The 72,089-nt window shown below is 35.5% G+C and overlaps 1 protein-coding gene across 2 annotated transcripts; it reads right to left on the reverse strand.

The window, feature by feature from the left end:
- Positions 1 to 10,069: 10,069 nt before the first annotated feature.
- EPYC (epiphycan) lies at positions 10,070 to 51,866 on the reverse strand. 2 transcript variants are annotated; one of them, XM_045830592.1, is made up of 7 exons: positions 51,830 to 51,866; positions 48,262 to 48,439; positions 28,312 to 28,480; positions 24,140 to 24,298; positions 22,888 to 23,090; positions 21,577 to 21,672; positions 10,070 to 10,631 (listed from the first exon to the last, which is right to left on the reverse strand). In XM_045830592.1, exons 1-7 carry the CDS (start codon positions 51,859 to 51,861, stop codon positions 10,461 to 10,463), a joined length of 1,008 nt encoding a protein of 335 aa, XP_045686548.1. In that variant the 5' UTR covers positions 51,862 to 51,866; the 3' UTR covers positions 10,070 to 10,460. The 2 variants fall into 2 exon arrangements, with proteins under 2 accessions (XP_045686548.1, XP_045686549.1); XM_045830593.1 differs by lacking the exon at positions 51,830 to 51,866 and adding an exon at positions 50,740 to 50,827.
- Between the last annotated feature and the right edge of the window lie 20,223 nt (positions 51,867 to 72,089).

Consider the following 72,089-nt stretch of genomic DNA (forward strand, 5'->3'; position numbering starts at 1 on the left):
AGAAACAAAAGATAAAGTAATTGAAATAAAGAACAATCTACAGGGAAACAACAGTAGAGTGGATGAACCCAAGAATCAGATCAAGGATTTGGAACATAAGGAAGCAAAAAGCAACCATGCAGAACAAGAAGAAATGAAAATCCCAAAAACATAGGATAGTGTAAGCAGCCTCTGGTACAATTTTAAGAGGTCCAACATTCACCTCATAGGGGTGTCAGAAGAAGAGAAAGAGCAAGAAATTGAAAATCTATCTGAAAAAATAGTGAAGAAAACTTCCCTAATTTTGAAGAACATAGACATGCAAGTTCAAGGAAGCACAGAGTCCGAACTATGATGGATGCAAAGATGCCCATTCCAAGACACACCATTATTGAAAGGCCAAAGGTTAAAGAGATAGAGAGACTCTTAAAAGCAAGAAAAAAGAAGTTAGTTACTGGAAGGTTGACACATGGGAGTGGGGAGGGTGAGAATGGGTGAAGAGTTAAGAGGATTAAGAAGTTCAAATAGGTAGTAACAGAATAGTCATTGGTGGTGTAAAGTACTGTATAGAAAATGGAGTAGTTAAAGAACTTACACACATGACTCGTGGACATGAACAATGGTGGTGGCATTGCCTGAGGGAGTAGGAGGTGCTGGGTGGAGGAGAGCAAAGGCCAAGGGTAACTATAATAGCATAGTCAATAAAAAATAATTTAAAATACTAATGTGGTATTATCTTTCCCTACTCTACCTCTTTGTAAGAGAAGGAGCAAATTATGATTTTTGACTTTTAGCTTTTGAACATATTGGCATTATAATGAAGATTGTTCATGTACTGGTTAATCCTCCAAAAAAATTAGCACCAGAACCTGTCAAACACAACCTTCAGAAATACAATTAAGGAATTTTTAAGATATTTTATTTGAAACATATTCTTTAAATACTGCAAAATAGGAAAAAATGGTCTGATTCAACATTAAAATACAACACATTTATGTTTTTATATATTATATTAGTTTTCTATTGTTTCATTTAAAAATGTCCACAATCTAGCCCTGGCTGGTGTAGCTCAGTGGATTGAGCGCGGGCTGGGAACCAAAGTGTCCCAGGTTCGATTCCCAGCCAGGGTACATTCCTGGGTTGCAGGCCATAACCCCCAGCAACCGCACATTGATGCCTCTCTCTCTCTCTCTCTCTCTCTCTCTTTCTCTCTCCCTCCCTTCCCTCCCTAAAAATAAATAAATAAATCTTTAAAAAAAAGTCCACAATCCTAGTTACTTAAAACAATATACATTAGTTATATCAGACTTACCAAGTGTCATGGGTACAGGAAGAGCTTAGTTGCATTCTTTGCTCAGGGTCTCACCAGCTGTGATCAAGTCATTTGGCGATTTGGGTTCTCCTCCTGGGGCTCAATTTGGGAGAACCTGCTTCCAGGGTTATTTATGGCAGAAGGTTGTGTATGGCAGAATTTGTTTCCTTGTGGCTGAATAACTGAGGGTCCTGCCTTTTAGCTGTCTATTGGCTGAAGGATGTCTTCAGGTTAAGGCTACCACATGTCCTAGGGAATAATAGCAGTTCCTAGAGGCTGCCCACTGATCCTTGACAACAGCTTCCTCAATATGGCTGTTCACTCAGTCAAAGGATCTCTCTAGAGCTTTCTAACACAATAAATACAAACACATACATGTTTATTATAGCCATAGGCTTGACACTGTGACATCCATCACCTTTGCCACATCTTATTGGTTAGAAGCAGGCCCATGTCCCTACCAGCACTCAAAGAGAGAGCATTAAACAAAGAGATGGGCACCAAGAGGCTGGATACAATTGGGAGTCAACTTAGAGTCTGTTTGCCATAAATCAGGTAAATTTAGCAAAATATGTCCTTCATATTAACTAGTTACAACTTTATTTGGCAGACTTCAATGGCATTGCTGCATTTGAAATTCTGCTAAGTGTCATATGATGACATGGTTTTGCTATGCTTTATGTTACACAGAGCATTAGGTTGTTAAGTTGAAAACACCCTGTAATCTTGGTGTTGGTTTTTGTGTATTTAAGTGACGAATAAATTCAAACACTTGATGGCAGTAGTAACTCATTCAAAATTCAGTCCCCAGGAGTCCCTATGGAAAACCAACTGAGAAGATAGACACTGTGTTTTTATTTTATTAATCATGCCATATTTAAACTGTTCTAGATTGCCAATATGAATTGTTATTTATTCCAGTTCAGTGGATTTGGGCATATTTATTAGATTTTCACATTTTTCAGTCTTTCAATTGGCTTTTGGAAAGCAAATCTCAACTGATTAAATTTGTAAATAAAATGTTTTAGAGAGAATTTAGATATGCCTGATGTAGTCAGAGAAATGAAGTACAACAAATAATTTTAGATTCATCTTTGTAAGCAATGCATCAGTGTAGGATAATATATATTTTAGACACTCCTAAAGACTTACCTTTTTCCACCCTGAAGATATTCACCTATAGCAGCAATTTCCAACCTTTTTTCCAACCTTTTTCATCTCATGGCACACAGAAATTAATTACTAAAATTCTACAGCACATCAAAAAGTATATATTTTTTGCCAATCCATCAACCCCCCCCCCAAACACATAAGCATATTTTTGATTCATTCACAGCAGATGGCTATTGTTATGTTGGCTGTTGTCATTTTTTTAATTGATAACATAAGGGAAAAGAAGTCAACACCCCTGACTAGTTAGTCAGGTATTGCATGCTTTAAAAATCTTGTAGCACACCAGTATGCTACTTGCCTGCACACTGGTTGCAAATCTCTGAGCTATAGTGATTGGAATCAAAAATGTAGGCGCCATCTATTGGTCACAGAAGATAAGTACAAGGTATTAACCTTTTCAGGCTTTTCAAAAGTGAGATAAAGAGATTTAAAATTATTCATTCTTTTCTCTTGATAATTTAGGAAGTTGTAGGGTTAGTTTCCAAATTAGTGAAGTGTGTTGTGCATCTGGAAGTATCACTGTGATTTTTCCTTTAATTTATAAATCCTCACATTATTTAAGCAAATTGTTAAAGTTAACTGTGTAATGAGATAACTACAAAGCAATGTTTCCACAGATTTAAAAAGAAGGATGTGAATTTTATACTCATAATATAATTATATGTAGATATCATTCATTATTATTCTTTTAAAATATAACTAGTCCTATAAAACTCCAGATTTTCAGAGGATTAATACAATATATTGTAGTCATGTTATCTGAAAAACATGTGTATTCAGCAATAATAATTTAGGAATTTTAACTTATAAATAGTTTTAAAGTACCCTATATTATGGGGCAATAGAATGAAGTGTCCTCCCCCATGGAAAATATCCCACAATACTTAGAGAAAATAAATGTGTGTAGCAAATAGAGAAATAAAGTTGTTATTTAAGGAAAAAAACTGCATTTAATGAGGGGTCTGTTTTACAATTACAGATTTCAATTAAGAACATGAGACACTTGAAGTGGCCCTTTAAATAAGATACATTTAGAAGACAATCCATCACTTCTGGCCAAGATGGAGGTGTGGGTAGACACACCATGCCTTCTCGCACAACCAAAAGAAGTATTACAACAAATTTAAGAACAAAAAAAGCAACCCATAACTGACAGAAAATCGAACTGTATGGAAGTCCTACAACCATGGAGTTAAAGAAGAAATATTCATCTAGACGGGTAGGAGGGGTAGAGATGGGCAGATGGACAGAGAGGACTCCCAGCAAAGTGGTGGTTGGTAGACCCTGCGAGGTGGCAACTGGTGGAGGAGGTGGTCCCACATTTGCGTTCAGATAAACTGGGAGGAACAATGGGGTAGTGAGGTAGACAGCACAACCCAGAGTTTCAGTACCAGGAAATAAAGCCTTAAACCTTTGATTCAAAACACCTGTGGGGTTTGAGGCAGCAGCAGAAGAAACTCCCAGATTCACAGGAGAGTTCATTGGAGAGACTCACAGGGTCCTAGAAGTACACAAACCCACCCACCTAGAAATCAGCACCAGAAAGGCCCAATTTGCTTGTGGAAAGTCGGGGAAGAGATTGAAAACCAGCAGAGAGCAGAGCAAATGACATTGTTCTCTCTCAGACCCCTCCCCCACATACAGCATCACAAGCAACCTATGCAGAAACAGGGGTTTCCTCACCCTGGTGAACACTTAAGGCTCCACCCCTTACTATGCAACAGGTATGCCAAGGCAAAAAAAAAAAAATGACCCAAATGAAAGAACATCAAAGCTTCAGAAAAAATACAACTAAGCAATGAAGAGGTAGCCAGACTATCAGATGCACAGTTCAAAACACTGGCTATCGGGATACTCACAGAATTGGTTGAATATGGTTGCAAAAATTATGGTTGAAAAAATGAAGCCTATGAAAAGTAAAATGAAGCCTATGGAAAGTGAAATAAAGGAAAATGTACAGGGAACCAACAGTGAAGGGAAGGAAACTAGGACTCAAATCAACGGCTTGAAGTAGAAGGAAGAAATAAACATTCAATCAAAACAGAATGAAGAAACAAGAATTCAGGAAAATGAGGAGAGGCGTAGGAACCTCCAGGACAACTTTAAGTGTTCCAACATCCGATTCATAGGTGTCCCAGAAGGAGAAGAGGAGGAGCAAGAAATTGAAAACTTATTTGAGCAAATAATGTACGAGAAATTCCCCAATCTCTAAGCAAAGGAAATAGACTTCCAGGAAGTCCAGGAAACTCAGAGACTCCCAAAGAGGTTGGAGGCAAGGAAACACACACCAAAGCACATCATAAGTACATTACCCAAGGTTAAAGATAAGGAGAGAATCTTAAAAGCAGCAAGAGAACAGGAGACAGCTACCTGCAAAGGAGTTTCCATAAGACTGTCAGCTGGTTTCTCAAAAAGAAACTTTATAGGCAAGAAGGGGCTGGAAAGAAGTATTCCAAGTCATGAAAGGCAAGGACTTACATCTGAGATTACTCTATCCAGAAAAGCTATCATTTAGAGTGGAAGGGCCGATAAAGTGCTTCCCAGATAAGGTCAAGTTAAAGGAGTTCAATAATCACCCAGCCCTTATTATATGAAATGTTAAAGGGACTTATCTAAGAAAAAAGAAGATAAAACATATGAACACTAAAATGATGACAAACTCACAGTTATTAACAACCACATGTAAAACAAAAAACAAACTAAGCAAATGACTAGAACAGGGACAGAATCACAGAAAGGGAGATCACATGGAGGGTTATCAGAGGAAGAATAGGAGAAGGGGGAGAGAGGGAAAAGGTACAGAGAATAACTAGCATAAATGGTAGGAAGAAAATAGACAGGGGGAGGTTAAGAATAGTATAGGAAATGTAGAAGCCAAAGAACTTACCTGTAGGACCCATGGACATGGACTAAGTTGGAGGAATGATGGCAAGGGGAACTGTACAGGGTGGAGGAGAATAAAGGGGAGGAAAAAATGGGACAATTGTAATAGCATAATCAATAAAAAATATATTTATATTTAAAAAACAGATAAGGTTCTTATGATGGGATAAGTGACCTCATAATAAAAAATAGATTGTGTGCATGTGTGTGTACATGCTCACACATAAGCATATGCTAAAGAAAGGCCACATGAAGACAATGAGAAGTCAGCATCTGCAAGCCAGGAAGAGAGCTCCCACCAGGAATCAAATCAGCTAAGACCTTGATCTTGAACTTCCCAGCCTTAGGAACTTCGAGAAATAAAATTCTATTGTTTATGCCACCAGTCTATAGTATTTTTTAATGGCAGCTCAAATCATACTATAAAATTGTAGTGGGGGGGCATGCAGAGAGTTGTAGCAAAAAGATAAAATGATAAAAATCCTGGGAGGATTCAAACATATAGGGCCAACTGACATCCTCACAGGCATTATGACTGCCTACTAACAAGGCTAGTTTGCATATATAATTCACCATGAACTCTAGAAAGACAAAGAGCTCACTGGCACCATGAAAATGTGGTGATAACAGTTTAGTATTCCTTCTAAATGTATCTGTTGTTCTTGTTTTTGTCTTTTTTTAATATGTTTTATTGATTATGCTCTTACAGTTGTCCCATTTCCCCCTCTTCATCCCCCTCTGCCCTACACACCCCCTCCCACCCACATTCCCTCCTTCAGTCCATGTCCATGGGTCCTACAGGTAAGTTCTTTGGCTTCTACATTTCCTATACTACTCTTAACCTCCCCCTGTCTATTTTCTTCCTACCATTTATGCTAGTTATTCTCTGTACCTTTTCCCTCTCTCCCCCTTCTCCTATTCTTCCTCTGATAACCCTCCATGTGATCTCCCTTTCTGTGATTCTGTCCCTGTTCTAGTCATTTGCTTAGTTTGTTTTTGTTTTACATGTGGTTGTTAATAACTGTGAGTTTGTCATCATTTTAGTGTTCATATGTTTTATCTTCTTTTTCTTAGATAAGTCCCTTTAACATTTCATATAATAAGGGCTGGGTGATTATTGAACTCCTTTAACTTGACCTTATCTGGGAAGCACTTTATCGGCCCTTCCACTCTAAATGATAGCTTTTCTGGATAGAGTAATCTCAGATGTAAGTCCTTGCCTTTCATGACTTGGAATACTTCTTTCCAGCCCCTTCTTGCCTATAAAGTTTCTTTTGAGAAACCAGCTGACAGTCTTATGGAAACTCCTTTGCAGGTAGCTGTCTCCTGTTCTCTTGCTGCTTTTAAGATTCTCTCCTTATCTTTAACCTTGGGTAATGTACTTATGATGTGCTTTGGTGTGTGTTTCCTTGCCTCCAACCTCTTTGGGAGTCTCTGAGTTTCCTGGACTTCCTGGAAGTCTATTTCCTTTGCTTAGAGATTGGGGAATTTCTCGTACATTATTTGCTCAAATAAGTTTTCAATTTCTTGCTCCTCCTCTTCTCCTTCTGGGACACCTATGAATCGGATGTTGGAACACTTAAAGTTGTCCTGGAGGTTCCTACGCCTCTCCTCATTTTCCTGAATTCTTGTTTCTTCATTCTGTTTTGATTGAATGTTTATTTCTTCCTTCTACTTCAAGCCGTTGATTTGAGTCCTAGTTTCCTTCCCTTCACTGTTGGTTCCCTGTACATTTTCCTTTATTTCACTTTCCATAGGCTTCATTTTACTTTTCATAGGCTTCATTTTTTCAACCATAATTTTTGCAACCATATTCAACCAATTCTGTGAGTATCCCGATAGCCAGTGTTTTGAACTGTGCATCTGATAGTCTGGCTACCTCTTCATTGCTTAGTTGTATTTTTTCTGAAGCTTTGATGTTCTTTCATTTGGGTCATTTTTTTTTTTTTGCCTTGGCATACCTGTTGCATAGTAAGGGGTGGAGCCTTAAGTGTTCACCAGGGCAAGGCAATCAACATTGCTATGTTGTGCTTCTGTATTTTAGGGAGGCCTCCGAGAGGGAACAATGCCACTTGCTCAGCTCAGTCAGCTTTCAGTGACTTCCTCCACTAGCTATAAGCAAATTGGGTCCTTGTGATGCTGATTCCTGGTGAGTGGGTTTGTGAATATTCTAGGACCCTGTGGGTCTCTCCAACAAACTCTCATGTGAGGCTGGGAGTTTCTCTTGCTGCCTTAACCCCCACAGGTTTTTCTAGTCTGAGGCTTTGAGGTTGTATTTCCCTGTGCTGGAGCCCTGGGTTTTGCAGTCTGTCTTACTCCCCAGTTGTTCCTCCCGGTTTATCTGCACACAAATGTTGGACTACCTGGTTTTCCAGCTGCCGCTTCACCTGCCCTGGTCCTCCAGCCACTGCCTTGTCACAGGCCCTCTCCACCCTGTCTGCCAGGAACGGAAAGGTGAAAAATGATAAAATGGATCAAATACATGGTGATGAAAGGGAATATAACTTTGGCTGGTAAACACATTGCAATATACAGTTGATAAATTATAGATTGATTGTAAACTTGAAACCTATATAATGTTATTAACCAATGCCACCCCAGTACATTTAATTACATTAAAGAATTTTCAGGTGCAATTAAAGCCCCAAATTGATTGACCTTAAAATATGGAGACTATCCATATTTAAGGGTACATTTTTTATGTACCCATAATTGGGTACTTTAGTAGTAGGGAGTTTTCTCTGGATAGTAGCTGAAGAGGAAATCAATGAGATTAGAAGCACAAGTAGGACTGAACATGCCATTGCTGGCTGTGAAGATGGAAAGGGCCATCTGATGAATGTGGGCCTCCTCTAGAAGACAAGAGGGGCCCTTAGTGTTATAACCGCCAGAAACTGGGGGCCTCATTCCTACAACCATAAAAAATGAAGTCTTCCAACAAACTGAATGAGCTAGTGGAGGTGGATTATTTTCCCTGTGTTCTGTGAAGAGCCCAGACAACAGTTTGATTTCAGTCATATGAAATCCTAGGCAAAGCACCCTGTTGAGACATGAAGGTTTTCTGACCTACACACACTGCAAGATAGTAAATGGGTGTTGTTTAAACTGCTATTTTGTGGGCATTTTTTTTAGGCAGCCAGAGAAAACTAACATAAAAACACAATGTTAGAAGTAAATTCTACCTTTAGTCAATTCACAATAATGTAGTTATGAGGTAGTACACCTAAATAGTTAGAACAAAACCTCTTTCAGTCAATTTCTAAATATTACCAGACTGGAGAGCTTAATGTCTTCATGGTTATTCTAAATTTTTAAACTTTTGTGGTATACAAATTATAATTAACTATGTGATTCATTTTTCTCCATAGGTGTCAAGCAAATTAACATGTCCTTTTTGTTATTCAATAATATTGATGTTCATACTTTTAAATTGAAGCAAGGAAATACCTATGCAGCTAAAGTAGAGACACATTAGAACAAATCTCTTTGTTACACTACAGAACTTCTAGATTTTGTTATATTGTCTACAGATAATATTGTATGATGAATAATATGAAGCAATGAAAAAAATTAGGTAGTTTCAGTGCAGAAATGTATTCACATAAAAGAAATAGTTGAAAATAAAAATATTGTGTATTTTACATATTAGAGATGTATTGCCAATTGTCTCACTTTTTACTTTATTAATTCAGAAATAGATTATGCAATGATAAAGATGTTTTTTATTAAACCATCTTAGGGAGGTTGTAGAGAACCACTTTCCCACAGTGTTGGTGAAAATGTAAGTAGGTATAACATCTTTAAGGACAATTTAGTAACATGTATTAAAATTTAAAATAACATACTCTTTGATCCAAAATTCCACTTCTATGAATTTACTCATAGATGCATTATTACATATTCACAAAGATATTTATATTTACACAAGGAAGTTCTTTGCAATTTTAGTGTAAATACTAAAAAATGAAATGTATGTACATGTAACAGGTTGATATGTGATTTTCAGAACCAGTAGAACTGTATGTGTTGATAAAGAGAAAAACCTCTAAGAAATATTTTTAAGTGAAACAAGAATGGTTCAGAATAGCAATTATCTTCCACACTTAAAAATCCATGTTTCTGAGGATAGATGTATTCATAGTGGTGATATGTATACACATGTAGTGCATACATATGTATATTTGTATAAAAAGATGTAAATTATTTATGTAAAAGATTTTGTTGCTCATAGAAAACTTCATAAAGACTTGCAGGAAACAATTGACTAGTTATTTCTAGGAAGTGAACTTGTAGTTTGCATCTGGGAAGAAAATCACTTTTCATTATACATTCTTTCTTTCAGTTTTTAATCATATGCCTGCATTCTGATCATACATTTCAGAAAAATCAATTTTTCCTAGAAGGCATTCTTAACATCTTCCTTAGTATGGTTATTATATCATCATCTGTATTTTCCATTTGTATATTTCATTTTTTTTTTCAGAGGCACAGACATACACCAAGTAACTAGTCAGTTTAGCAAAGGTCTAAAATGAGTTGACAGGTCTGTAAGATGATAAAATATTGTTATTTAAAAATGGAAGCTCCGTGTATTATTCTTATGATAGCTTGAATGTTATAATTATAATGAATATTTTCACACATGACCATTATAATTTTTAAAATATTTTTATTATTTTCTTCATTTTCTTTAATGAATTTGGAAATAGAAACATACTTGAGTGAAAAAAAAGAAATAGAAAAGTTTAATTGAAAACATCTAAATCTTGGCAATAAACCTAAAGTGTTCATCTTTAATTTTTGTTTCTTATATGCTTAATTTGAAATTACAGAGGATATTAATCCCTAAATCTTGCAAATTACATGTGATTTATAGGAATATCTATGAAACACTTTCTGTCATTTGTTTTTGCATTTTCTGTACATCTTTTGGATTATTCCTGACTCATGTGGTGTTTTCTGAGATTACTTAACTGCCATTATATCTTAAAACTTACAGTTGCATTTTATGTAATGATATAAGTGTGAAGGTATTATCATGCTGAGCTTTGTGAAGAGAGCAGTAAGAACTCTTTTGTTATAGCTGTCATCATAATGATGATCACTGTCTGTTTCAGACAAGACTCCCAATAGGCAAACGAGGTAGGCACATATATGCTTGCGGAGTTTTGCTGAGATTGATAGGGTTTCCATCCAGTCGGATATCTTCTAGTGCTTTGCGAATATAAGTCAAATTTTTAACATTGCAGAAGGTATCTTCATGCATCTCTAGAATGTTGTTATTCTACAAAAGATGAAAGTAAGTTATAAAACAAGACATAACATATGCTTACTACTGATTAATAGTGCATTTGCTTCACCCCATTTTTATTTTGGGTCACTTCCCTCATCAAAAAACACACATTGTGTGATTGTTATACATCAAGCACTTTTTAGGCATTGGGGATAGGTCAATTAACAAAATAGATATGTGCTTGCCCTTATAGAGCTTATACTTCAGTAATGGGAATATAAAATAAGGAAGTGAACAGACACATTTACAGAAAAAAAAATGTATTTCCAAATGGATTAGAATGATGAAGAAAGGATGGTGACTGTGGAAAGTTATCTTCAGGGACAGCAGTGGAGCTCAGAAGGAATAACAGAAGGCATGGGCATTGAAAGCACCAGGCCAGGCAGCAAGAACACCAAGTTCAAATTCCAAATAGTTAGTATAGGATGTTCAAGAATGAGAAATACTCGATATGGCTGAGGTGAAGTTTGGCGGAGAGTAAGCAAATATCAAGAACATAGTAGGCCCAGAACTAGATTGTTTAAAAATAGCTTTATTGAATATATTTCACAGACCATAAAATTTACAGATTTTAAGTGTGCAGTCTAGTGGTTTTCAATATATTTACAGACTTGTAATAAGCATCTCCAAACTTTAATTTCAGAACATTTTAAACATCCAATTAAGAAACCTCATAGCTATTAGCAATTACTTCCCCTTTCCATTACCTCTAGCTCTGCTAAATTCTAAATAAAATCATATATCACCTTTTGTGACTGGTTTCTTTCACTATGAATTGTATTTTTAAGGTTCATACACGTTGTAGCATGAATCAGTACTTTTTTTTTATTGTTCAGTGATTTTATCTTGTATGGATATACTATCTCTGTTTATCTATTCATCAGTTAATGGGAATTTGGACTGTTGCCACTTTTTGACTCTCCTAAATAATGCTTCAGTAAATATTTGTATACAAATTTGGTGTGGACATATGGTTTCACTTTTCTTTTTTTTTATGTGATTACTTTCTTTTTTAAAAAATTTTACTTATTTATTTTTAGAGAGAGGAGAAGGAAAGGAGAGAGAGAGAAACATCAGTGCATGGTTGCCTCTCAGGTGCCCCACACTGGGGACCTGGACCACAACCCAGGCATGTGCCCTGACCGGGAATTGAACCAGCGACTTTTGATTCATAGGCCCGCACTCAATCCACTGAGCTACACCAGCCAGGGCTTTGGTTTCACTTTTCTTGACTATATACCTAGGAGTTGAATTGCTGGGTTATATGTTACAGTAACTCTATTTTAACATTCTGAGGAACTGTTAAACTCTTTTCCAAAGTAGCTGCACCATTTCACACTTCTACCAACAATGTATGAGAGTTCCAATTTTCTCTGCATCCTAAGCAGCACTTGTGATTGTCTCTTTATTTTAGACAACCAAGTGGATGTGATGTGGTATCCAATTGTGGTTTAATTCATTCTCCATGTACAAGGTTGGCAAAAGATGACAGTTGTGAACACAGAAACAGAGTTAATTCTTTCATTATTATTTCTTAATTGTTGTATTATTTATTTGTATTACAACTATAAACCTACTTTTGCTCACCCTTGTATAGAAATACAATTAATATTTTATACCAATTTTGTAACCTGCCACATTTATTAGTTCAAGTAGTTTAGTGGGTTATTCATGACTTTCTCTATAAATTATTTGTATTGATAGATCAATTTGGTATTTTCATCTTAATATAAAGTCTTTCAACTCATGAATATGGAAATGTCTTTTCTTTATTTATATCTTTTTTCTCCAGCTATGCTGAGGTATATAACTGACAAATAAAATACATATTTAAGGTGTGTAGCATAATGTTTTATACATGTATATATTGTAAAATAACTACCACAATCAAGATAATTCACATTTCTATCAGCTCACATAATTACTTTTCATGTGGGTATGTGGTGAGAACACAAGATCTCTAAACAAATTTCAAGTATATAATGCAGTAATATTAACTATAGTCACTACGCTGTACATATCCAGAAATTATTCTCCTGAATAACTAATTTTATACCTTTGTCAACATCTCACCATATCTCCCACCCTCTAGTCCCTAGTAGCCACCCATCTACTCTCAGCTTCTATGAGTGTGACTTCTTTAGATTCCACATATGAGATTGTAAAAATATATGTCTTCAGTGTCTGGCTGATTTCACTCAGCATAATGTTCTCCAAGTTCATCCACATCATTGCTAAAGGCAGGATTTCCTTATTTTTAAGGCTTTTTAAATTATATTTGTATTGTATTACATTGTGTACACATACCACTGTTTATTCATTCATCCATTGGCAGACACTTGAGCTGTTTCTCTCTTGGCTACTGCAAACAATGCCGCTGCAAACATGGGAGTACAGGTGCCTCTTCAAGAAACTGCCTTCATTTTCCTTAGATATGTAGAATTGTTGGATCATATGAGAGCTCTGTTTTTGATTTTTTGAAGAACCTTTATGCTGTTTTCGTAATAACCACATCACTTTATATCGCTACCAACAGTGTACAAGGGTTCCCTTTTCTCCACATCCTCACCAGCACTTACCTTTTTGGTCTTTTTTATGTTAGCCATTCTAAAAAGTGTGAGGTGATACATCCTGAGGTTTGGGTTTGCACTTCCATGATGATTACTGGGGTGGAGCTCCTTTACATGTGCCTGTTGGCCATTTGTGCATCTTCTGTAGAGAAACGTCTATTCAGGCCCTTGCCAACATTTTAATTGGGTTATTTGTTTTTTTTCCTATTGATTATTTGACTTCTGTGTATATTTTAGATATTAACCCATTATTAAATGAATAGTTTGCAAATATTACTGTAAGTTGTTTCTTTTTAATTTAATTTCTTAAATTCATTTTCAGATTGTTCACATCTAGTGCATATATATACAATTAATATTTGTGTATTAAGTTTGTAACTTGTTGCATTGCTAAGGTCATTTATGAGATTTCTTCTTTGACTTATTGCTTAAGAAAAGTGTTGTTTAATATTAATATACTTGTGAATTTCCCAAGTTTTCTTTGTTGTTGACCTATATTCTCATTTCATTGTCATCAGAAAAATAATTTGTATAATTTTAATTATTTTCAATTTTCTGAGGCCGGTTTTGTTGCTTTGTATATGGTCTATACTAGGAGATATGATCTATCCTTGTACACCTGAGAAAAAGTCATATATTTCCATTGTTGGGTGGACTGTTTCACAGATGACTGTTAGATTTAGTTAGTTAATAGTGTTATTCAAGTCTTTTTTTTCCTAGTTGATCTTATGGATAGTTGCTCTATCCATGAAAAAAGTGGAATATTGGAGTATCCAACTATTATTGTTAAACTTCCTATTTCTCCCTTTAATTCTGACCATTTATTCTTCACACATTTTGAGGCTCTGTTGTTAGGTGCATATATATTTATAAGCATTATATCTTCCTGATGGATTGGCTCTCTTTTCTTTTTCTTTTTTTGAAGGTTTTATTTCATTTATTTATTTATTTATTTGTTAAATTTTATTTTAATCATTGTTCAAATATAGTTTTCTCCTTTTTACTCCCAGTCCAGCCCCCCCCCCACCCCTCCCCACTTCCCTCCCATTACCACCCTCCCCCTAGTTTTTGACCATGTGTCCTTTAAGTTTGTTCCTGTGAACCCTTCCCACTGTCCCCTTAAATTCCCTCTTCTCTCCCCTCTGGTCACCGTCAGCCTGTCCTCTATTTCAGGGTCTTTGGTTATATTTTGCTTGCTTCTTTGTTTTGTTGTTTAGGTTACTGTTAAAGGTGAGATCACATGGTATTTGTCTTTCACTTCCTGGCTTGTTTCTGGATTGGCTCTCTTATCATCACAAAATATCCGTTAGGCATAATGCACATTTAGTGCCTATGTACTATGCTGTTCCTCTGATAGATAATAGATGCATGTTGTTTCTAATAACTGTGCCTCACATTTAAGGACTTATCATGTTGCAGTAACTGTACGATCCACTTCATAAACAAAAACTGAGATGCAAGGGGGTTTAGATATTTGTGCAATTATTAAATTGTGTTGGAAGTAGAATTTTAGCTCAGGGAATCTACTTTTTCCAGAGCTATCTTGTTTTTTTTTTAATTATTTATTTTAGTTTTAGAGAGGAAGGCAGGGAGAAACAGAGGGAAAGAAAGATCAATGTGTGGTTGCCTTTTGTGCACTCCCTACTGGGGACTTGGCCCACAATCTAAGCATGTGCCTAACTAGGAATTGAACAGGCTAGCTACCCTGTGGTTCGCAGGCCAGTGCTCAATTCACTGAGTCACACCAGCCAGGGCCCACAGCTATCATTCTTGATTAGTATGCTATATATTGGCAAACATTTTTCAAATGAACCAAATTAAGATTTTTATATGAGCATTAAAACTAAATATAAATTGAAGACAATGTAAATGAAAAATAGCTTTATGCTAGATATTGATGAGGTGGTTGTGAAGAAGTATTTTAAATGGTGCACTTAATACCTAATTAAAGCTTAAAATAAAGATAAAGCTAACTACTTTTTAATTTCTTTTTATTTTTCAATCACAGTTGACATATAATATTATAGTAGTTTCAGGTGTATAACTTAGTGATTAGATATTTATATAACTTATGAAATGATCACCCCAATAAATCTGACACGCATCTGACACCATACATAGTTATTACGATACTATTGACCACATGCCCTGTGCTATATTTTATAACCTCATTATCATTCTAGAATTACCAATTTGTACTTTTAATCTCTTCACTTTTTTTTGGCTATCCCCCATCCCTCTCCCATCTGGAAAAAATCAAAATGTTTCTGCATCTATGAACCTGTTTCTGTTTTGCTTATTAATTTATGTTGTTTTGTAGATTCCACATGTAAGTGAATATGGCATTTGTCTTTCCCTGCCCAACTTATTTCACTCAACTCAATACCCTCTAGTTCCATCCATGTTGTTGCAAATGGCAATGTTTCTTACATTTTAATAATTGAGTCATATTTTGTTCTATATGCACACCACTTCTTTATCCATTTATCTATTGATGTACTTAGATTGCTTCCATATCTTGGGTATTGTAAATAATGCTGCGATGAACATATAGATGCATATGTCCTTTTGATTTAGTATTTGGATTTATTCAGCTAAATACCCAGGGGTAGAGCCACTGGGTCCTTCTTTGTCTTTTGTTATAGCCTTTGTTTAAAGTCTATTTTGTCTGATATAAGTATTGCTACCCCAGAGTTTGTTGTTTCCATTTTCATGAAACATTTTTTTCCATCCCTTTACTTTCCATTGGTGTGTCTTTTGATCTGAAGTGAGTCTCTTGTATACAGTATATGTAAGAGTTTTGTTTTGCTACCCATTCAGCCTCCCTATTTATTTTTTATTATTAACACTATTACAGATATCCCCCATTTCCCCTCCACTTTGCCCCCTCCATCCAGCCCCTACTTCCCCTCCTTCCCCAGCCTTCACCACATTGTTGTCTGTGTCCATGGGCTATGCAAGAATGTTCTATGGCTAATCTTTTTTAGTCATCTCCACCTGCATCCCCTCTGAAATCTGTCAGTCTGTTCCATGTATTCAGGCCTCTGGTCCTATTTTGTTCAACAGATTATTGTGTTCATTAGATCCCACATATAAATGAAATAGTATGGTATTCATCATCCTTTGACTGGCTTATTCTGCTTAATGTAATCTCCAGACTCATCCATGCTGTTGCAAAGGGTAAGAGTAATTCTCTTCTATAGCCACATAGTATTCCACTATGTAAATGTACCTTATCTATTTTTATATACTCATCTATCAATAGGCACTTAAGCTATTTCCAGATCTTGGTTATTATAAATAATGCTGCTATGAAAATAGGGGTGTGTATCATATATTCAGACAATAAGACGCACCTAGGTTTTAGAGGAGAAAAATACGAAAAAAATTTTGAAGCAAAAAATGTGGTAAAATATTTAATAACATAAATAACATAATATTTCACCAATGTAAATGTAAACAAAACTCAACAGCAGCATTAACAACCATTATTCCTCCCAAATTTAGGGAGTGGTGTGGGAAATGTGTCTTATAGTCCAAAAAATATGGTATACTCTTTCTGATGAGTGTTTCAGGATTCTTAATATATGTTCCCAGAAGTAGTATTACTGGGTCAAAAAGCAGTTTTACTTTTTTTTTTTTAAAAAAAACTCCATCCTGTTTCCCACAGTGGCTGCACCAGTCTGCATTCCCACCAGCAGTGCACAAACATTCATTTTCTCCACATCCTTACCAGCACTTATTTGTTGATTTATTGATGATAGCCATTCTGGCAGGTGTGAGGTGGTATGTCATTGTGGTTTTAATTTGCATTTCTCTGATGATTAGTGATGCCGAATAATTTTTTATATGTCTGTTGTCCATTTGTATGTCCTCTTTGAAGAAATGTCTTTTCAGGTCCTTTGCCCATTTTTAAAAATTGAATTATTTGTCTTTCAGGTGCTAAGTTGTATAAGTTTTTTATATACTTTGGAAATTAACCCTTATCAGATATATCATTGGTGAATATGTTCTCCCATAGATTGGGTTCTCTTTGCATTTTGTTGTTAGTTTCTTTTGCTGTGTGAGGGCATCTGACTGTGACATCTGTCACCTCATCAATTGTCAGGGTTGATTCAGTTGCTCTGGCTGGCTAGGCAGGTGTCCCTTTTCTCCATCACTGACCCATGTGCATCCCTCCTGAAGCTGCATGCTTTGTCAAAGAAGATGACCTTCCCAGCTAGAGGAGAGGACCACTCTTTAGTCAAGTGTGTACGAGTAGCTATACCCTCCTGCTCGAACCTCTAAATAAGCTCTCCCTATGTCTTTTGATTGCAGCATTTAATCCACTTGCATTTAAAGTAATTATTGACAAATATGTATTTATTGCCATTTTATTATTCGTTTTATTTTTTTCTTTTTATCCTTCTTATTAAAGAAGATCCTTAAACATTTCTTGTAATACTAGTTTGGTGGTGATGAACTCCTCTAGTTTTGTTGTTGTTGTTGTTGTTGTTGTTGTTTGTTTTTTCTTGTCTGGGAAGGTCTTTATCTGTCCTTCAATTCTGAATGATATCTTTGCTGAGTAGCATAACCTTGTCTGTGCATCCCTGCTTTTTATCACTTTGAATATTTTGTACCAAACCCTTGTGACCTGCAAAGTTTCTATTGAGAAATCAGCTTATCGTTTTATGGAGCCCCCTTTTAGGTAACTGACTGCTTTTCTTCTGCTGCCTTTAAAATTCTCTCTTTGTCTTTAATCTTTGGTAAATGTTTCTTGGTGTGGGCCCCTTTGGGTTTATTTTGTTTTGGAGTTTCTTTCTGGGCTGGTATGTCTGTTTCCTCTTCCAGGAAAGTTGAAGTTTTCTGTTACCATTTCTTTAAATAGGTTTTCAATTCCCTGCTCTCTCTCTTCTCCTCCCAGCAACACTATGATGCAAATGTTGATATGCTTCTGTTGTTACACAGTCCCCTTAAGCTATACTCATTTTTCTGAATTCTTTTTCTTTTTTTGTTGTTATGATTGGGTGTTTTCTGCTACCTCATCTTCCAAATCACTGACTTAATCCTCTCTGTGGTCTAATCTACTGTTGATTCCTTCTAATGTATTCTTCATTTCAGTTATTGTAATTTTCATTTCTGACTGGTCCTTTTTTATGGCTTCTATCTCCATTTTTATGTTTCCTATCTCTTTATTAAAGAGATTTCTCACTGAGATCATTAATCATCCTTATAACCAGTGTTTTGAAATCTGCATCTGGTAGATTGCTTGTGTCCAGTTTGTTTAGTTCTTTTTCTGGAGTTGTTCTGATATTTCATTTGGAACATGTTTCTTTGTCTTCTCATTTTGGCTGCCTCTCTGTGTTTATTTCTATGTATTAGGTACAGCTGCTATGCTTCCTGGTCTTACTAGAATGGCCTTATGTAGTAGGTGTTCTGTAGGGTTCAGTGGCACAGTATGCCTGGTCACCTAATTTGAAAGCTCCAGCTATGCCCCCCATGGGAGCTGTGTGCACCCTCCTTTTGTAGGTGAGCCTTGATTGCTGTTGTCAGGTCAATAGGAGGAATTACCCCCTGGTCAACTGGCAGCAAGGACTGGCTGAGATCACAGTGAAGGATTTGCTATACAAGGGACAACCCTATGGGACACAACACACTCAGGAGGACTCTGGTGTCCACTGAGTCCACCCCTTAGGTATGTTGTTGTGGAGGTAGTTGGGTGGTGCTTCAGCATGGTCTGAAGATATCCACCAAGTGTGCTGGCTCTAGGGCCTCTTGTGGATCAAAGTCAGCTGCCTCCTGTTCCCTGCCTGGAGCCATCCACCATGAGCTACAAAACAATCTGCAGATGGCTGTTACTTGTGCTTCACTTAGTGGTGTCCAGGAGAGGCCAAGCTGTGAATCAAATTTGGCTGCTGCTAGTGGCAGGTCTGGGGCCACTGGGAAAGAAGTATAGGGCATGCTGAGGCCAGATACTGCTTGCTTGAAAGACTTCAGGGAAATCCATAGCGTGAGCCAAGACAGACTATTTTTGTATGGAAAAGCCACTGGAATCAGCTTGAGGGTCTGTAAGTAAGGAGGAGTAGGATCTTGAGGAATAAACAATGTGGGGCAAACAGTGTTAGCCAGGTCTGATGGAGACTCAGATTGATATTCACCTGCTGGCTCTGTACGGGAAGGACTTAGCAAAGGAACAGTGGCCTCTGCCTGCACTTCTGTCTGGAAGAAACCTGCCCCTCTAGTCCTCACCCTGATGTCAGACTATTCAGTTCCTCTCTGTATGTCCCTGACACCTTTTGAGCTGGTACCCCAGTGCTGGAACTCAAAGTGAATGAGTTGGTCAGTGAACAAGTCCATGTGCAGGTCCTTTAAGAGGAACACCTGGTACTCCAGAGCCCTCTGTCTCATTTATCCACAACCCTGTTTAGTTTTCACAGCTAGAAGTTCTTTGAAGTTCTCAGGGCTGGGATCCCTTGCTCCTCAGAGGGGTGACCTCCACAGCTGAACTATCCCTCCTGATTTTTAACAACCACATGTGGGTGTGGGACTAGCTGGTTCTGCATCTCTGCCCATCCTGCCAGTTTTGATGTGAGTTCTTCCTTTATAGGACTTAGTTATATCCTTAGTTACAGGACTTCTGTTCAGGTAGATTTCATGCTGTTCTGAATGACAGTTATTCTATAGTTTAGCTATAATTTTGATGTGGTTGTGGGAAGATGCAAGTACTGCATTTACCTACTCTGTCATTTTTATTGAAAGCCCAAAAGGCAATTACTCTCATATTGTACATACAAGTACATCATGTTTAACTATAATATCAGAAGCCTGGTTACTTTATAGAGTCAGTATCATCACAGACAACAGTAAAAAAATAATTCACAATTAGAACATTACAGTATTTCTTTGACGATATCCTTGAAAGTTCTCCTTCTGGTCATACACAAGGCAAGAAATCCTCATAAGTTGAAAATCACTCTCAGGAAAGAGATGACAAGAGAGAGCCATCCAAAAACAGGATGTGGACTAGAAAGTAAGGAAGGGAGTAGACACTGACAGAAAAACTCTCAAAAGAGTCAGGTATCCAAGACTTAGAGACAGATATAGATAAAAGGATGGAAAGTATATGTTAATAGAATAAAAAAATACACAGAGGTAAATATTTACAGAATCCATACAGAAAAAGATAGAAATCAGAGACCTTCTCTCACATAGCAAAATCACATTGCCAAAAGATTGTAATTTTGCATCATATTATTCTTTTGAGCACACAATGGATGTATTACCTACAGATTCTATAAAGCAGATGAGATTATTACAGAAAGTTGATTGCAGCTGAAGATGAAAAGTTATATCCAAAATAAGAATAACTTACCTTTTTGTTTTTAACAAACATTGTGTTTAAAATGTTTGTTTTAATTCAGCATATTTTAGCATATTTAAATGAAATATATTTAGAAATGTTAGATCATAACATTTTTGGAAATGTGTTTTCACTCATTAAAGATAAAATTTAGCTTAATGGGATTTAAAATAAAGTAAACCTTCAAATATGTCAGTTTAGGAAAAACTGCATTTTTGTAATCCAGAAAAATGAAAGTCTGTCACTGCTGAGCAGATAGAATGCCCTAGGATTGAATTTAATTCAATATATAAAACCTAAAGATAAAATCAAAAGGCTAAAATTGACATTTGTTTACTTAAAAGCTAGAAATTGTTAGATTTTTTTCCCTTTTTCACTTCCATTTCTAATCCTTACACACTTTTTCAGCAGCTAAAACTTCCAATTTTTTTTCAAAAGAAGTTTTGTGTGCCAAAAAATGTATTGTGATTTGGCAAATAGTAAAAATAAAAATTAAGGCTATTAGAAACAGGGTCATGAACTTACAAATACCTCGTTGTCAGATTGAGAGAATGACTGAGAGAAAGGAGAAAAAAAGAAATATTGTCACAGTGTGTCAATGTGACTTTAAAAAGAGCTTCATGGAAGACAAATATCATATGATCTCACCTTTAACAGGAACCTAAACAACAAAACAAACAAACAAGCAAAATATAACCAAAGACACTGAAATAGAGGACAGGCTGACAGTGACCGGAGGGGAGAGGAGAAGGAATTTCAGGGGAGAATGGGAAGGGTTTACAGGAACAAATATAAAGGACACATGGACAAAATCTGTGGGTGGGGGGGGCATGGAAATGGGAGGGAGGTGGGGACACATGGGTGGGTGGGCTGGGATGGGAGTAAAGGACAGAAAACTGTACATGAACAACAATTAAAATAAAATTTAAATAAATAAATACATAAGAGCTTCATGGTTCTCAGTTTTCCCCTGTTTGCCTTTGTTTTCCATGGAGCTGTTGGGCATACTTTGCTGGTAGAAGCTTACCTGGAGATGAAGGGCCCGTAGGTTTTCTGGGAGTGGCAGAGGGATGTGGTCCAAGTTGTTATCAGTGAGGTAAAGATGATGGAGATCATACATATCCTGGAAATATTCCAAATGTGGGGACTTAATATGAATGAGTGATGCCATAGTTGTATTTTCTATTCCCTGTCCATGCAATTATTTGTAAAATACCACATGCCTATTCAGGTCTCATTTGGTAAAGCTGAAGCAGATTAGTTTTCTAAGTTACTAGACAACTCAAATGAATTTTGGAAGAATTCAGGACAAGCAGCTATCTCTTGATTAACATGAAACATATTTCTCAATCTCTAGGAAGAAACTTGCTTTGTCCACTTTAACCATCTCAGTTTACATAAGCCACTGGCTTCTCATTCTCTGTTCTGCAATAGAATTTTGAGGATTTGGGAGAGGCATAGTAAGAATTAATTTCATGTTATAATGATGGAGAAAGGAGAATTTCTGCCCAGAAAAAGTTTAGACAATAAGAGATTCATTCTAGCCAAATACCAGAGAACAAATTGTAATTGACCACCACCCATGCCAACAAAAGTAGAAAGACTGGACTTCTACCATTGCCAGGTTCTGATGAGGTGCCCTGATCTTCTTGTCCAAGAACGGGTGTCACAAGGTGGCCAGTAGAGAGACAGGACTTTCACCATTGCCCATTGTTAGTGGGTCCACACGACAACATCTGGCCACCAAAGAAGTAATGTGACATCCCTTCAAAGAGTATTTTTAATTTATTTGTTCAATGTATATTTAGAAGATTGACTTGACTGAAGTAAAAAATGAGTAAGAAAGCCAGTTGATTACTGTTCTCAGATTCTACACTGTTATTCCAAGCAAGTCACTCTAGCTCTGAGCTTGCTTCCTTCACCTAAAAAACCAAATTCATAAGATGAACTGAATCTGTCGTTCTTACAAAGTAATTTAGAAGCCTTTTATCCCCAAGGCACCAAGCACACCCTGTATAAGTAGTTATCCTTTTAACCACATTAAGTGCTCTCCTTGAGTGGAGTTTTTGGTAAATCCAAACTACCTGCCAAACACCATTTCCAGATAGCCACCCACTTCTTATTCCATTTCTGCTTTTTGTTCTTGGTGCTTGGCCAGCCTCAAAGTGCACCAGAGCACAGGATTTCCTGACAGCATGATAAATAGTGTTGTAAAGTTTACTTTAGAAGTTAAAAATCTCATCAAAGTGAATTCCTTTGTAGAAATAAAAACAGCTAGTCATTGACTGCAAATGGAATGGGAAGATGAAAGTCTTTTATATCCAAACCTAAAACTCACTTTAAATGCTTCTTGCTTTATTCCTTTTCTTCCAAGTCTGTTGTTGCTAACATCAATGAATGTCAACGTGGTTGGCAACTCTGGGAGTTGCCTTATTTTGTTGTCACGCAGGACAAGCTCTTGGAGTTGAGGCAGCTTTCTGAATGCATCTTCATCAATCTCAGATATTAAATTTGATGTCAGGTCAATCCTCCTTAACTCATCTAGAAGAAAAAAATGAAGTAGTGAAATATTCTTGAAATGTTTTATTCACATAAAAATATGAATATAAACTTCCTACATGTAAGCAAACATAAACATGAATTTAATTAGGAATGGCCAGTTAATTATTTCTAACTACTTTAGAAAATTTTAATTGTTCCCTCTAAATACTATTCATATTTATGTACTTATAAAGAAGTATAACTTTAGCAAAGAAACTGACACATTATATTTAAAGTGACTAATTTTTTCACTGCATTCTAAATAAACTTTATCTGGATTTAACTATTTAAAACTTTTTCCTCAGTGATGACAGACTGTTGTATTTTCTAGTGGTCAAAGATACATTGGTATTAAAATACAAAGTCATTAACAAGAAATTTTTAGTAATTAAAACATTTTATGAAGACCAGTACAAGAATTCTTCTCTGTTGACAACAATTATAACATCAGAATTTAGGCTTGCATTCTTCAATCATAAAGTAATTGTGTGTGTTTTTTTTAAAGATTTTATTTACTTTTAGACAGAGGGGAAGGGGAGGAGAAAGAGGGAGAGAACTATCAATGTGTAGTTGCACTTACATGCCCCCTATTGGGGACCTGACCCTCAAGGCAAGTCATGTGCCCTGACTGAAAATTGAACTCTCAACCCTTTGATTCCCAGGCCAGCACTCAATCCACTGAGCCACACCAGCCTGGGCAAGTAATTGTGTTTTAATGGGAGTTTCTTCAAACAAAAAATTTTAGTAAACACATGACCATGCCATTTTACTCTTAATGTGATAACATGATAATAAATTCTAAACTATAAAATACAGTTATGTATTATTTTTATTCAGTTGAAAAGTTTATTTGAAAATATCTACAACTACATAGTTTCATGATGACCTTTAATTATTCATAATTTTTCTTATGATTAAAACAAAAAAATTGATTTATGAGACATATTTTATGTTTAGCTATCACTTTCAGTACCAACATTTTATAGTACAAAAAATTTAGGGACGGACGCCTGTAAAGAAGAGAAGAACATTAGTGCTGTCACTCATACTTAGGCTTGCAAAATCATTTCTGTTGATCTTTTTAATTCTGTTAAAGCGGGAATAGAAGTAAGCAGTGTTCTTGGGTAGTGGAGGAATAGCATCAAGTTCATGGTCATCACAATAAACAGTGGTGCTTATACAAGTACAAAGAAGGCAGGTTGGAAAATCTGAAAAATAGAGACAAATAATTATAATTAAGTAACAAAAGTAATTTCCAACAATGTGATTAGCAATATTTGCTAAACAAGGGTAGAGTCTCATAGAGGCAATCCTGTATATTTCATATTTTCTTACATATTTTTCTATAAATGGAATACTAGTCAAATATACCAATTAAAGGTCACCCAATAATTAGTATTGTATTAGTAATAGTATTTTTTGTAATGTTTTAAAATTTTATTTTAAATTACTGAATGGATACTACACAGTTGTTGCTTTCATGCTTAGAAATTTCTATCTTCAAATGTGACCATTAATACTGTTTTTTATAAATTATAGCCTCACCTATAATGTTTTTATTAGCTCTTTGATTCCGTATTTAAATACCCCACTGAAACAAAATCTGCTTCAAGAAAAATACAGGATAATAATCACTAATAATAATTCACTCAGTATATATATTTTTACTCCTTTCTGTGTAAATGGCACTATGCTAGCTGGTGAAACAGTGGTGAGCACAAAGAGATAGAGTTCTATTTTATGACCTGCTAGGTAAGATGAATGTTAATCACATAAATAAATGAAACGATGACTATGTTAAATATAATGAAATATCATCTGAGTATAACATAGAAAATTTTGATCCAGTTTGAGAGTCACAGTCCTTTGAGGAGATGAACGCTGAATTGAAGAGAAGGAGTTGACTGCACTGGTGAGGGAGGCATATGCAGGCAGAGGAATCAGTGCATGCCCAGTTCCTTCACTTGGCAGCGACTAACAGACAGTCCATGTCACCACAGGGCAGAGAGCATTGGAATGTGTAGGATGTAACATGTGTATAGAGGTGTTGTTCCTTATCCTACGTAGGGGCAGGGGTATTATGTTATCAGATTCAAAAGTTGGATATCACTCGCCTGAAGGTGTGGTGGAAGTCTAGGGGAGGGCCCGCGGGCAGAGTGGAGACGACTTGTCGCCTAGGTAAAAAACGATGGTTGCTAGAGAATCATGATAGAAAAGGCAACAGATCCAAAAGATATCTGTTAGGCTGCATTATATCTCAGCACATTCATCTATTTTTCTCCATCGATCATGCACACATATACACCTATCCCTCCTCACTCCAGGTTTAATGGTCGTGTAGAGGACAGTGGCTTCTAAGGGATACAGAGAAGCAATGACCAGAAGGAAAGGAGGGAAGGAGGATAGAGCAATACTAGGCATGCCAAGTGGAGAAAGAGTATGAAAGAAAATAGAAAACAATCAAGGCTGCTGAGCTGTTAGGTAAATTAAGGACTTAACAATGTTTCTTGGGTTATTGTGGTGATTACAGGAGATTTCAGTAAAAGCTATAGAATAATGAGGCTGCAAGCCAGGTTACAGTCAATGCAGGAGAAAGCTGGAGGTGAGGGAATAGTGACAGCAAATATAGATGAAGTTATTGAGATATTTTACTGTAAAAAAGTAAATAAGAGAGATGGTGGTAACTGTAAAAAGATTATTTGTGTTGTGTATATAATGAGGGATATTGACTAAAGTAGGAGGTTTTCAAGAATCCAAAGTATAAAAAAAATCCTGAGAGGGAAGTAGGAAGTGAAGTTCAAAGCCTTCCTGAAAGAACATGCATCCCACATGTGGGAGTCCCTCCATTGCAGCAGGAAGTGAGATGTAGTTGTAGGTAAATTATATGCCTGCAAACCGTAAGACCAAAGAGCTGAAGATTGGGAGATGGCATTTTCTTTGGGCAATAGGAGGATTAGCTTCCTGAAGAGCTTGAGGAGTAAAGGGGAAGGGAGAGGAAGTGTTGTGAGAGGTGAGATGAATGGAGAAACAAATAAGTCATCGGAATTATAAAAGAAGAAAGCGACAGAGGATCTCCCTTGGAATTGCTAGTGATCAGTTCATTCCTGCTTAGTGAAAACTTTCCTGGTTTTAGCACCAAAAGTCCCCTATCCTGGAAACCCCTCACTCACAGGCAAATAGGGACTCGTTGTTGCCTTAATTCAAATATCAAGAACTAGTAATGCAACTAAAACATATAATTAATCATGCTCTATAGCTCTAGTACAAATATACTCCCACTCAGCCTTTTTTGAATTTTTATTCAAGCAATGCAAAGTTCCTCATATTCTTCATATCCTTGAAAATATCAGCAGAGGCTAAAGAAAAACACCCTGGCTGTTTAGTCTCAGCACAGTCAATAGGATGAAGAAAATTGTACCATAAGTTATGTCGCTATCTCAACTCTTGACTTGTCTCCATCTGGCTGCTTCTGAGTCTGGATTTCCCAAAAAACAAATTTCTAGGGAGCACTGGGCTGCAGAAGAGTGAGGACAACACACACTCAAAGATCTTACATATTGTATCAGTGCCATACTCAGCAGTGAGCTGTCATCTTCATTTAGGGAAATCTCCATAATTTTCAACTTGTAAACTTTTTAAGACCTTTCTGCATTTCATGTGTGTGAGTGACTTGAGTGGTGTTATCAATGTTTTGTAAATATTTGCTGTGTTTTTTCTTTTTAGCTTAATTCTAACAATTTTGTACTTTAATAAAACATTCTCAACATTGCAACTGCCCCCACAAAAAACTAGTAATGTACTTACTAAGGTCTTATTGCTATCACTAAATAGGAAAATCATTTACTATAACAACTTCAGGAATAAAAACAATTTTAGAAATAAAAAATTTTAAAGGGAACTGTAAAATAATTAATAGTTACTGATTTCTCCAATCATTATAAATTAATATTTGCCATTTATCATATTTTGAAGGTATTTTATTCTACATTTTTATGTAGAATATGCTAATTTAAATTATGCTAATTTAACAATACTTTCTTAGTGTAATTATATATATTCACACCAGTTATAATTTAATTATGGTCTTTCTACTCATAACTCAAGACTACTTTATATGGCTTCAGAACATTATTTTTAGAAATTTGTATTAATAGTTAAAATATATTTTGATTTTTAATATAATAAATGATTCCAAACTATTTAACTCTGATGAATTTATAAGGTTGTGATTTAATTTTAATATTAGAATTTCTGGTGATGCTTTATCTCTGGAACTTAAAATGGAATTAAAATTTAACTTTATTACTCACATTCAGATTATTTTAATGACAACATTTTTTGAAAAGTCATAGAGCATTTTGGTGTGAGTCTACTTGAATAACCCTAAGAATGACACTGATAAATTCTAACAAGAAATATAGACAAATTACAAAATCACATTTAATCCCAGAACTGCTTCTCATTGATGAAAATTCTCTCTGGTTTGGATCACCTTTGGTCATACAAGATGGAATTCAGTGTGAAGGACTGCTTGCCTTTCTTTCCTTCTCTCTGCTTCTCCCTTAGACTGAGTGAGAAGAAGCCTGCTTTCCAACAAAACAGGCTGCATTCAAGAATCAGGTCAGTCTCACTTCAAGGCCAGCGTGTGAAACTAAAGGCAATGTGATCTCTGTCAGGTCCCTACCTTTTAGAGCTACTACCTCAGTAGTAATGAAAAGATTAATGCTAACACCTTCACAGGGGATCTGTGATACTCACATGAGATAAGATATAGTGCTGAGCATTATGCCCCACAGATACTATGTGCTCAATCAATGTAAAATATTATGACTATTGCTGCCATCATTATCATTCATCATCGATAACATTATTGCCTTGAAATGCTGTTGCCTGATCTCTCAGAAGTAGATTCTGACTTTGCTAATAGGATACTTTTTGTAGAAATGCATTCGTCAGCCACATAGGTTTCAAGTAATGATGTCAGACAAATACTGTCATTCTAAATCTTTGGTTATTTGAGAATTTACATCATGCCCAAGCTAAATTGTTATAAAACTACTTTATATTTGAATACAAAATAGAAGTGTATCTCTTGCTTCAAACTTAGTCTATTGCAAAACTTTCTCTTTGGGTCATGTGAGATCCTTGTGGACTTGGAGTTTGGCAGTCTTGATGGTTGACCAGGTGGACTTAATTACAATTCAGCATTGATGGACCTGACCTTCACTGGTTTGTGGACCCAGAACCCTGGGGAATTCAGGCTCCTGTGGGGAAGAGCCATCAATCAGCCTGGGGGTGGACTCCTCCGCCTCCTCTTCAACCTCCTCTGGCTGTGGGGGTGGGGTGAGGAGCTCTCTGTTCCCTGAAGGCATCATTGTTGCTATTTCAATCTGAAAAAGAAAAAAAAAAGCAGATTTTGATCAGGCAACCTCAATCACCCTCTCGGCAGTGGAATGAATTTCAAATGTATCCATCTTTGCCACAAGAAGGCACTCGTGTTCTGCCTAGCCTGCCAGCCTGGGAGAGCCCAAGTAGTTCTTGAGTGCTATTGTTATTTCTAATCAGTTTGATTCTCAGATCTTAGTAATACTTTCTAATGCCTTTTTGTGGAGGAGGGCGTTCTTTACTTTTAAATATTTTTATATGTTTTTTCATTCCATAAATTTAAAAAGTTATTTATAGTTTCTAAATACATGGCATTGCAAAAATGCATAATCGTGAAAGATTCAAATTAATGTGAAGTTCACAGTCCCCTTCACCCTGCCGCCCTAATTCTACTCACCTCCAAGACAATAACCAGTAAAAAATTGCCATGTATATTTTAGTCCTTTTAATCCTTGGTCCACTGGATTCAAATATTCTGTTCCCCTGTAACAATTTACACTTCCTCTAATTGTATTTTACTGAAAAGTATACTTTCTACTAAAATGCAATACATACAGACATGAAAAATATGATTTGATGATGATATGCCAATTCTCATACATTTTCAATATCAAGTATTATCAACAATATTTGGGAATGTTAAAATTGACCTTTTTGAGAGTTTTAACAATAGGAGGTATTTAAAAAAAATTTAAATACTCAAATAGTTTTTCATGGATTGTATTTTTTAATTGTTGACATTATTACAGATGTCCCCCAGTCCTCCCCCCTTTGTGCCCCTCTACCCAGCCCTTGCCCCACATCCCCAGGCTTTTGTTCTGTGCCCATGGGCTAAGTTTATGCATATATGCACAAATGTTCTTTGGCTAATCTTTTCTAGACCCCCGACCCCCTCCTCTCTGACATCTGCCAATTTGTTCCATGTATCCATGCCTCTGGTCTTATTTTGTTTGTCAGTTTACTTTGCTCATTAGATTTCACTTATAAGTGAGATCATACGGTATTTGTCTTTCTCTAACTGGCTTAGTTCATTTAGCATAATATTCTCCAGGTCCATCCATGCTGTCACTAAAGACAAGAGTTCCTTCTTTTTTATAGCTGTATAGTATTCCATTGTATAACTGTACCACAGCTTTTTTATCCTCTCACATACTGATGGGTACTTTGGCTGTTTCCAGATCTTGATTCAACACCAGGAAGACAAACAATCCAATTAAAAACACTGGTAAAGTACCTCAATAGACACTTTTCCAGAGACAACATATGAATGACAATAGACATAAGAAAAATGTTTGACGTCATTAATCATCTGAGAGATGCAAATGAAACTACAATGAGCTATCACCTCACACCTGCCAGGATGGATACAATCAATAAATAAATCAACAAAAGACAAGTGCTGGTGAGGATGTGGAGAAAAGGGAACCCTGGTGTACTCTTTGTGGGAATGCAGACTGGTGCAGCCACTGTGGAAAAGAATATAGAGTTTCCTCAATAAATTAAAAATGGAACTTGCATTTGACCCAGTGATTCCACTTCTGGGAATATGTTCTAAGAATCCTGAAACACCCATCAGAAAGAATATATGCACCCTTATGTTCATAGCACTGTCATTTACAATAGTCTGAGATTGTGTTTTAGGTTATACTTGCTTTTCTCTTTTTACATGGATATGTTAAGCAATAAATTATTGCCTCTAAGACCACTGTTTGCATTCAGAATAACCCCTTACTCCTCAACTCCCTCCCACTGCCTCAACATTTATTCCTCTCTGTGACCTTGGGCAAAAAACCTGTTCAAGATGATTGGTTGGCAACAGGCCAGACTCACCCATTAGGGCCTTGTTTCCTCAGGGCATCACCAGAAATCCTAGATTTTCCCTTTACCTGATAGCTATGGCCAGTTGATCCTTTGTACCTTTCTTTATTTGTTTTCATTAAACAAACAAAAATAAAAACAAAAAAACACTAATTACTTTCTAACTTATTTAATGTCAAAATGATATGCAATCTATTACTTTCATGTATAAAGTACATGGATAATTAGGACAGATATATGGATGTTTTACCTAAATTTGTAGATAACAATAACATTTTAAAGATACACTTATTTAATGCCATCTTTGAAAAATTTGAACACATTGCATCACAAATAAAAACTACCCTTTAAAAACCCCTAAACTTTCTTTTGTCAGTGCACATTTCTGTGTCCCTCTCTGTGCTTCTGCAGTCTCTCCCTCTCAGCCCCTCCTCCACTGTAGTATAGCACTTCCACCACTTTTCTGCCTCTCCAAGCCTAGTAGACAGGATACTCTCAGTTATGTCATATGTCTTTATATGCAAATTCTATAGCATAATATATAATCAACAAGTACTTATTGAATATGGTACAAAAATATGCTTGTCCAAAATATGTCTAATGCACAAGTGTATGCTTAAATTTTAGAGATTTTGCTGAGAATCAATGAATGTGTTAATGCTTACTTGAACACATTTAATGCATTAAAGCAAACCAAAAGCAAATCCTACTCTGTTTGGTGCATTGGGAAGCCATACATAGAGATATCATGGCCATAAATCTCCACTTGAGGAGACTGGGCACACTTCCTTAAACAGACATAAGGGCTCCATCTGCAGGGTCAGAACGAGGCAACTTCAGAAGGAATGGATTTTTAGAAAGACCAAAAGGAGGCTCTGGAAAGAGCGGAAATTGAGACAGATGTTTCATGGAATGGAGGCAGCCTAAAGGGAGAAACACATTCCAGACACGTTGCCTTGAATCTTTGGCTTTATAGGAAAAATGTTTGCACATATTTTTTACACATAATTGTTTTTCCACTGATCTGATGTGAAGCTGTAAGATCTCACTTGCCATTCACTATAAAGAGGCAAAACAGCTTTTGTGTTTATCAGACACTGTTTGTTCATGCTTACTTGCTGTTGAAATGGGAATGTTGAACAACTTTTAAGACCAAGGAAAAGGAATGCCTTTTGGTTTAGCAAAATAGTACAACTGTAACCTCAAAGTACTATGCCTGGGGAGCTTTTTGCTTTGCAGACACATTTATTGTCACTACTGAATAGAAGTGATTTAGGCTTCTGTCTTTTTTTCCTCTCTTACCAATGTTCATAACATGATATGGAGTTGGGAGGAAATGCATGCAAAGAAGTGAGGCCAGGAAAACATGCCTTCCTAGGTCTCCATGTGGCAGACTTTTACATGTATGCTACAGAAATTTAAATTTAGGAATAAACATAAATAGCCAGAAAACATCCCTACTTTTACTTCTTAGGCTGTAATCAGTAACACTCAGATGCAAATACATAACTGAGCCTCTGATATAAATATCCATTTTTTCTTAGTTTATCTCCACTTTTTTTATACCGCCTGTTTTACTCTGACTTACTTCTTACTGAATTGACTTTTTAATTTGTTCAGACCAAATTAATGAACAGAAGGGTGAACTAAGTAAATGTTGTTTTAAGGGGCCAAAATTTGTGATTATTTTTTAAGCAACAAGATAACTGATACAGATTTTTATGTTATACATGTGACTATTTGATTAATATGTACATCCCTATGAAGGTAGATATATATCTTATAGTTGCTTTTTTTTCATCATTATATTCCCAACTTCTACCCAGGTATGTCTAGCAATTAGTAGGCTGATAAGTATTGTTCAATCAGTACAGGTAAACAAAGACAATTTTTGATACTCTAAGGGTTGATTTGGAAGGCAGCTGTGCTAACCACTATACCACCAACACTGTGGTGACTTTGAGGGCTGATTTGAATACCAGAGTAATAAAATATTTTACCATAAGTGCATGAGAGAGCAGGTGTGAAAAGAGATTAGTTATGGCTCAGACATGTTCATGTGCGCCAGTGGATCTTCATCATAGGTGCAAACATACTGTGAAGGGAAACTAAAGGAGGTGTTTTTTGACATCTTTAGATGAAACTGGTTTTGAGTCTACTATTGATCCAAGGATTTTGGTTAGGTATGGTCTGTATTTTAGGGAGAGATGGAATTATATGCCTATAGTCAGAGCCACTCCATTGCACGATTCTCAGATGCATTATTCATTTGGCATTCTCTGTGAATGGTGTTCCCTGGATTTATAGAATGGAATGGTCCTGCTGAGTGCATGTAAACTCTTAAGAGATCAACTAATGCTGACACTAAGGTTTCCCTTAGCTTTCTTCCTGTCCTCTTTACCTCAGCTACAATTCCTACAATTTTGACTTAACACATCAATTTAAGCAGAGATGGGAAGTTTTGATTACTCTTTTCTTTGCTTGTATGTACAATTTGGGAATAAAGACAATCCAGTAAATCCCTAAGAAAAAAGAAAGTGAAAGCATACATACACAAACATTGTAGCTGACTTATTGATATTCATTGAAAAATAAAGATATAATTATTTTACTAGAATAGGGAAAAAATGCAGATTTTAGCAAATAAAACAAGGTCAAGGACCTCCACAGGGAGGTTCTTACCCAAAGAAATCAAATTTAGGTTGTTCTCATAATGCAAAACTGACTTTAAAAATGCACAGTGAGAAGAGACCATTTTTCCCAAGCCCTTGGGCTCAGCTTGTCTCCTGACTCTCAGTGATGCCAGTGCAGCTAAACGAAGAAAAAGCAAACTGAAGAAGATGGCAACCTATGAAAATTCAGTTTGGGGAAAGCGTGTGTTTTTGTGGCTAATGTTGTTTGTTGGGGAGAACTATTACATTTGTTGAACACAAACAATTCAACCACTAAAGAGATCATCTCTGAGGTAGAGAAAAGAGATCTTCCTTGATCTCATCATGAGTTAGCTGAACATAATTGTCATGGATTGAATATTCACTATGTAAGAGAAACTGCTATGCTTTTTCCATTAATTCTAATGTCACTCTCAGAACAATTATGTAGAGGTGCAATAATTGTGTATGTTTGGCAGATACGTAAGTGGAAGATGAGAGGTAGAAGAACTAAGTAAATTGCCTGAGGTCACGCAGCTTCTAAGTAGTTAAGACAATTTGAAGTCAATCAGTCTTGCCACAGGACTGCTTCACTTCCTTAACTTTGATTCTGTACTAAACCAAATAAAATTCTTCTGAATAATCTAGCTTTTTAGGCACCTTCATTTTGAGAAAGAGGACTTCTATATAGGAAAAGTGAGCATTATCATTACTGGGAAATTATTATTCTCATTATACACTCATAAATGGGCTTTCTTGTTTATATTTTAAGCCTCATGTGATTTTTGATAGGGATCATTCATCAACCTCCAGCCTGATCTGGTCATAATTGATTATGTATGAACTTGAAGACTGAACTTGAAGGCTGAAGACCATATCAAGGACATGTAGCCCTGTGGGAGCACTTGACAGTAATCTATCTTCCCCTGAAGGTGACAAGTATGAAAATATCATGTAATATTAATGTAGGTGGGCTGTAAATTTTAAGCAGCATTTATTATAATTTTCTCTAACTTTTATGAGAAATAAGTACTATGTCAGAATAAAACTTTAGCCTAGTTAAACATGATGGCTGAGACAAGTCCATATATTCATCGAACTGTTTCATTTGTCTCCTGGATATTCAGCTAAAATGTATTTTCCATTTTCTTTGAATCTAGATTAGGTCATGTGGCTAGTTCTGGCCAATGGAAAGGGAGAAGAATTAACGTGCCGCATATGGTCCCAATCAGTAAAAAGCAACTGCACTTTCTACATGTTCTATTCTTTCCCTCAACCTGTCAAAGAAGATGCCATTATAAACTCAACTTTCTAAAGTAAAAATGGTGAACTCCTAGCATAAAAGACGTGTGAATCCTTGAATGACTACTTGGAGGATAGTCAACCTGCTGCCCTGCACCAGACAGTATTGTCAGCCAGATATAAACTTCTACTGTGTTCAGCCATTGGGATTTTGGTGTTGTTGGTTATAGTCGCTAATGTAATTTGACCTAATATAGACCTTTTCAATGTTTGTGTTCTTTTCCATTTTCTAATTATAGGGAGGGGACAATGTTTAACATTTGGTGGGTTAATTTACCTTGTACATGTCATTAACTTTAAGAAAAAATAAATGTACATTTTTTGTCTTCCCTATTATGATTTCTCTTTTACAAATAATTGTTCTTTGATCTTGGATCCTTGGTTTAGTACTTCCTGAAATATTATACTACGAAATTTGAAGAAATTCACTGTATTTGGACTTCTTAATTTTTAAAATCTCAGTATTTAATTAACTTGATTAAATCAAAATGAATGAATTTATATAATTAATAAACATCTTCAGGTCAAATTCCAAAATTAGTGGTTTTTTCTTTAAATCAAAATTATATAAAGTAACAGCATTTGATATTCACTGGCTAAAATATTGCATATGTATTTATGAAAAGGTATACATGATTTTTTTAGTTTTTTAAAATATATATTCTGATAACTTAAAATTGTAATGCTTCTTTGTATTTAATGTAATGTTTAAGGGAAAAATTCAATGGAAAAGTAATGAGCTGATGAAAGCTTTAATTTAATCCTACTCTCTAGTCTGTTTCTTCTGCAACCTCAGCACCTTTTTGTTGTCATTCACATGTTTCTTTTCTTTGCTGTTGCTGTTGCCAGAAAATGATAACATTCTATTTTTAACCATCAGAAAGATTTATCCGTTTGTTCATGGCTCCTATCAGCATCCCCTTAGGCTCCAGAAACATGATAGGTTTCTAATATCTAGTTCTCACAAATGTATCATCCAGTCCTAATTGAATGTTCCTAAATAATATTGGTAGGAAACTTTGGAAAAAACTTCAGCAACATTATCTAACAGCTAAGCCAGTTCATGTTCCCTTTACCCTTACTGGCCTTGTCCCCCAAGTAATGCTGCCAGAAGGACAATTTAGTGTAGGCTGAAATCAGTAATCTCCTGAGACTGGGATAGGGGAGGGAGTCAATCACAGTAATTGAAATAAAGCAGTTGGACTGAGAAACAAGAAACTTGAACTTTCCAAGCTCTAGCTTTTTATTTTATGATGGAGTAATTTAGTATTACTTTTTTTAAGTTTTAATCTTTTCTATCCTGACATAAAGCCTTTATTGAGGCACAAATTATAATAAACCATGCCTTTTAATATGTAGAACTTCTCTGCATTAAACTGCCATTCACTGATGATGATGATGTATATATTATCTTAGGGTATTCTGAATAAAAAACGTGTGCATTTATAAAGGATGTCCCAAGGAGGACCAGCTTATAGCCAATTGTTTTTAAAAGAGCTAATTATTACACTAACATTTTTTCTACTGCTCAGAATCAGTGATTAAAGCCTGGCAAAATGTTACAAATTTAAAAGCCTAACTTTATCTTTTAGAGGTGGAATTACTTTAAACAAATTCAAAAGAAGGTACTAAACCAGAATGCTACCCTGAGCCCTCTTCCTGCCACTGAGACATTCTCTGCAGTTGCAGCACTTTCACTGGGGAACCTAATTATAACCTAAAGAGTGTTGATGACCCTTGAACCCAGGCAAAGGACTCCAGGTAAGTCAGTTAGCTGTATAAATAGCATAAGGTAAAGGAGGGGCTAATTTTTAAAGGTCAAAATCTTTAAATTTGTTTCCCATCATTTGTTTTGAGTCGTTAGCATGACAGAAATCACCCTGCAAATAGGAGAAGGCTGCTGAATAGTAGTTGATTGTCTATGATCTTCCTTTTTTTCTCTCAACACCAAAACATATTGATCCCCTTAAATTTCCATTCTATATATATTGTAGAGTCCATACAGTTATAGTAGAGAATATTTTTCTTAAATATCCTGGATTTTATTTCATCTTTCATATTTATGTCTTTAATCAGAGTTTTGATAACTCTAAAGAGAACACACTTATAAAAGTATTTGATCCAGCTGCAATATCTTTTAGATATATTTTCTTTGTTTTCCTCATATGTATTACATGTGAGTAATTATATTTGCTTACATACCGTTTATGTCTTTAAAGACCACACTGAATGTGAGCAGAGAGATTGGTGTAACATCATTGCGATTGCCCTTTAGGGCCCCACCATCTGCATCTCATATTATACAATCTGATGGGTAACAACATTACTAAGCAAAAATCCTTGAATGATTTCAATGCCTGTGTGTGTACACCTTAACAAACACAGCATAAACCTCACTGTTCCTAGCAAACTCTAGGCAGGTTTACTGTAAATTACCTCAAGAGTGTTAGAATAAGAAATCTGGAGAATGAAGAAAGATCCAGTGAAAATTAGGCATATTACCGGAGGGCTAGTCAGGACAGCAACAGGTCAAATCCAATCCTGGGTTGGAAATTAGTGTGACAGGAGATTATCCAAGTCAGTTATATGAAAACTTTTAAAATCTTCTTGAACAATGTTATTTTGGCAAATTTGTAATTTGCTGATTTATTTTTATCTGTCTCTATGGATGATGCCACAAGACAAAATATAGAGGACTGTGTTAGAGAAACAATAGTCTGGGCCAGAAAGAAAAGAGAAGGCACTCATTCAGCACAGAGTTCTAGAGAAGTAAAGGGACCAAAGGGAAAAGCACATCAAACCGGTTAAACAAAAATAGTAAATGACTCACACTGAAAGAAAAGCTAAGAGAAGTCAAATACTAAATCTGCATCCCTGTCCCCCCCAGGGATTTTGATTTCAATATTCGGTGTGGCCCAGGCATTAGGATTTTAAAAACTCTACAAGTGATTCAAATATACTGTCAAAGTTGATTGAGAACCAACACACTAGAGGGATAACTTATTCGGCAGACTAGGATGTTGGAGACAGAAATGCCAATTAAGTCCTGGAACTCTGAAAGGTTAAGTCTTGGCAGGAATATGGTAGAAGGATCATTTGTCATTAGGTTCCCAAGGGCCACAGGCTTCAGAAACATCAACAGCAGTGTCAGTTCAGGAATCTGCTGAGGTTGATTGTTCAGCTGAAAAAAACAAAACAAAACAGAACAAAAAACATGGAGAAAAGGGGAAACTCCCTGGGAGGTAAATTTTGTAAATTCCATAGCAGGAAGCAGGGGTAGAAGCCAGTGGGGTACACAGCTTCTAGGCTGGAGAACCCTCCACCCTGGGTGAAAATTCTTGCTCCTAAGAGAGTCTGTCACCTGACACACACAAACTAAATGCACCATTAGGTGCCAGAAACCCAGGGTTGCAGAAAAATAGAATTTAAAGGTTTTGGGTATGCAGAAAAAAAAAAAGACAGAAAGAAGCTTCAAATAGACCTGGTGTCTGGGCCTGCCACCATAGCATGTTTAAAAACTATGCAAGAAAACAGGAGTATCCCAAAAGCTGCCCTAAAATAAAAGCCACGTGGTGTCTTAATCCAGTGTTGCTGGTATCCTCAGTGCATCACTGTGAACTAGAGGGTATCTTACATCCCCGATTGCTGGGCCCTTATCTAGAGTTTCTGATTCATTAGGTCTGGAGTGGGGTCTGAGAATTTGCATTTTCCTGACAAATTCCCAGGTGATGCAGATGCTGCCAGCTCAGGACCATATTTGGAGAAGAATTCCTCTAATGATGGTAAAGCAGCGCCATCATTTAACTCCTGGTGGGAAATTCCTCCAAATTGTGTTTCAGCTCAAAGATCGCAGACTAAAAACAATGAACATAAGCTGACCAACATCTGGACGAAACTATACCAAGATTTCTTCCATCTTCTGACTTCTCAGTTACCACCAAGTCTCTTCTTGGGTCTCCGGCAGCACTCGGTACTGGTTTTGGGACTATACTTTTACCTAGAATAACTACTTTAGGGACTCAGAATTAACTTGTTCTTTAAATTTGATGGGGGTTAGGGTCAATGTTGTGATGATAATATGTGTGCAATTAATGCTTCATTCTCTTTAAATATCAAGGTCACAGGAGACTTGGGAATGAGGTAATAACAATTTATGTGCCTCTGAAGGGAGTACATCTGTATCTGGAAAAGTCCACTCAGGCTGCAGTTATTGAAAGAATCCAGCTTGAACCAGGCACTAAGAATCCTTCTAGGTGAGACAAAGCAAAGGAAATGGGGAGGGGTGTTTTGGACCACATATTCTTTGGGCTTTTAAATCACAAGGTGAGCAATCCTGAATTTGTACTGCAATCTCTTTAGATTTAAACAAGTTTAGACTTTAACTTGCAAAAATGTTCATCTGTAGTCTTCTATTTTTCCTCAAACATTTCATGGAAGTAAGGGAGGTGTATATAAATGTGTCATCCTTGTATTTCTAGAATTATATTGTTGAAGTATAGTTACTTAGCTTTTAATTTTTATCACAGGATGTCTCATAAGCTCTGTCATTAGATAATGTGGTTTGATGTAATTTCAGTTAGCACATGGAGCTGAGAGTGAAATGTCAATCCCAGGTAGAGAGAGGCCTTTGAGACACATTCACTGATGCTCTCAGATCCATTTCAGAGCCTCCCAGGGTCAAATCTACAGATTGCCAGAGGATATCATAGAGTAGCGGTTGGCATGGGGGTGGGTCTCAGCAAGGTGCAGGCATAACTGTCCAATAAACAGGCTGATTTTCTCTCTTGAAGGTGAGAGCTATACTGAACGTATACTGAGGTTAAGCCTAATGGCCTGAGAAACCACCCTCCTGGAGGGTGGGTTCATCCTCTGTTGGCTCCTTTACTTACCTTTGCTGGGGAGCAAGAATGACTAGGGTGATTGGTATGTGGAAGAAGAAACCAGGCCTGGGTGGTTCATCTTTCCTTTGGGGGGAATTGTCTGCCTGTTGAGGGCACACATTCTCTTTTGCCCCTCCATACACGCACTTGAGTTAGAGATTTGCTAACTCAAGCCCTGTTTTGAGGCCTGTGGTTGATTGACCTTGGGTACTTGGATGACCTAGTCTATTTTGGGGGTTTTGTATTAGCAAGGTCATTATTGCTTCACACCTAAGTCATACATTTTGATCTAGATTTTCTAAGTAATAAGGAGGGTATTTTGAACTCATTTGTCTGAGTTCCATTTCTGTCTCTCAAATGACTCTGAAGTTACGTAGGGTATAGGAGAAGCATGTGTTGGGTCCCTTAAAACCTAGCATGTTGCCTATAAAACCTTTAATATTATTTACGTATGTGTGTATCATAATACAAAGTAGGTGCACTTTCATATATGTACCTGACTCTTGGTTTTATATTATGTTCCCAATTCTTATTTCTATCTTGCTTCACTTTCTTAATTTATATTTTCATAGCATAATGTAGCATAACAAATAATAAATAATATAAGGTGTAATATGGAGAATATAATACAATGTACTCTATATCACATATTTTATATAGTGAGATATTATTATAAATTGATATTTTATCTCTATATATTTATATTTATTTTATACATTTATATGTCTATTTTTGTACACAGTGTAGCATTTATTCATATGTAAGGAGCTTTAAGGCTCATGTAAGGAGCCTTAAATATTGTTCAGAAAAGGTGGTGGATAAACAAACATAAGTTAAATAATTTGTATCTCAGATTTGCTGTCAGGACTGTGACTGATGACAGATTTAGGGACATAATTTCTCAGCATATGTATGTATGTATGTATTTTGGGACATAGAAACCTTATGTCCCAATAGATAACTACAGATCTTGTTTATATTTATCTTGTTTTAACTTCCTCCATTGCATTGAAATAGTGTGTTTATAAGATGACTAAACTGGGCACTACTGACTAACAAGGAGGGACTTGATCTAATTCACCAGCCCTGTTCCTGGCTCTCAGCAAAAGATTAGTAAGTGCGTCTAGAGTGAACCCATGCCCAACTGAGTCAGCCTTCACTACAGCTCAAACCCCATCCCTTCCTCGAAGACTTCCTGGTCACCAGTGGATACACTTCCGTGGCTAGTGACTGAATAAGTGATTGAGAGTAAAGATAACATTTATTAAACATTTGCTATGTACCAGGCTATAAGTTAAACAGTTAACAAGTTTCTTATTTAATTTTCACTAGGTATCTTGTAAGTAGGAAGCTGAAGCTCAGAGGGATTGTGCTACTGTCCGAGGCCACAGTTTCTGTGAGGGACTTAGGACTCATACAAAGGGAGTCTGACTCCAAAGCTCATTTCACTCAACAGTGTGAAAAACCACCTTCCACGTACAGAATGGTGGAATGACTGCATACATGAGCAACACTCAAAGCCGGTGGTTTCTTTCACCATCTTCGCAGTGTATGTGTTAAAGGTTCAAGTGCACAGGCCAAGCCAGACTGGGAAGAAACTGTTCTTGCCTATTTATTTACTTAGTTTAGGAGCCCCCCTGTGCCAGTAAATTCCTAATCAGCAAGTGCAGTCCTTCAGCAGATAATATTTAAATTATAAATCTGTCTCTCTTTTTTTAAAGCATTGGAAATGCAGAATGTTTTTTACTCTGAATGCTCACTGTAGCATAGAGTAAGTTTTTTGTTCAACAAAACAGAATTTTAAACTCATCCTTCTCCCAAATTGTCCCACTAGTCGATAATCGTGAAGCTATTCTGTGTTGTTACCATTATGTCAATGATTGGTTCCCAAACATATTACAAGTCTTTGAGCCGGGGTTACTAAAAAATGTCCTTATGGGTTCACACACTGGCATGTAAATATGTTAAGCCCAATGGAATTCTGTTTTAAACCTAAGTCTAGTGCTCAAGTTGATTTAAGTGATCATATTAATTATCCAAAAAATGTGAGCATGAACACTGGCAATGAAAGCTGTATCTCATTTTCTATTTTATCTTGAAAATGGATGAGGACGAAATGTGTTTGGCAAAGATTGTTCAATCCCCACATTTCTGACAAAGCAGCTTTCAGTTCAGAAGGATCACCTTACCTCCCTCTCCCTTAAATACTTTGACAGCTAAGAGAGTTGCTTAGATATTATGTTCATTGTAATCACTTGAAAATTCTTGTTTTTTCTGATTCTTAATAATCAAATTACTTAATTTCAAAGAAAAGAAACCTTAATATTGGACACAGCAAACAAAAATTAAAGATTAAAGAGAAGAAGAAGAAAAATAATGGAGGCTTTCAGTGCCAAAATCTCTCTGTTTGGCATTAACAGAATCTGGTTTAAATTTTACTCTGAAACTTAGTAGTTGAATAACCTTGGGCAAAATTCTGATCCTCAGTTTCTCATAGAATAGTAAGAGTAATAATAATGATCATGTCTTATTTTAAGGGATAGTTAAGAGAATTAACTTAGGTTTGTGGTCTCATAAATAATTATAATAGAAATACAAACACAAAAATCACTGGCAAATACTATCAGAATTCTTTTATTTTTTTCCTGCTGATCTTACAAAATTGTATAGTTTTGGTCCTTCACTTTTTTTAAGGTTTTCAAATAGCTTAAACTAAGAATTGAATGGTTCACCGCTGACTTTAAGCATATGGAAAGTCAATCAGACAGCCATACTGAAAGCTCGCCAGCACCATTCTTCCCTCCTGCCCTCCACAGCATCTTCAGTGAATACAAATGAAGACAAACACTGCTTTTTCCCTACTATATCCTGAAAATAATATCTAATACAGGTTGACTGAAACTTTAACAAGTAATTTGAACAAGTTACTTCCTCTAATTTGAGATGTTTTGTATGCAAACCATATGTTTAAACCTTTGAAACATATTGTATAAATTGTCCAAAGTGAAGCATCATTCTAAGTATAAAAAGAAAAATAAATAGTAGAATAGTACTAATTTAGCCTTTTTTTTCAGAAAATACATGCATAATGTTTTAAACAAGCCATCCAATAGCATTAAAAAGTTCTATACCAATTTATTATATTTAGATAACCTAATTTTAATATCTTTCTTCTATATCATCATCTAAACTAGATATTAACTACTATAAGTCATCCAAAATTAGTTGGATTCTACTTAAGAAATTTCAGATGTTACAGGGCATCAACACATATCACGAAATAATTTTGCCCGGCACCGTGTCATCCTGATGACAAGAGAAAGGAAATCCTTGCTCAATGGTTAATTGACACAGCTGCCATCACTGAGTTCTCTCCTATTTCTACAACTCCACTAAATTTAATTTTAATTCATTTGATGAAGCCTGTAGCTTCTTCTCCTATTAGTGCTGTTTTTAAAGCTGAATTTATTTATCTCAATGGAAGTTTTCTTTATAAGGATGGTTTTAATCAATCCATCTATTAGTTCTCCCTATGAAAGAAAAAAATGGCCTTAATTTTAAAATCAATAGTGAGTTATAGAAAAGAAAGCAAACCTCATTCAAGAAATTTCCTATTAGTCAATTATTACTAATGCTTTTTATTAGCTGTGTTTATTTATGAATGCATATCCTATCTCATTCCATACCTACTTCAAACATTTATCTGAGGAGATGAAGGTCACAAGAGAAGAAAGTTGAGGGAAGTAACATGAAAAGGGAAGAATGAGGTGAAAATTAAGCTCCAGGGTTCTGAGCAAAATGACAACCACACTGAGTTACCAGATGTAGAACACAAAAAATAAAAAGAAAAATTGCGTAAAAGTTGTAGCCTACTGTGACACTGAGGGCTGAGAGAAAACCGTTTTCCACATCCTCATGAAGGGCATTGTGTACTGTCATTGAAAATGCCCTCCTCACCCCCCTACAGCAAACACAGTCAAATATGCTTTATGGACTCTGTAGTGTAACATTCCTGATGTTTCTCAAAGATTCAAAGACGTTGCATGTGCAATTAAGGAAAAGTAATTAGATAAGACTAAAGTGATATAGCAAGTCAGCAGAAGTCTAATTGTCTTAATGGAGTCAAGGACATTTTATGGGGGAATAGAAGTTTAATTCCTTCAGCAGAGTCATTGAGAACTTTTCTGAGTAAAGAAATTATTAATGGGCAGGGATAATGTTTTTCTCAAGCAACCAATGAGAAATGAGCAATCAATAACCACCAAACTGTACCATGACAATGGAAGCACCAAATACCTACCTTGGTCAAAAACACAATCTATGAGCCACTCGAAGAACATTAAATTTTAAGCTATGTAGTTTTCTGATGAACTCTTTAAGGATAATAGCAAAATGTTCCTCTGGATCCTTCCTCAGCAACCAGGTATGTGATATACACAGGATGGGGCAAAATTTGGTTTCCAGGGATGAGTATGGAAAATAATATAATAATTAATAAATAATAATACAAGAATAAACTGTGTCTCATGTACTCACAACCATAAGCCTACTTTCACCTCAGCTTTTATATATGCTATTATATATATAAGTATAATAAAATAATATATATTTATGCTATTGCCTATAACTTAGATATATGTTGGAGAATGCCTATTTACAATTATTCTTTGAAGTAATGAATATTAAGTTATCCTTTTTTATGGTAATTAGGTAACAGTCAGTTGTCTATAAAGGTTACTTCTATCTTACATTATTTACCTATAAAAGAATGGTTTTCTTTCTCTTTTAGGAGTGCTGGAGTTAAAACCAGTACCAAGTCAAAAGGACAGTTTGGAAATGGTAGAAAATGGAGGGAGGTAATAAAATAGTTTACTAACCTGCTTAAGTTTATTTCCTGATGTGAGAAGATAACATCACAATGATTACATACCTGTGCAATCTTAATCAAGTTACTAACCTGCTCTTTGTCTCAATATCTTCATCTATTCATTGGGAATAACAACAGCACTTCATAGTTTTGTTGCGAGAAATACAGGAGATAATACATGCAAAATGCCTAGAGCAGCATCTGACACATAACAAGTGCTCAATCAGGGTTAACTGTTATTCATCAGGAAGCAAAAAATCTATATTGAGTCTTATAGCTTATAATCACATCCTATTCATATCATTAAAATAAAATAAAAGCTCAGTAAAAATTGCAACATTTTTATGTCACATGAACAAAGGTACCCATTGGGTAGTATAAAGCATTATGATAGAATTGCTGGGCCTCAAATATGTTCCTGACATAGAACTCAGCAGGTCCTGGGTATTCTAGGTTATCAGCAATCACATGTCATCAGTCTGGAATACTATTACTGCACACGGTTTTCAAAAAAAGAAGTGTTTTCATGACCCTTTTCCAACCACTGAAGAGGTAATAAAGTGTACCACCACTAGTGAAAATCAGTAAAGCTCTATGGAGATTCTAAACCTGAGGTTCAAGGGATGGTTTAGCTCATTGAGCAGATAAACCACTGGACTCACAAATGCAAGCCTCACAGCAGTAAATTCAAGTTTGGTTTTCAGAAAAAAAATGTTTATTTATTACATATTTAATTAGTTTTCTATTGCTAAATAATAAATTCCATAAACTGGGCACTTTAAAACTATGCTCATTTTTTAACTCACAGTTTCTGTGGGTCAGAAACCCAGTGCTGGCCTGACTGGGCTCTCTTTTCAAGGTCTCACAAGGTCAAAATTAAGGTGGTGGCTGGGTCTGTAACATGTGGAGCTTGGGGTTTCTTGTATCTGTAGGCCTGAGGTCCTTTAAGCTTGCTGGCTATCAGCTTCCACCAACATCTGGAGACTTCTGCATTCCTTGCTATGTGGGTGCATCTATATTCACAGCCAGCAATAGTTTCTCTTGAACTGAATTTCTCTCATGCTTTGAATTTTGTCCTTAACTTCAAGATACTGATTTAAAGGACTCATGAGTGTAGGCCAGGCTGACCAAGATAATCTCCTAAATTATAAAGCAGAACCTAATTGCAAGAGTAATATCCAAATAAATTCATGATGTCAAGAATTATAGAAGGCATGGGTACACCAGGGAATGGGCCACTTAGGGGACATCTTAGAATTCTGCCTATCATATAAGTCAAAAGCCTTAATGGTTAACAATTCAAAGCCTAGACCAAAAGGTCTATTTTATTGGCCCAAGACGTCAAGTGTTAGAATGCATCAGAAAGAAACTGGCATTTGAAAGCATTGTTTGGTTATCTCATACATTTACAATTTTAGAATATAAATTGTCTTTTCTATAGGCAGAACCATAGTCTTGGCATTGAGGACAAAAAATGAAGAATCTGATCCCACCATTTTCCATGTGCTTTATTTACCATCAATCTTTTTATCAACTGTATCCAATATGGGTGTATTACCAATGTTCATTCAAAAAGTGTCACATAGGATCAAAAACTTGTGGAACAACTACCCTTAATTTTAAAGGTTAGATAAATAATTTTACCAGGAGTAAACAGAATATGAACTTCCAAGACTGCATTCAAGAAATCAGTGTCATGAGTAACTATATTATAGAATCCATTTACATGACTGGGTCTATTGGCTTTATTTCTTATCTTCCCGTGAGGAATTTTATATATATAAATTATAATTATATATGTAAATTATATATGCATTTATATATATACAGATATATATCAGTTTTTTATCTGTAAAGCAATTTCTATTGATAATTTATAAATATCTAAGCTAAAGTTCTTTGGAATTTTGTTCCTCATGTCATCTTATTTATCATATTGTTTTTAGAATTTTTTTATAGGTGATGGCTGAATGGGTTGATTGATTTCTGCTATTGGACAAACCTTGTATTTTTAAAAATTATATATAGTTTATGTCTTCAAATGTGTTATGTTATCATAGCCATATATATATATATATATGTATATCCATATATCATCTATAAATTGGTTTTCTTTTATTAACATCTTAAATTCATGTGGCATTTTTTCTTTTTTTATTTTTTTTTTTCTATTACCATTTAGCCCCCTTTTTTTCTATTACCTCTTATGCCCCCTCCCTCCCTGCAATCACCACACTGTTGTCCATGAGTCTTCCTTCCTTTTTGCTCAATCTCTCCACCCCTACCCTCTCCGCCTTAGCTGTCATCCTGTTCTCCACCTATGAGTCTGTCTCTATTTTGCTTGTTAGTTCAATTTGTTCATTAGATTCCACATATTTTATAATGTGACTTTACCACAAAAAATTTTAAATCAGGGATGATTATATATTTCATCAACCACAAGGACAATCAGTGGCTCTCTGGAGCCCTCAGTTGTTAGAATTCTGAGTTTAGTTAGGCCTGTGTGAAAATCAGGGATGTTTGCATGGCGAAAGGGCTGGTGTATGTAAGGGTATAATGCCACATATTTGGCATCTTGAAGGAAGGTTGTTACTACAGAATAAAAGAACCCCGAGGAAAGGTTGTATACTAAATTACCATTATATAGATATATTTATTAGCTTAAATTTTTTGTGACAGGAAGAGTTTCAAAATCTCTTAAGAGTGTCTAGGGCTTCCTGAACAGCAAAAGGCATCCTGATGCAAGGAACGCTTTAAAGGAGTCTGCAGATAAAGCTCACTGACGTCACAATTCTGCCTAAGGCAACCTTGGTTTCAAGCAGTATTTCATCTATTGTACATTTGGTCTTCTGAAGGGAATATGCAGCCCCTGAATCCACTCTCCAGCCCAGCTCAAAATAGAAGATTCACCTATGGTACTCACCAAACCTCTTTGGTTTTAAATAGTTTTTGGATAAGTGATAGATAAGTTTACATTAAAATATTTAATTTGCTAGACAGTTACAGATATGTACTGATTTTTAAATAAATTTATGAAAGATGGAAAAAAGGAGCAGAGTAGGCAAGTTAAGCCTAGAAAGTTTTCTTCTTATACTCTATATTAATGCATTAAGTTGAAGATATAAAGATCATAGTCAGCAAGATTAGTTATTGACTATAAATTCTCAACAGAAATTTTCTTAACATAACAAAGTCATACAGGGAAGTGAATCAAAGAGTAAATATTAATAAAGCCTTAGAAAATAGAGTCACATCCAATATGCAGAAGAAAAGTGATCTACTGACAAACCTAAAACTTTACTGAAAAGTGGGACAGAGACAGAGAGACGGTGTGAGTGGTACAAGAAAATGAAGACAAATGAGATAGGGAGAGAAAAATAGGGTAAGGAGAGAAGACTTGTGAAAACCATTGTATTGTGAAATTCTGATTCTTATATTCCACAAGTCAACAAAAGCAATAAGCATGCCCATTTATATCTTAATAGTGATATATCTCAGTTCCATACAATTTAAATATATACTTTTGTCTGAATGTTTCATTTTCCTAGTTATCAAAAGCAGTTATTCTAAGAGTTACACTTGAACCACTGCACAAAATATGTTATGATCCTGTAAAGATGATGCAATTTCCCTTTTATTATCCTTAATTAGTTTTTGTCAATGTTGTACATTAATTATACTCTAGCATTTCAAGGTCTGTTTGTTTTCTGATTCAGAAAAATTAAGCTGTATTCTTTAGTTATGTAAAAAGCCTAGCATTTAATTAGGACCTGTCTGGTCAGATTTATCAGCTGTGGGCTGGAACCTTGCCAACGCCTGTGTCACTGCAGAGACAGAAGCAGTCCTTTAGGAGGGCACATTTGCTCCTGGAGTGTGGTCATGGCCCAAACCACTGTTTTTTTCCCCCTAAATTCTTCTTATTTCTTAATTTATTATAACCTCACAATATTTTCCTTTACCACAAACTTCCCAAAGTTCTTTATCATTGCATATGTATTATTTTTACTTTTCCTTCCTGGCTACCACTTTTTCCTCTAACTTGATAAAAACACTTTTTTTCTCCCAATTTTGTGAGAAGATATAAAGGAAATAGAGCAAGCTGCAAGAAAGCACGAGAGTGTTTCAATGTTCATCTCTAACAGATTGAATGTTCTGGAGAAAAGGTTCATATGAAATTGTTAAGACAGAATATCTCAATTTATAAATAAATAAAAATAGTTTGAAGAGGAAGTCCCCAATAATTCCTCATACAATGCTTTCAAAAGTACCTCAGCTTGACCAATAGGTATGTTTTCATAGTTGTATAGATTATCCAGGTCTTCCAAGGCGGCATCATAAGATTCTGAGTCATAGCTGATGGTCTCTAAAGTTGGAGCAGGCACAGCAGCATCGAAGATGACAAGTCCCAGAACAAGTCTTGCTAATGCTTTCATTTTGCAAACTCTCCTAGTCATAAAATATTAAAATGCATAAATATTTAATTGATGATAACTTATAAATAGTTGACACTGAACAGGAATGATAGATAAATCAATGTTAACACTGACAAACGTTAGCTGGTAGTTTTTACTACCAGCATAATACATAATACATAATACAAGAAGTTGTATAGCTTCTGGTGACTATTGATATCAGATGTTCAAATTAATGCACAAACCTATTCATGTTTTCATAGTAGATATGGTAATTACAGTGAAGTTGATTTTACTTTATAGAGAAACATGGGGAAAATGGGATGCAGAAAGATTGTGATATACTTATTCACAAAAGCTTCTACATTGCTAGATACTAAGATTGTTTCATCAACTCTGGAATGTAGGGATGATGATGATGATGGGGATGATGACTGCTGTAACTGTTACACTGTTTTACTGCTGAGAAAACCAAGACAGAGTTGCTCATACACAAGGACTCATAACCGTTTCTTGTACACTTAAGCCTAGGGTCTTTACAGACAAAATAACAAAGACTTTTTTATTTTCACTTCTTTGTTGCCTCTAGGTATTGTTAAAATCTAGATCATTTAGTTTGTACATGCATTAGCATTTCATGCATTATTTTTCAAAACTTGTTCTAAACTAAATGGAGAAAACAGAAAGTTATTTGTCTTCAGTCCTCAATGTTGTATTTCAATTCTTAATAGCTATTTAAGTTGTAAACTCAGAATCAATAGAATACATGTGTGACAGGCATTATTTGGCAAGACCCTTTAGAGGAAGGTTTGTACACATATAGCACTGAAGAAATCTTTGATTTTGTAATACTTTAATAAGCACAATCTTTATTTTCCATGATAACCATGCATTTTGGGATTTAATTAAGGTCTTATCATTTTAATTATTGTAGTTCAATATGTACTCCTTTGAATACATTTTAATTTCTAATAAAAAAACTCTCATGTTTAATTTCAAAGATTTAAGTTGGGCCTATCAGAAATGTTACCCAGTGGTTATTTATTGAGGGAGCAAATTATTTGTAAACTTTTAAAATCAAAGATGTCTAATTATAAAGGTTTTGCATTTTGGATACACTTCTTGGGTTTAGTTTAAAAACAGTACCTATGGTGTGTGTGTCTTTGCACACATATAAAAGAGAACTCATGGTAAACATTGCTTATAAACTTGAATGCGCTGGCAGACAAGCTGACCTTCAGTTACTTGAAAGGAAGTCTTTATGAAGCAGGTTTAGGCAGAAGGATATGAAATTCCTCTGAGAATAAGAAGCAGTACAAGGGGCTCCTTTTTATCCCTTTCTATGCTTTCTTCAAATAAATTTGTTATTCACACTGGATAAACTAAGCCTCTGTTTTACTTGCCTTTGAAGAGATCTTTGCAGGATTGCAGATTTGGAATTGTTTAATGCAATTACTAACGTCTTACTTAATAACATAGTATGATTTGCAAATCTTCCAGAAGCCATTCTCCCACTTTCAAGTGGGAAGCATTTAAAGTAGCCACTCCTAACCTAAATAAATGTATATTTTTCTTGTATATTTCTAGTAACTTGCATTGTTCAAAAAATGCACTTGCTGGTTCTTTTTCTCTTTGTACTCCATATTTGATTATAAATGTCTACATATCAGGGTTTACCTGCATTTGGCATATCCCCTGAAGCTGCCAGCAGTAATGTAGTTTATGTGAATCTTAGAAATATGAAGAACATATATCATGTTTAGTTAAAATACTATGTTCCTTCTTCTGAGTAATTTTATTAGTATTTAATGTAGTATCATTGTTGAAATTTTGGAATTGTTGTCCACTTGACTCCATTTCATGATATCTTGAAAATACATACTTATATAAAACTTCAAAATATATAGCTCAAAAAGACATTCTAAATGCATAATTCTAGTATTCTCAGTATATTTTTCAAATGCCTGAAATCTCATTTTCTTCTTTTGCATAATATTTCAGTCAATAATAGTCAATAGTGCCTGTCTGTGCTTGCAAAGAATGTGGTCTGTCAGGGCACTTCATTTAAGAAATGTTTTGGAAACTATTATAATTTTACTGGCACCTGTCATGATTATTAAGATTAACTACTTTGTTGTATGTTATTAATTCCTAAGCTAATTTAGAGTTTTGAATTTTCCAAGAATAACATAAATGTAAACATAGTAAAACTAAGCCCAAGCCTTTGAATCAAAGTTCACCATGAGATATTAAAGCAAGCTGAATTATTTTTAAAGGTTGTCATAGTAGAAAAAAGGTCTCTAACCCAAGAAGAAAGCAAGTGTAAAAACTTACCTTTGGCTCCGACTTGCTGAAATGGCACAGAGTGACTGCGGACACAGAGCCAGTGGGGTTTGCCCCTGACCAATGACTGTGAGTTCTGGTCGTGGGGGGTGGAATGTGTAACACTCAATTTTCTGTTTGGAAAAGCTAACCTTGAGAAATGTTTCTCAGCCTTTAAAAACCTCAAACTACTTTATAGTCACTCAAATTGTGCAGTAGAATCCAAATTGCATTGTCTATAAAGTTCTTGAAATTATGTTAAAGGAGTTAAAATTGTCAATGTGTCACCTTAAAACTTTTAAATGAAAAAGTTGGTTTTAACATATCTCATCTATAATAAATTCACTGATTAATAAGTTAAAATGTATGCAGTGATACTATACATGGATATTTCATAAGTATTCTAATCAGAAATACTTAAATTTCCTAAATTTTGCATGTTTTAAGTTGCTTTCTTCACTTAATGTTAACTGAAATTCAGATAATGTTGCAAAGCCTTCCCTGTTTAATGTTGGGTAAGTAGGAAAATATATATATAATTATTTTTATTGCTTTGGACCTTTTGAGAGCAATGAAACAATGAGCTTTTTGCATTAATATTTTCCAAAAAATTATGTCCAGAAATAAATACAATTTGAATGTTTTTTGGGGAAAATGTCTCCATTTCCTCTCTTTAATCTATCAGAGCCAAAGTAATCAAATTACATAAAAAAAACTTTCTTTTATAAAATAAGATTTATTTTAGATTCTTGGAACATGACATTTGTGAAACAGTTTTATTACAGGTATGAAGATAAAATATATTTGGATTAAATTTCCATTCTTCACTTCCATTCACACTGCAAACATCCCAGAGAAGCCTGAAACTTGGGTTTTCTATTCCAGTATGCGGTGCATAAACCTAGGTGTCTGTGCATCAGGTATCCCTTCTGTAACCAGAAGTGAATACTGTATTAAATTTTGAAAGCAGGTTTGGTCCTGGGCAAACTAATCAAGTGAAAACCCTCACTCTCCTTTCTGCTTCCCGCTCATCTTTTCTTCCCGAAAGCTCCTTTGCCCTTCTGTTCAGGGCACTCTCAGTCCTTATCCCCACCATCCATACCTGCTTCCAAATGATTTGTTCTCAGTGTGCATTCTTTTCTCGGGACCAATTTTATCTGTAACAGAAACTGTGATGCTAGGTACAGAACAAAGTCTACCAAGACTTCTCAAATAGGAGGGGAGCTGTCTTGGGGACTTCTTCCTGGCATCTCACCACGTCATACAGGGGCTCTGCTTTCAGAAACACTTCTGAAAAGGGACATGTATCTGAGTTCCTTTGCTGGCTCTGTTTAGCAGCAATGTCCCTCACTATGTGTTAGATGATTTTATAATTGTTAATTTTTGACACATTTTCAATCAGAGTGATTAATTACTATTCACGAATGGGTAAACTGACACTCATGTAAAATTATCCAGTGTCAGAGGTGACACAAAGAGAAAACCAAATCAGGTCAAGTTTCAAGATGTTACTGAGCCCATCTAAGGGCTACTAGTGAAGGTAAAAAGGCAGCACTATATGTCAGTTTCTTAGATACTAAAGCTGTTTACCTGTTACTAGGTTTTAGACTCTATCAGATGCTTTAGCATAAAAATGGATGAATAGAATATCCATGAAAACAACTGGCATCTCTTCTGCTTCCTGCATTATTTAATCAGTACTCTGCACATCATTAGAGAGGTAGATCTACCTAGTCCCTTGCTTTCTGGAGGGTTCTGGCTGAACCTATAAGATCTGTATCCAGAAATAACATTTTCACCCTCTGGCTGAACCTGTAAGATTGTATTTCCAGAAATAACATTCTCACACTCTCCTTTGAACTATGGGTGTTTAAATATGATGTTTTTCAGAGGCTTTAGGTCACTCTCTATTAATGCAGTTGTTTTGTGACAACTTAATAACTGAATTATTTACCTTATTGTAGATTGAGAGCATAAATGATTATACCTGAGTTTTCTTCCAAATAAGTAAGCCTTTCCTATTTCTTTATAACAATGGACAAAATTTAAAAATCATTTCTCTTGATTTTATTTGGACCCTCTCCAATATTTCAAAATCTATTTTGATATGTGGGAGCTCAAATTTGTAACAACCTCAAGAGGACCTAATCTCTGTTGAATAGTAAGGAAGGATTAGTTACCAGTTCCAGCCTTTCTTATCCCTGGTAAATATCTTCTAGTTTCATGATAATTTTCTTAATGGTGAGCTTGGTTATTGGACACCCTCGAGGGATCCGTTATTAAGACTAGTTGCATTATTTAGTAAATGAGCTTTGTGGCTTTATCCCTTTAAGCCCCCAGACATTTTAAACATCTTTTTGGCTACCATTCTTTACAAAATTAACTAAATACCATCTGCCTGCCCAAACAGAATTAATATTAAACAAAAATAGTCTTATCTTAATGATTGCTTTCTGTAGCAGTGGTGAGCAAAGAGGAGAGGCCACTGCCGCCTGAACTTCGTCCTAGCCCCAACAGGCCACATCTCTAAGAGCTACGGGAAGAAATAAAACTGTTGCCTGAGATGATTAGTGAGCTGCCTGTGAAGAATTCCCATGCTGCCTCAGGGACCTACTCATCAGAAGTCCAAAACTCAGGTCTTCCAGCATCACCATAAACCCATACATACTGTATGGTCCACAACCCCTAATCTTCTCCACCCTCTTCCTCCAGAATCTTTTAAGTCTGCTCTGTCCTTCGTTCTTAAATTTCTTTTGGAAAAACTGCCTTTCTTTCCTTTACTTTATAAGGATCTGGCTGTCTCCTGACAAAGGTTTTCCACTGCAGTCTGTTAATGAAGTGGCTGTTCTTTCTTCTTCCCTCATGTAACTCAAAGATGGAGGGATTTTTCTTGCTCTACATTTTCTCTTCCAAATTATTTCTTCTATCTATTCCTTCAAAAACTTCATCCATCCTGAAACTCATCATATTTGGTTTAATTATCTACAACTGTTTCCGTCTCATCAACAGCCTGGCTCTGTCATTGGAGACTTTTACTCCTGGCCGTCTCATGCCCTCTGCTCACAGCCGGTCACCATTTCTGATGGTGCCAGTCTCTGTGCACATGGCCCATTTCTCGTGGTCACCTGGCAGTTGCCCTGTTTTTTATGTGAAGTTACCACCTTCCAACACACCCAGTGTTATTGTCATACCCATTAGTTTGTCATCACCAGATATGACAACCTACAAGTGGGTTATTGGTATCATTTTTTAAAATTTCATGAGACCTTCATTTTATAGACTCCATCACATTTTCACTATTCTTTAAATCTCCTGTCTTCAAACTTCTCCTTAACTTTGCATTTTATAGATCTTTACCATATTACTTCCTTTCAAGCACTTTCTGCTCTGTGTTTCCTTTCATTGTACCTGGAAAACACCCCAACTTTCGTTGAACTCAATTTCTAACACTCTCTTCTCCTGCATCTGAGCAGCCTGTATGTTACTAATGAAATTATATGCAATGATGACAGGTATCACTTTAAATTCAACCCCAGCCAGCAGATCTACTACATTTCTTGTGTCAATTCCCTTCCCAGTGTGCTAAGATGACTGTAACATTTCCTCTGTTTTCAAACCTATATTCTTTTTCTCCCCACTGAAAGTGATCAGAGCGATGGTAGAAGTCATCAGAAAAATATTCAATTAACTTTCCACTATCAAATCCACCTGCACTTGTATGTATCTTCTTTGTTTGCCCCTCCATGGCCATGCAAGAAGTTTAAAGTCCCTAAATGATGTCTAGGATCATACTCCCTCTTCTCTTCTCAAAGTCAATGGTGTTTACCTCTCCGTATCTCTCCGTTAGGTCATCAATTCTGTACAGACACAAGTGTACTGGAAAAAGGTCACACAGGTTTCCTCTATAGTGTAAGTGAGCTGAATGACAGACAGTCAATAAAAATGATAGTTTCAAAGCATCTTTGAGAGCACAAAAATGTGTTTGAAGATTTGGTCCATCATACAAATCCTCCAATTTTGACTTCTGATATTGTTTCATTTTTAAAAACAATAGTCTGTGAACTCCATATTTTCATCCTCTTACTACCTCATTTCTATATCTGCCTTTTCAGAAACATATCAAACAAATGGTATACCTTGGCTGTTTCCTTTTGACCTGTTTCCATTTGTTCCTTATTTCACTGAAGTTTGAGCTACGTATGGGTAGTTTTCTCACTTTGTCTTAATTGTTGTCCTAGCAGCCTATCTTGGATTCAGTGTGATCTTTCTCTTACTTCATTGGCTATAAACTTTCTCAATGTTTTTGTCAATCTCTTCTCCTGCTACCCAGCCTCTAAATTTTGGAGTGCCTTAGGTTTTAGTCTAATTTTTAGTTTTTCCCTGTTTATCCTTTCTGCTTTGGTAATCTCATCTCTTTCAATGCAAAAATTACAATAAAGTTAAGAATAATTTTAATAATAACTAGCAATTTGAATGCTCACTACGTGTCTGGCATTGTTTATTACCCACACTTTTGGGAGAGGAAACGAAAGTCCAGGGAGGTTAAGTGACTTCAGCTAGTAAGAGGCATAGCCAAAATCAAAACTGAAGCCATCTGGTAGCAGAGCCCAAGTTCTCAACCACAACACCAAACCACCACCTTGTATATGTATTCCAACTTTATCTCTCTAGCTCTGTACACTCTGAACTGCTGATTTTTATATGCAGTTAACTACTTAGAACTTGGCATCTTCACTTGGACATGTAAATGGGATAATCACAATACGCCTGAAATAATGGCCTTTGACCCAACCCTATAGTTCGGTCTTCCATTGTTTGCATTTTATTAAGTGGTATCATTTCTCTAGTTGGCTTTAGCCCAAAACCTTAAAATTATTGAAAAAATTTTCCATTTCCCTAATGCTTTTCCTCCATCCCATCTATCAAAAGAAGTTAGTTCTCCTTGAACTGTATTTTATTCCACCATTCTCCCTCACTTGAACTACTAAAAATAGCATATTACACGGTCTCCTAGCTCTTTCATGCCTCTTTTATTCACTCTCCAAACACCAGAAGTCATTTAAAATGTTTATACTAAAACTGTGCATTTTTTTCATTGAAAACATCCAGTAATTTTATATCTGTCTTTGAACAAAATTAAAACTTCTAAGCCACGTCCCAGCAAGCTGCCTATCAGCCAGATCATGCCTACTTCTTCAATCCTGGATCAAGGCCCTCTCCCTCAGTTACTGTGCTACAGTCATGTACCTGACCTTTCTGGTTTTGAATCACACCAAGTCATTGGTTTTTCAAAGTATTGCCCTTAATATTGTTGCCCCCTTGTTTTGGAATGGCTGGCTCACTTTTTAAACTGTTCAAATTTCTGAGTCAATATCACCTCAAAGCAGTTATCCCTACCCTCTTCCTACCAAATTAGACTTTCTTCCTTCCTATTACACTCCAATGCCTCACCACATTTGTTTTTTCATAGAACTTGCCATAATCTGTTGTTACATTTTTCTTCTTGTATATGTCTCTTCTTGGTGAATGTAAACTGTGTGATGCATAAACATTACTGGCCATATTCACAGTTGCATTCTCAGCATCTAAAAGAGTTCTTGGGCCCTGGCCAGGTGACTCAGTTGGTGAAAGCATTGTCTTATGCACCAAAAGACTGCAGGTTCAGTTCCTGGTCAGGGCACATACCTAGGTTGTGGGTTCAATCTAGAGTCAGGGTGTGTCCAGGAGGAGACCCATCAATGTTTCTCTCTCACATCTGTGTCTCTGTCTCTCTCTCTCCCTTCCTCCCTCTCTAAAATCAGTAATAATTAATATCTTTGGGTGAAAATTAAAAAAATAATGAAGTAAAATAGTCCTTGGTCCACAATTTGTGCATTTTTTCCATAAATGAATCAGTTAATGATTTATAATATGAGTCCAATGCACAGCAATTCAAAGTTGTAAGCACTTAATAAATTATGATTTGTTTGGGCTGTTCTAAGATAGATAGGATTACTTACACTTGTAAATAGCTGGTTCTTGATTAACCTGCTAAATTAATTCTTTTTTCATTTATTTTTTCTGTCCTAGCTACTGTTAATCTGTCCAGTGACACTTTTCCAGCCATTGCCCATGGGCCTCCCATTGCAAAGTTTTACATTTATTTGTTTCTGAGGCTTCCTTGTGTCACGTACAGAGATGGATACAGACTTTGATGAGAAGTCACCATTTGTGACTTCTTCCAGATGGATTTGTGACTTCTTCCAAATATCAAACTGACTTAGAAAAAGGGGAATTAATTGGCCCAGGTAACCAAAAGTACTCATTTCTCTCTTTCCAGAGAACTTTCTTTTGGGTGATGCCATGCTCAACAGGCCTCCACAAAGAGGAGTGGCTGCAGTTGTTCCATATCTAACACATGGTCACTTTAAAATCTAGAGAGTAATTCTTCCTTATAGAAACCCAGGGAAATAGTCCCCTTTATGTCATTAATTCTGATTAAAGCACATGTTCCTCACTCAAAGAAGGAAATGGAGTTGGGAGAATTTAGTGTCTATTTGGCTGAATCTTCACCTATTTCAGATGAGGAGGCTCAAATCCTACCTCTTTAATTATTCTTTTCCTTACCACTACATCTAAAAACAGACTGACTTCTTCATAATAGATGTGGCTATAAGACATCATTGTATAAAACTTTAGTCTACTTATTTCCTTTACCAGAATGTTATCTCCATGAAAATATGGTTTGGCTGTTTAGTTCATTGATGCATTTTTAGTCCTTAGCACATAGTAAGCATGTAATAAAACTTTGTTGAGTAAATTAATAGACACATAGTAAGCATGGGATAAATCTATTGAATAAATTAATAGACTGACTTAGACCTTAGGCCAAATGCCCACAATGGACAGAAAAGTAGTGGAGAGCGGTTCCCAGAAAGACTAGTGAAGGAATAGAGAGTGATCATGAGCAGCAAAAGTCCTTGACTTTAGTGCATAGACTTTCTGAAAACTATTTTGGCTAAGCTGAAGGTTCTTTTATCAAGTTTCAGATTCTTACCTATCTTCCAAATAAATCAAATATAAGCCATCAACAAATAATTGATAAACAACAGGTCATGGTACAATCATTAAATTTCTCCTTTAAGTATAGCTTGTTGGTACACTTTGTTTTCCACACCATTTACACATTACCCACAATTAAGCAATAATATTTAAAATAACAATTATAGACACATTAATGCTTATATTATCATTGTAATTTATACTCCAAATTGTTACTTTTTACATGAACTTTTTTATATTGCATTTTTTTAATTCTTACCAGAGGACACACTTATGGATTTTAGAGAGAAAGAGAGAAAGGGAGAAAGGGAAAGAGAGAGAGAGAAGCATTGATATGGGAGTGAAACATGGATGGGTTGTCTCCCATATGTGACCCAATTGGAACTTGAACCCACAACCTATGTATGTGCCCTGACCAAAGATCAAACCCATAACCTTTTGCTGTATATGATAATGCTCCAACCAACTAAACAACCTGGCCAGGGCTTATGTCGCGCTTTTTATTTTTTAAATTTATTTTTTATTAATTTATTTTTATTTTTTGTCCTTATTTAAGGACATGTTACTAACTTTAGAGACAGGGGCAGGGAGGTAGAGAGAAAGAGAGAGAAACATCAATGCAAGAGAGAAACATCAATTGATTGCCTCTCATAAGTTCCCTGACCAGGGACAGAATCTACAATTTAGGTATGTGCCTCAACAGGGAATCCACCCTGTGACCTTATGATTTACAGGATGATGCTTCAATGAACTGAGGCACATCAGCCAGGCCATGTTGCATTTTTGAAAAAAGCTTATTATATTGGTAGAAATTATGCTTTTTTACCTTTGTAAAAATTCAAGGACTACAATTGTTTTGAGGAAAAGGAAAAATAATTACCCAAATGCTCAGCACCCAAAATGTTCCTGCATGTCTATGTAAAAAAGAGATGATATAGATACATGTAAATAACATTTAAAAATACGATAACATGATATATTTTATTTATAATATTTAACTCTAGTTATATTTAATATGAGAAAAATTTATTGAACTTCATGTGAATGAATTAACGAAAGTCGTATTTCCTCACAAAAAATATTAGTTCAAAATTAACCACCAAAAGATTAATAATTGTGAAAGACATTGAATCAAATCAATTTAAAACATTTCAAATTTATCTCTCCTTCTTTACATTTGCATTTCTCTGTACTTTTTAATCTTGTTATCTTTTTACTTTGTAGAGATTAACAGTTTTTCATTTTATCTGAATATATAGTTTGTTTACTTTAGTAAAATATGTAAGGGGTTTTAATGTCCCCTGCAGTTTAATTTACATATAATCACACATTTAATCTTCACAACAACCTTATGAAGCAGTTACTATTGGGTTGGCCAAAAAGTCTGTATGATTTTTTCCATATAATAAAACAGATTTTTCATTTTTACCAATAACTTTATTGATTTGTATATTTTGAGTATGTTGGCTATCTTCCACCTCTTATAATATTGATTGCTCTCAATTTAATATCTGCACTTGATCACTATCAACTTCAACTGGGCTACCCAACTGTGGAGCATCCTCCAGTGAGGAATCTCCAGCACAAAACTTCACAAACCACTTTTGTCTTGTTCAATCAGTCACAGCACCTTCTCCATACACTGCACAAATCTTATTTTTGTTTTGCATTTCAATCGTGGTTTTTATCTTTCTTGAAAAAATAAAGTATAATATGCTGAAAATGTGGCACTTTTTCTTCCATCTTTAATATTAAAATGATACATGAAAATTCACCAATTTTGATATTTTTTTTGTGCATACTGATATGACAGCTGTCACCGTACAATCTAACAAAATTGTTTCTACAGAAGATAAAGACAACTGAGTGCTACTAGAGTCATATTATGGGAAAAATTTTTTTGGCAAACCCAGTATTATTAATTTTACCAAGATTATACACCTACAAAGTGTTAGAATGAAATTATAGCATAAGGGTTTGGATTCACACCATTCTCTTTGTCCCATTACATAATTATGTTGTTACTGATGTTTGACTTTAGATATATACACAGTGGTATTTAATACTAATGATCCATTCTTTTTCAACATCTGCCTTATTTTTTTGGATGTATAATTTTGATACAACTCTCTTTTTTGTGTGTTCTCATTGCTAAATCTCCCCACCCCACAAAATCACATATGTGTTATATCCCTGAGTCTTTGCACGATTGAAAACATATGTGAACTTTTTACTCTAAGGACAAATAGTTTCACAGGATATTCTTGGGTCACATTTTCTTAGAACATTGAGACATTGATTCATTTTTTTTCTGGCTCTGAAGGTTACTGTGAAAAGTCTGAAGCTACCTTGATTATTTTCCACAACTTAGGTCACCTGCTTTTCCTCTCTAGAGGCTCATAAGATGTTTTCTAGACCTTGAAAAATTGGTAGCATCACCAAATGATGACTTGGCCTTTACAGGTCTACAGAAATCTTTCCTGGAGAGGAAGGTGCATTTTCACTTGCAGGTTAATTGCTATTCTTAATTTCAGTGCAAATCTTTTGTAGTTAGTTTTATTATTTTCTCAATCCTGACTGTTCTGTTTTTAACAAAAGTTTTGAAATATGTCCAAAGGCAAATTAACAAAAAGTCTGCTGTCCATGGGAAGCTTGTGTATAAGAAAGAGCCTTATCTGACTGAAAAGAAGGGCAATCAGACAATTCCAGCCCCCTCTAGCCTTTCTGTCTCACAAAAGGAAGATTTAAGAAAGGGAGGGGAGAGGCTAAGAAATGCTTTTGAAGATCACATCCCACAAACTTCAGTCTACTAAAAATCTAAGATTTAACCACGAGAGTGTAGAACACTTGCCCTCTCCAGCACCTTAACACCAGAGCAAAGGACTTCAATATAAAAACAGCAGGTTATGACAGACAGAGCTTCAAGGCACAGACTCTACTTAAGAAGGAGTTCTTAGGGAAACCCAAAGACAACATGAAGTAAACATTCCAACAAGAAAACTAGAGAAAACTAAAACTTCTGGCACCTACAGCTCTGGTACATATTAAACCCTCCCTACTCCTAGGAAGCTTAACATAAAAAAAATTATAAAATAATTAAAGAACTAATTATTTTAGTGTCTATTTCCAACTGCATTATGCCCAGATTTCAATTAAAAATTAGAAAGTGTGCTAAAAGTCAATAAAACCACAGTCTGAAAAGACAAAGCAAGCATCAGAGCATGACTCAGATATGATACATTTTGGAATTATAAGATAGAGATGTTTAAAAATCATGATTAAAGCCCTGGCTGCCATAGCTCAGTGGATTGAGCATGGGCTGCTAACCAAAGTGTCGCAGGTTCAATTCCTAGCCAGGGTACATGCCCGGGTTGCAGGCCATAACCCCCAGCAACTGCACATTGATGTTTCTCTCTCCCTCTCTTTCTCCCTCCCTTCCCTCTCTAAGAATAAATAAATAAAATCTTTTAAAAAATCATAATTAATATATCAAGGATGCTAATGAAAAAATTAGACAACTTGCAAGAAGTGATAGGCAATGTAGGCAGAGATATAGAAAGAATCAAAATAATACAGAAATCAAAGACACTGTAATAGACATGAAGGGTACTTTTGATGGGCTCATCAGTAGACTGGACATAGCCAAGATGAGTGTCAGTGAGCCTAATGACATGTAACTTCCATAAGTGAAATGTGGAGTAAAAAAAAAAAGTTTAAAGAAAGAATATTTAATAATTGTGAGATAATTACAAAAGGTGCATTGTATGTGTAATGGAAACACTAGAAAGAGAAGAAAGACAAAAAGGAAGAGAAGAAATGTTTGAAGTAATAACAGAATTTTCCAAAATCACTGATGGACAGCAAATTACACATCCAGGAAAATTAGAGAACACCAGGCAAGATAGACTCCAAAAATCTACCTTATATATGTCATTTGCAAACTGCAGAAAACCAAAAGCAAAGACAAAATCTGAAAAGAATCCTTATAGGATAGACGAAGCTTCCCTTTGAAGGAACAAAAATAAGAATTATACTGGACTTCCACTGGAAACTTTGTGACCAGTCGATATGCCTTGCAGATATGTTAGAAGAAATTTTTCAGAGAGAAGGAGAATGATTTAAAGAGGTCAGAAACTTGAATCCACATAACGAAAGAAAAAGCAAAAAAAAAGGATAAATGAATATAAAATATAATCTTTCTCTTATTCTTAATGTGTTTAATAGATAATGGTTTGTTCAAAATGATAATAGCAACAATGTATTAGGTATTCACATTACCTAACAGAGCACAGTACAGTACATGGACCAGTAAAATGAATGACAGTAATCCTATAAGAATGAGAGGGAAGGTTTGGGGATATTCTGTAGCAGTTTTATTCTTAATCACCAAAACCTGAAAGCAATCAAAATATCCTTCAAAGGTGAACTGATAAACATGTAGCAGTATATCCATACAATGGAGCATTACTCATAAATTTAAAAAGAATTAGGCTATCAAGCCATAAAAAGATTTGAAAAGCAATTGAACATATATTGCTAAATGAAAGAAGACAATCTTAAAAGTATGCACATTATATTATTACAACCATACAATGTGCCAGAGAAGACAAAACTATAGAGCCAGTAAGGGGTCAGTGGTGGTCAGGTCTTTAGAAGGGGCTTGTAGGAGTCCAAAGGGGAAGCACAGGGGACATTCAGGACAGCAAAACTGCACATGACACTGTAATGGCAAATACATGCCATTACATGCCTGTCAAAACTCATAGAAAGAACAACACAAATATTAAATTTTAACATAAACTGTGGACTTTAGTTAATATAATGTATTAATATCAGCCCATTAATTAGAACAACTGTTCCACCCTAATACAAGATATTAAGAAATTAAATATGTCCAAGGAGGGGAGAGTAATATGGAAATCTGTGTACTGTCTGCCCAGTTTTTCTGTAAATCTAAAACTATTCTAAAAAAATATTCAGTCTTTTCATTTCACACTAATAAAAAAAGTTAATATATTTCTTGGCTTGCCAATTTGACTATTTTGTAAATGTACCTACTGTGTCCTGAGCACTGCACTTGGGGCATATGCCTTTGTGGAATTCTTCTGACTGAGTGAAAACCTAGAAAATATTCAGTATCATACTAGAATAAGGATAGATTATTTTTAAGTGGTAACTATTATTATGGGTACTACTAGAGCTATGGTTATTCCAGTCATGGATGAGTTTCTGCATTCATCTTCAGGGATAACCCATACACTGTGTATATTATATACATATGTGAAAATTTTTGAAAAATATTTGCTAACGGAAAACATTTGAAATCAAAAGAGGCTTTTATCAGAGCAGAAACTGTATCACACAGTACATCTGTGGTGTTCATAGTACAGAATGTTTTCTGACTTTTAATTTTATAATCTACACATTCATATAAATGCTGGTAGTCTTAATACTTTGCTCCTAAGTTTTCTAACTGATGTTTGCCAGCTCAGTTATAATTAATATCTAGTCTTCTCTTGGCTGAAGTTACTTTATGTTGTCTAACTTGGTTAAACAACTTGTTCTGAGCTGAGTAATTTAATTCATGTATGTGTTTACAAGATGATGTGTTTTTCATCTTGGCTTTCACAGCTGCTGTAGGTGAATAGGCTTTTTGCTCTAAGCTTAATACTGATCCCAAAACATCATCCAACCTTCACTCTTTCTATGCCTCACCTCTTCATTTTTTTCTGGAGCTTGCCACTCGACACAACACTCAGTATATCTTTTGGAAGTTGCTGCTAATATTTTTCTCTACTTGTCATGTAAGTGTCCCCAGTAATAGTTATTTTTTAGATTTTAGTTCTTTAAGTATGTGATTGCCAAAATCATTAACAAATAGATAATAAAAAGGAAAACAAATATACTGAAGAATGAGAGCTAAAGTGGAATTTTAGTAAGCTTATTAATAATTAATGAACTATTTGTAAAAGAACTATATAGTATATTGGGTATTATGGGCACCGAACCTAGAATTTAATTCTATTTTGTCTTTTTCTTACAATTTAGAACACCCAGTAAATATCTCAGAGAATCAGAAAGACTTCTCTTGTCATGATAAAACATAGAAGATCTGTTCATGACAACCAGGAAATTTTTCCATTTAAAGGACTATAGATTTTCCGCTGGCTGGTATGGCTCAGAGGACTGACCACTGGCCTGCAAACCAAAAGGTTGCCAGTTCAATTCCCATTCAGGGTTCATGAGTGGGTTGCGGACCACATTCACAGTAGGGGGTGTGCAAGAGGCAACCACACATTGATGCTTCTCTCCTCTTTTTCCCTTCCTTCCTCTCTGTCTAAAAAATAAATAAATAAAATCTTTTTAAAAATAATTTTTATAAAAAGAACTATAGGATTTCATATTTCTACTTAATGCCCTGGATCTGAATTTTTAAAAAATTATTTGTAGTGCATCGTTCTATACAGTAGCTATTAAAGATATTATCCAATAACATTGTTATCTGCAATAAAACAAAGACTCTCCCTTGTACTTAGAACTAAGTAAAACATCATTATTGAAACCAAAATATATGTTCTGAGATGGCCTACTGTATTTCCAACCAAATCTTGTCCTGTCATGTTTCTTGCTCACTAAAGATTGAATCACATCAGCCTTTCACTGCCTCCAATAGACCAAGTTCCTTTTCACTTCAGGTTCTTCACCTCTGTTGTTTCCTTTGTCTTGTATGTACTTCTTCCCTCTCACAAAACACTACCGATCATTCATGTCTCAGAGAGGCCTTTGGGACTCCTCCTAACTTAAATTCCTGTTAATTTTATCATCACCCCCCTTGGCATCCTGTTTTATGTTTTTTAATAGTTTGTGTTTATTTACTGTTGAATTTAATTTTCAAAAAACTGGAATTCTATAGAGGCAAAAGTCATGTTTTAATTTTTCCTCATTTGGATTATCACCACTTAGCTCTGTCCCTAGAATAAAAAAGGACTACAACCAAAGTTTGTTAAAGAAAATATGACTTCAAAATTTATATGGTATGTCCCTTCAGGGCATCCAGTTTTCTTGAGCCTAATAAGTATAGAAATGCCTAAGATCTGATTAAAAAACAATCATTGTTTTCTTGTGTGGCCAAAGTGTTCCTTGGTGGAAACGGTACTTGGTACTGGTGATTATTCAGAATATTCTGTGTCACCCTTGAGCTAGTACCACTTACTGAGCACATGGTTGTGTGAAGCAATGCTCTAGCCACTCATGGGTGACAACTGTTCAGTTTTCCTAATTTTTATTCTCCTCGAGATTTCATAAGAGCCCTTTCTTTATTCAAGAAGTCTTTATTCAGTCCTAATATGCCAGTTACTCACATGTATTAAGGAATAAAAATTAATAAACATGATAAACTTCAAAGATGGAGAGATTGGCAGAAGACGGCAGAGAGACTATGATACCAACTCTTCCCTCCATGTGTATCTGTGTCCTGTTCTGTGTAAGGCACGGGCATGGATGCCTGCACATGCACTCATATGGACACTGGACTTGGTTTTAATAATGTTTATCGATATGTTGAAATTACAGATGATGCCATTTTTCTTTATTTGATACAATCTCCATTTGTCAAAATCATTGTTTCCTAAGTTAAAAAAGTGTTATCTGTCCAATCCTTACCAGCTTTGGGTAAAATATCTGTTGAATTATGCTACTTGGAAAAGACAAAGTTCTTTAAATCAATTTTATGATTATAATTTATTATAGTATTCCCATCAAATTAAAGTCAGAATGGACAATTATTAATTATTTTAGCAATATTATTGGTTACTACATCAATGGCAAATGTGATGTTTTACTTTTCTGTTTGATTTACTGTGTAATTAAATCTCTCAATTGCTAGGCAGTGTTGCTAGATTTAGCAAGTAAAAATACAATACAACCAGTGAAATTTGAATTTCAAATAAATGACAGTTTTAAAATATGTCTCATGCAGTATTTGGGATGTATCTATACTAAAAAAATTACTCATTGTTTACCTGAAATCAAGCCTAATTTGTTCAGAACTTGAGCAGGAAATAAAAGAAGAGCGGATCTCTTCAAACTCCAAGTCATTACAGAGTTTCCTCATAGAACCCTCGAACCTCTAAAATGGCAAGGAATTTAAAGATCGTCTAGTAAAGTAAAATATACAACACTTAAACACCTCTCATGGGGTTTTCCACTGAGGTTTCATCAAAGGAAATGGAATCTAGCTCAATGGAGTAGAATTGGGAGCCTGTGTGTAGGGCCTGGGGCAGTGGGAGTGGGCCAGGTGAGGTACATTTATCCTTTGAAACTTGAGGTGATATCCTTGAAGTTGCCCAAAATCTTAAAGGCATATGCAGTTTCAAGGCACAGTGGGAGCCTAGGATTTCCAAAACTAAGCATGAAGAAAATTTGGGGGTTTACAATGGCCACAGTGAGTCAGCATGTAACATAAGCAGCTGTCATCTAAGTGTTCCATTACAGCAGCCTATTTTAAGCAAGTTTGTGGCCAACACCTTGCCATAATTGTTAGCTGTCCACATGATCTAAGTCAGGGTACATGAGGTGTGCCCCATCCCTCAGTCAGGGTTCTCCAAAGAAACAGAACCAATACTCCCATAGAGATTTCTTTTAAGAAACTGACTCACAGCACTGTGAGGGCTGACAAGGCCAGAATTCCTAAGGCAGATGGCAAACTGAAAATTCAAGCAGTATATAATATAGCAAGAAGGCAAGCTGGATACTTAGGCAGGATTTCTACATTACAATCCTGAGGCAGAATTTCTTTTTTCCTTGGAAACCTCAGTTTTCTCTCGAAAGGCCTTCAAATGATTAGGAGAGACTCATCCACTTTTTCAAGGATTTCTATATAATTTCTTTTATACACCTTAAGTCAACTGATTGTAAACATTAATCACATTTATAAAATACCTTCACAGAAATATCTAGATTAGTGCTTGCCAAACTAACTGGATACCATAGCCCAGCCAAGTGGACATATAACATTAATACACCATCTATTTATGACTGATACTCATTTAAAGGTTTTAAAGCATTTCATTTCTAACACAGGGTGGAGAGCTTTGGCTTTGGAGTTAGATGGCCTGAGTTCAGCAGTTATTGTCTATGTCACTCTGAAAAACTCATTTAATGTCTCTTTTCCTCAGATTATTGTTCTGTGAAACAGGAAAAATAACACATTTATAGGATTAACATGAAGATTGTATAATTAATGATATATTGCATGTAAACATGTATTAGCATGATTTTTAATGCACAAGGAGCTTTGAAAAATAGTACTTTTTGTTTGCATTAATAGTTACCATTATTATTCTATAACTTACAATCAATTTTATTAGGATCAATGCCACTCGTTCAGTTATTTAGCCAATTATCCAGGGAATGTTTACACTCTGCCTTAACCACTATCTTCCCTGTAGATTTCCAAGGGAGCTCTGCATAGAAAGAACATCAAAAAGTACAAAATCAAGTACATCTTTATTTTTAACTGGTCTTCCTGACTCCTTAAGGCAGATCTGTTTGGTAAACCTCTTTAGTAAACCAAGCAGTTTTCCTGAAAGATGAGCGTTCAGACAAATAATTCATTCTTTCAGGGGAAAAGAAAGGAGAGAGGTGTGAAAGAAAATGTAAGAGAAGTTTCAAATGAACATCATTAGCAGACATATCTGAGAACAGGTCTCCTCAGGATAAAGAAAACCTGTGCCTGAAGGCAAAACAGACAAAGAAAAATCAAAAACCTCATAGACATGGACAATGGTATGGCAATTACCAGAGGAAAAGGTGGGTCAGGGAAGCAGAAGAGGATAAAGGAGGGATAAATGGGGACAGAAGGAAACTTGACTTGGGGTGGTGAACACAGTGAAATATACAGATGATGTATTATAGAACTGTATACCTGAAACCTATATAATTGTATTAACCAATGTCACCCCAATAAATTCAATAAAAATTTAAAAACAAACAAAAAAAGAAATATATTCAAAATCCAATTCATCTCAGCCTACCTTTCTCAAGCCTGCCACTCCCTTTAAAAAGAAGCTAAATCCAATTAAAACAAACACAACACTTGCGGGTTTCCTCCATGTCAACAGCAGGGAGCAGCCTCAAGAGCTCACGTGAATTCCCATTCCCTGGGCTGGGGGCAGTAGATGAACCAAAGCAGGGACAAGGACTCCACAGGGACCTTAAGACAAAGGAGCCATGGGAAAAGACTGCCTGGGAAAGTAGGAGATTGGACTCATTGCAATTTGAACAATTAAGGAAAGTTGACATGGTTGGTAGTCCCAGGCTGGGGTGGCCTAGTAATGTCTTGTTTAAATATATGAGTCAATGCAGTACTTTCCAAACTTCCATTGTTTCCAGACCATTTGAATGAATTTTATCTTATCTATATAAACCCATTTATTACCTTATATTTTATTAAATCAAATGCAACTCGATTCCTTTAAAAGTTTTGCCTCATCTTATCTCATGATTTCATGACATTATGAATGGTGTTTTATGTTGTGTGTATGTGTATCACATAAAAAAATAAATTTTAAAACTGCCTGTGTAAACTGCTAAAATCTGTATCTCATATATCAATTGGAAGTGTATCATGTTTTTAGGAAATGCTAGTTTTATATAGGTGAAAATGTAGGTTTTAAATATGTATTTCCTAAACTACAATTGTTTCAACAAATGTTCATCAATGATTCCATGCACTGGAACAATGCTATGCTCTGTGGCTGCAGAAATAATCAAGGTGGCCAAAATGCCTGCTTTCATTGAATTTACTTTCAAGTGAGAGTGACAGACAAAAAGAAAAATAATAAATAAAATTTTAAATAATGATGTGTGTTATAAAGAAAATGAAACAGGTTAAGAAGGGGAAGGTTTACCGCAAGGGTTGTCAAGGAACATGTATAAAGGACACAGGGACAGAGCAAAAGAGGGGTAGGATCGAGGGTGGGAGATAGGGATGGCTGGGGTGGGGGGCAGTGGTAGGGTGAACATGGAGACAACTGTACTCGAACAACAGTAAGAATATTTTTAAAATGTTTATGGCAAAGGTAAAATTTTACTTTAGTATAGCTGAGTATAATCAGTATCCCCCTTTTTTTCTTGGCAATAGTCCAGACACAATAAGAAACTCCAGACACAATAAGAAAGTCCAGACACAATTAAGAAATCGAAATATAAAGTCTACTATAAAATAAATAAAAATAAATAAATAAAATGTTGAGAGTATCAGCAAGCAACCCTGAATTATTAAGTAGGAGAGAGAGGATTGCCCAAACAGTGACAACCAACAGGGATCTAGAGAAAGGATCCTGGTGGTTGCAGCACTTAATTAAAAACATTAACACTGCTTATTGTAATATGGAGTGCAGTCCTGAGATCCCAAAGCAACAGCTTCTTATTTGCAAAAATGACAACAGAGCATCTGGTGTGATGGGGATAGTTTCCTTAGGCTGGGAGGAAGGGAAGATGGAGAAGGATGGGTAGGATTCATACAGACAACCTACACTGCCAGGCACTTCATCATTGTGCATCATCTGCCAATTACTAACCTCAAAGTTTTTGGATAAGGAAAAGCAATAAACTTCTCTCACATATCAACCTAGAGAATAAAAACATTTCTCACCAGCCTGGAATATAGCACTAGTTCATCTTTCAGGAAAACCTCCTTCAAGTAATTAGGCAAGAAAAAGAAATTATTTTATTCAAACACAAGTTATCAAAATGGAACTAGCAACATTATAATTTTGAAATATGCTAATCAAATTCTAGGGTGCATATTTTAATCCCTAGAGCAATCCTGAAAAATATAACAAAAAAGGATGTACAAGTAAATATATGTTAAAATAGAATTCTAAAACACACTCAAATAATTAAAAATAAGGGAAAAGAAAATTAAAAAAACAGAGAACAAACAGAAAATAAGTAGTAAATTCATAGCCCTAAAATTTATAAACACTAATAATTTCATCACATGTTAGTGAACTAAACAAAGCAAAGAATATCAAAATAGATACAAAAAAGAAAAGAATACTGTGTAATAATTAAAAGGAATGCACTGTTGATATACCTGCAATCTGGAAGAATCTCAAAAACCTTATTCTAAATGAGGGAAGTTTTCTACACAGGACATATATACTATAATTTTTTATACAAATTCTAGAATAGGCAAACGAATCTATAATTAAAAATCATTATAAGTTTATTTTTCTATAGGAGGTTGAGGTCAAGAGTTGACTTTTTGGACTAACATTGATATTCAGTATTTTGGTAGGAATTTGTTACAGGTGTATGTGTTTGTTAAAACTCAGCAAATGTATGCTAAAAGTTTATATATTTTATTATAGGTAAATTAGATATTTAAGGAAATAACTAAGTAAGTACTGAACTCTAGATAATGACATATTTAGGAAGAGGTAAACTGATATCTACAATTTATTTTGAGAAATGTCAACTAATAAGTGGATGGTGAATGGTTAGAATTATTTACACATGATAAGTATTTCATAATTAAAGTAGATTAGGATGTTAATTATGAAATCATGGTGTTGAGTATGACTGTTCAATGTAAAATTTTTCAACTATTCAGTATACCTGAAAATTTTATAATAAAGATTTGAAATACAATTGAGCCAACATAGATCTATTAAAAGGTAACATTTTGATATTTTAATGAATGTATCAATTACATTTCCATGAATTTAATCAATAGGATAAAAAAGACGCATATTAGTAAGGCTATAACAGATTTGAACAGCACACTTGCAAGGGCTCCAGGGCCCACTCCCTGAAGAGTGTAAGGCTGCTATTAGCTGAGCAGCTTTTGTGAGCTGCACGTCAGTAATGCTTATATATCTATGGCCTGTTATTACAACGAAGAGGTGGAAACACATCCTTTCCCATGTTTTTCATGGAGCAGACTGAGATGAAAAGAAACATGCAAAGCAACTCCTAAAATATCTAAAGAAAACCTGCGAAGGTAGTGTTTTCCTTCCTGTTGATAGGCCTGATGGTAACTTGGGAAGTGCCATTCAAGCCCTAAATTCTGCCGCGCAGTTGGAGAACGTGTTAAACAAGGTTGTTATTTTGAGAAGAGTGAAACTGATCTCTTGGGTGCTCTGGGAGAGTTCCTGGATAAACAGATGAAGAACGTAGAATATTTGGAATATCAAATTGCCAATCAGAAGGAAATAGATGAGCTGGTCTAGCAGAAAGACCTGTTGAAAAGCCTGCTGAAGCATTATGTGAAGAGACTTACTTCTGAAGGCAGCACAGTAAGTCTTCCCATTGTCAGAGGCCCCCAAGTCAGCGATTTAAAAGCCTTATCTTCTTGGTCGACCTAAAGACTGCTTTCCTTTTATCTAGTACCCTAATTCTCATTGTTGTGCATGAAAATAAGCCCCTTTTACATTATACACACACATATATGTATGTATGTATACACACACACACAAAGATGAAATACTGCCCAAAGATTTAGCTCTTTAGACACTTCTGGCCTTTGCCTGCTCTGGCTTAGTTCATATTGTGTGGGAGTTTAAAGATACAGATGCCAATTCAGAACTAAAAAAATAGAATATTGGACACAATAAGAAATCATTCAACATTTTATGTATTTAATCATCATGGGCGACTAGTATTCCAGCTTCTGGATACAACAAATTCTTCAAACTAAGATTCATTGTTCTCTGACACATAATTGAAATTACAAAAACTTGAATCACTGAGCAGTTGAGATTTTTGCAAATTATTATAACAGGACAGGGCACAGATCTGGAATGTTTGAGTGTGGGATGACAGCCCCCCAACCCAGTCATCACCGGTATTTACTCTGATCTTTCCGTTCTAATTGAAATAAAATCGACTGACCTTGTTTGTTTGCTGTTGATCAAATCACTAGTGTAACATAAGTTACCTGTAGAATGATAACTTCATCTTTCATAGGGAGAATGTGTATTCATTTTTCATTAGAACAAACAATACAAATTTAAAATAATAAAAATGAATAAAAAATGATAGAAAGGGCCAAGAAAATTAAAATTTGGTATTTGAAAAGCTCAAAAAACTTATAAAACTCTTATGAATTTGTTCATATGAGGAATGATAAAAATAATACATATATTATATATGTATTATATATCTATTACATATCCCACAGTCATTAAAAATTAAATGAAGATATTATAAGAAAATTTATGACAAATTTTGTACATATTCTTTACTCATTGAGCTTAATATCTTACTATATGTGGTTATACAGTTTTTGTAGTTTTGCTGTTTGATTTTTTTAA

Source organism: Phyllostomus hastatus, unplaced genomic scaffold (genome assembly GCF_019186645.2).
Source record: "Phyllostomus hastatus isolate PE091 unplaced genomic scaffold, TTU_PhHast_1.1 phas_contig_152, whole genome shotgun sequence".
Lineage (NCBI taxonomy): Eukaryota > Metazoa > Chordata > Mammalia > Chiroptera > Phyllostomidae > Phyllostomus > Phyllostomus hastatus.

What these genes read in the sequence shown, in the direction of transcription:
- EPYC (XM_045830592.1), bottom strand. Translation starts at nt 51,861, where the DNA reads ATGCACACTGAGAACAAATCATTTGGAAGCAG. An exon ending in TACCTATTGGTCAAGCTGAG is followed by an intron (nt 28,481 to 48,261) that starts GTACTTTTGAAA and finishes TTTCTTTTTCAG; the next exon opens with ATTGAAATAGCAACAATGAT. An exon ending in GGGTCCACAAACCAGTGAAG is followed by an intron (nt 24,299 to 28,311) that starts GTCAGGTCCATC and finishes TCTATTTTTCAG; the next exon opens with ATTTTCCAACCTGCCTTCTT.